This window comes from Pinus tabuliformis, chromosome Q (genome assembly GCF_031772625.1).
Source record: "Pinus tabuliformis cultivar Carrire ecotype Pingquan chromosome Q, CPIR1, whole genome shotgun sequence".
Classification (NCBI taxonomy): Eukaryota; Viridiplantae; Streptophyta; class Pinopsida; order Pinales; family Pinaceae; genus Pinus; species Pinus tabuliformis.
In genome coordinates this window covers 310,016,022-310,088,110 of record NC_142296.1, presented here as the reverse complement: position 1 = coordinate 310,088,110, position 72,089 = coordinate 310,016,022, and the positions used below count along the sequence as shown (strand labels likewise).

Sequence of the window (72,089 nt, the reverse complement as noted above, 5' to 3'; positions counted from 1 at the left end):
TACACGCGGGTGAGAAGAACAAAAGGCGTGTATACATACACATGCAGGTTCACAGAATGAAAGGTGCATACATGTCAGAAAACTAAGTTTTGGTCCGTGGTATTTGGTCCATGGTATTTTGGTATTGGTCCATGGTATTTGGTCCGAAGTGTTGACCCCAGGTATTGGGTCCAAGGTATTGGTTCAACATGGTTTTGGACCATGGTATTGAGGGAAGCCTAAACCTATATAAAGAGAAGATCATTAGGCCAAGGGTAGGTGTGCAAGTGATGAATATCTAATGAAGTGTGAGAACTAGGATGCTGGTTATGGGTTTGTGATGTTGTGCTTGATCTGAATCAAGGATGCACCTATGCTGTTGATGATGGATGATGGATCGGGATCATAAGGCTTGGAATGTATTATCATTATGTGGTTTGATCATGGATAGAATAGATCTAAATTATTGACGCATGTTTTATGGTATGAATGTTATGATCTGGGTATGACTGATGTCTGGAATAGCTGCAAAGTTATGAGTAAGTATTTGCAGATCTGTACGTAGGTTGGCTTTGGTAAAAGTGCGTATGTACACTGGTTTGATTCTTCATAGGAGCATATACATTATGAGATATGATAATTGAAGTTACAGTTGGATCTGGTTATTGTCGCAGAGTTCTGTTGTCTGTTTTGTGTTCTGGTTTCAGTGGTTTAGTATTGGGTGATTCAGAGATTGATGATGCAGGTATAAGTTGATGATCGTATTGCAGTGGTGATTGTTTTGTATTTATGGATCCAGTCTGAAAATTTATGAAACGTGGTCCCTGGAAGATCGTAGAGTTTAGTAGTCGGCGCCTACGTACTAGTAAACATATCGGCCAGTACAAGAGCCACGGGGTTGTAGCTCCCTTCAAGGAGCAGCTGGAAAACGAGTGAAGGTTGGAGCCTTCAGTAGACCGACACCTACATACTAGTAAATGGATCGGCTAGTACAAGGGCTAAGAAGGTTGTAGGCTTCTGCAGGTAGAAGCCTGTGTACTGGTATAAGACTGCACCAGTACTATTGTAAAAAGAAGTTTCTTATTAAAATAAGATAGAGATGAATTGCAGCAGGTGGTTTTCACCCACATTGGGTTTCCACCTTATATCATGGTGTTCATGTGTGTTTCTTATGTGTGATGATCTGTTCTGTTTTACTACTCTTGTTTACAGTTCATATGGTTAATAATGTTTTGATGCCCTCATTAAGGATCAACTAACTGAATCATAAGTTTACTTAATATACGCTTGTTGCATTACACACAGTTGCATATACACGCGGTTTGTCTTAACTGAAGTAGCGTATATGAATCTGAGTATGAAAATGAAAAAGTTATATTGATTTGGTAATACTGATTCACCCCCCCCCCCCCCCTCAGTATTATTTCCAACAATTGGAATCAGAGCAGATCCTTTGGTAGAAGCTTGATCGCTTGAAGGAGATCTGTAGAACAATGGGAAAGAAAGTGCGTCAAAAGAAGAAGATATCTCAAAGGAACAATGACAGCCTACCATTGAGTGGAAGCAAGTGTTCAGATCCTGAATCACCTCAGATTGAAGATGAACAAGCAAATGAAGCATCAGATAAAATCACAGGTCAACAAGAGCTACTTAGCAAAAGGGAGAGTGCACTCAAAGAAGAAATTATCAGTTTAAAAGCTCAGCTGGAATGTGCCTTCAGAGTTCGTCAAATGCTGCAGGAGCTGAATGAAGAACAAGAAAAAGAGATTTTCATACTAAGGCAACAAGTGGAAGAAGGAAGAAAGTCTGAAGAAATTTTGAAGAAGCAATGTCTGGAAAAGGAAGAACAACATCAGGTTGAGGTAAATGTCTTGAAAGGTAAATTAGAAGAAAAGGATAAAATATTATGATTTCAAGACAGTACTAATATTTTGGATGATATCCTTGGTAGTCAAAGGTCCCCTGCTATCAAAACTGGTCTTGGTTTTTATGAATCTGTTGAAGGTGAATCTAGCTCACAAGGTGAGGCAAGGAACTCTAATGAGAATTCTGAAATGCTCAACAAGGAGAAGAGAGGACAACCTCATCAACAACAAAGGAAAGAAATTTCTCAAAGAAAATATTTTGCTCCTAATTGTGGAAGTGATAGACGATTATTTCCTCCGATGAATAATGTTGAATGTTATGTATGTCATAATCTTGGACATGTTGCAGCCAGATGCAGAAGTAGAATGGTTCAAGACCGTCACACAGAAAGATCATCACGTTCGAGGTACTTTAAGGGATATTGTTTTTCTTGCAATATGTTTGGTCACAAAGCCATTGATTGCTACAAAAGGAATATGAAACATGTAAGATATTATGCATGTAACAAGCTTGGACATATAGAAAAGGAATGCAGGAGAAGATTTTGGGCACCATACCAAAAGGAGAAAACATCATCACAGTTGAAGATATGGAAGAAAAATGAGTACAGCCAGAAAGACGTGGCATAGCAGAGTACACAGACATGACAGACTCAGAGGAAGCTGGAAGAGTGGAACATCAGTGTTCTAAATCTCATACACAGGTTTCATGAAGACAAGTCACGTATATACGTGAGTTAGACACTGCACAGTCACGTATATGATGTTCTGAAGAAAAGCAGTAGTACAGAAGTCTGATATGGTTCAGTCACTGGTATATGATGGTTGGCACAGGCTCAGGGGGAGCATATGCTTCGAATAATGCATTGTTGGCATTATGGTTAGAAGTCCTTGGTGATGATGCTTATTGACATATCTTGCTACTGATTGTTGATTGACCAAAAGAATGGATTGCAGGTTAAGATGCTTATAGTGCAGATCATATAGTGCATGATAGCTGCGGATAACTGTCATGGTCTTGTTTAGGTCCTTGGTCTTTGTGAGTCATATGATGTATCTTGTTACCCCACTATGCATGGGATGGATGATGTAATGGTTCATGTGTTTGAGTCAAAAATGGTGTATCCCCACTTGGTTGGGAGATTGATATATGAGTCTTTAGGAAGGGCATTGGAAATGTATGTATAGAGTCATATTATGCTTTTGCAAACCCTGCATGTGCTCAGGGGGAGCATGGATGAATTGATACATCTTGACATGTACAAAGGGGGAGCTCAATCAGAAACTTCAGCATGTACTCAGGGGGAGCATGGACAGTAGAATGTATATCAAAGAAGAGAATATCTTGGTCCACCCTTTGCCCTTGATGTCAAAGGGGGAGAGTGACTTGGTGTGGTGGTTGCCATCAAGTCCAAAGGGGGAGATTGTTGGCATTATGATACAGGTGTTGTCCTTGATGGCAACTCACTCAGAGGTATGATACAGGTGGCAACTCAATCAGATGACAGATCATAGTACAGCAGGTCAAGAGAGAGATATACGCAGGTTAACCTTGATGAAAGTGCGTATACACGCAGGTGAGAAGAACAAAAGGCGCGTATATGTACACACGCAGGTTCACAGAATGAAATGCGCGTACATGTCGGAAAACTAAGTTTTGGTCCGTGGTATTTGGTCCATGGTATTTGGTCCGAAGTGTTGACCCCAGGTATTGGGTCCAAGGTATTGGTTCAACATGGTTTTGGACCATGGTATTGAGGGAAGCCTAAACCTATATAAAGAGAAGATCATTAGGCCAAGGGTAGGTGTGCAAGTGATGAATATCTGATGAAGTGTGAGAACTAGGATGTTGGTTATGGGTTTGTGATGTTGTGCTTGATCTGAATCAAGGATGCACCTATGCTGTTGATGATGGATGATGGATCGGGATCATAAGGCTTGGAATGTATTATCATTATGTGGTTTGATCATGGATAGACTAGATCTAAATTATTGACGCATGTTTTATGGTATGAATGTTATGATCTGGGTATGACTGATGTCTGGAACAGCTGCAAAGTTATGAGTAAGTATTTGCAGATCTGTATGCGGGTTGGCTTTGGTAAAAGCGCGTATGTACACTGGTTTGATTCTTCATAGTAGCATATACATTATGAGATATGATATTTGAAGTTGCAGTTGGATTCGGTTATTGTTGTAGAGTTTTGTTGTCTGTTTTGTGTTCTCGTTTCAGTGGTTCAGTATTGGGTGATTCAGAGATTGATGATGCAGGTACAAGTTGATGATTGTATTGCAGTGGTGATTGTTTTGTATTTATGGATCCAGTCTGAAAATTTATGAAACATGGTCCCTGGAAGATCGTAGAGTTCAGTAGGCTAGCACCTACGTACTGGTAAACATATCGGCCAGTACAAGAGCCAGGGGGTTGTAGCTCCCTTCCAGGAGTAGCTGGAAAACGAGTGAAGGTTGGAGCCTTCAGTAGGCTGATGCCTACGTACTAGTAAATGGATCGGCTAGTACAAGAGCTAAGAAGGTTGTAGCCTTCTGCAAGTAGAAGCCTGTGTACTGGTATAAGACTGCACTAGTACTATTGTAAAAAGAAGTTTCTTATTAAAAGAAGATAGAGACGAATTGTAGCAGGTGGTTTTCACCCACATTGGGTTTCCACCTTATATCATGGTGTTCATGTGTGTTGCTTATGTGTGATGATCTATTCTATTATATTGCTCCTGTTTACAGTTCATATGGTTAATAATGTTCTGATGCACTCATTAAGGATCAACTAACTAAATCATAAGTTCACTTAATATACGCTTGTTGCATTACACACAGTTGCGTATACACGTGGTTTGTCTTAACTGAAGTAGCGTATATGAGTCTGAGTATGAAAATGAAAAATTTATATTGATTTGATAATATTGATTCACCCCCCCCCCCCCCCCCCCCCCCCCTCTCAGTATTATTTCCAACATCTAGAAGCAGAAGATCAAGGCAAGTTAGAAATAATGGAAAATGCAGATGTGCATATGCTAAGAAAAGATAATTATCAACAATGGAAGTAAAATATGAAGTTTAATCTAATGAACCTTGATTCTTGGTATATAGTATGTAATGGCTACACCAAGATTCCTCCATCAGACAAGGAAGTGGAAAAGACCAGTAAGGCTTTGAGTGACATATTTTGTAGCATACATGATTCAACATTAAATAAGGTTATGCATTGTACAAATGCAAGGCAAGTGTGGGATAAGCTACAAGCAATCCATGAAGAATATTCCTCATCAAGGAAACTACCAAGTAATCCCTTCCCTAACAATGTGTCCAAAATGTCAGATGGAGTTGTTGATTCAAAAGAAGACAGGTTAGAAGAAATTTTCGATCTTAGAACAAAACTTGATCTTGCTTTGAAAAATATTGTTAATCTTCAAGATAACATGCAGACATATGATAACAAAGATCATGCTGATATGGTATCTAAACAATATTGTGAAGGTCTTGAAGCTAAGATTGTCTATCTAAAAGAAAATCTTCAAAAATCAGACAAGTAGAATGAATAACTACTTCAAGCATTTGAAGAACAATAAAATGGGCTGAAATAAGGGATTCTCAAATTAAAGCAACAAGTTGAGGAAGGAAGAAGGGTTGAAGAAGTTATGAAGAAGCAATATCTAGAAAAGGAAAAGAAAATATAAGGTTCAGGTAAGCATCCTAAAAGGTAAATTAGAAGAAAAGGATAAACATTTGTGATTTCAAGATGGTACTAAGATTTTGGATAATATTCTTATTAGTCAAAGGTCTCCCACCATCAAATCTGGTCTTAGTTTTCATGAAACTGTTAAAGGAGAATCTAGTTCACAAGTTGAGGCAAGGAATTTAAAGAATAACAATGCAAAATATAAAATTCTCAACAAAGAGATAAAAAGTCAACCAGATCAACAAACAAGGAAAGTGAATCTTCAAAGGAAATCATTTACTCCTAACTATAGAAATCTTAATCGATTCTCTCCTATGACCAACAATGTTTAATGTTTGATATGACATAATTATGGACACGTTGCAACTAATTAAAAAATTAGACTATTTCAATCACAAGCAAATAATTGCTTCACAGAAAGATCTTCAGCTCCTAGGTACTCAAGTCTCTTTAAGGGATATTGTTTTTCTTGCAATGAATATGGTCACAAAGATATTGATTGCTTTAGAAGGAATATGAAATAGAAGTATTATGCTTTCTCTTCTCATATAAGATGTTATTCTTGTAACAAGTTTGGGCATGTAGCAAAAGAATGCAGAACACGTCTATGGATCGCCACATACAACATGGCAATCAACCAGATAAGAATATTGATGTTAGAAGACCTGAAAAAGATGGATCCACAAACATTTATCATAACAACCAGAAAGAAGAAGAACAGATAAGGTGTGGTCTTTCACTTTTCTCATTTGAATAAGATGATGAATGGTACATAGATAGCAGATGCTCACATCACATGACTGGAGATAAGAGTAAGATTGAGTCTCTCACGAAAAACCAATATGGTAATGTTATTCTTGGAACTAATGTTTTAGAAAAAGTTCTTGGAAAAGGTAAAGCTAGAATTAATAAATATAGAGGAGCATCTGATGCTTTATTAGTTCAAGGTCTAAAGCATAATATTCTAAGTTTAGTTCAAATAGTAAAAAAAAGGAAATATAATTGTGTTTACATCAACCAAGTGCAAGGTTATGGATGAAGAAACTAGAAGAGTCATAGAAACATGATATAGAAACCCAGAAAAATTATATGTGCTTGAAGAACGAAATTCTCGCAGATATGAGGATTCAGACTCAGAGTAAAATAATATGTTTCCCGTTGCAGTCCATTATTCTTAAGTGAGTACTTGTAACAGTGACTTTAGAAGTGATTTGAGGTAATTGACCTCATAAGAATAGAATTTTATTATTAGGTCCACATGATTAGTAATCTCAAGAGGATCAATACATGTTTTGTCTTGATGATGATTCCTATGATTATTTTGATATTCATGTTGCTTATAATACTAACAGTGCATCTGGTGTAGTAATAGTGAACATATACATACAGTACAGGCTCAGGGGGAGCTGAAGTTGTGAAGTTTTAGTATTTCACTTTCTGTACATGGATCCTATGAATACAAGTCACATATATATGTGAGTTCTAATCTGAACAATCATGTATATTTTGTTGTGATGAAGAAACAATGAGACAGACTCAAGAAACGGCTCGAATATACTTCAGTCAATTATTATTTCGCTTTTGTGTTTTGATGGTTGATGGTTATAATTTGTTGATGCTATTTAGAAGTGGTTTTTTTTTTTATAGGTTGTTTATTCCTTGATGGATAATTGATCGATGAAGATACTTTGATGTTCTTACTGATATATGAATTGATATGATTAGATCTGACAATGAACAGCTGGCACAGGTTTAGCGGGAGAGTTTGCTATGCTTCTAATGCATTTTTGGAATTATAATTCCTTGATGCCTATCAATGGTGATGTTGCTTATGTTGTTGAAGTTCTTGATTAATGATGAAGAAGTACATGGTGTTGTTCATGGTGTTGCTAACACATGCTTATAGTGTATATCCTACATAATACATGATGGTTGTTGAAGACTATCTTGGTCTTGTTACCTCACTATATAGGTCCTTGGTCTTTGTTATAAATGTAATATATATCATTTGATATAAAGGCCATGTAAAGACCTATGCTATAATCATTGTCAAATTCAGTCATATATGGAATATTGTGGTCAAGTCCTTATGGCCATGTGATGTAATTTGTAACCCCACTGTGATTGGGTGGTTGATGTAATAATGAAGTCAAATATGTAAACCCATTGTGATTGGGTGATTGGTGTAAGTTTGAGTCCTTGGTGATAGGAAAATTCATATCCAATTGAGTCATGTACTTTAATGTACATCCTTAAGAAATTTCAGCATGTGCTCAGGGGGAGCATCATCAGTATTCAGTGTTCATACTCAGTTGTTCATATCTAAAGCGCTCAAGAGAGAAGACTTCATTCAACATTGGTCATCCCTTTGCACTTGATGTCAAAGGGGGAGAGTAAGTTGGTGTTTGAAAAGCTTAGTGCTTAGCTTGATGTGTCTTACAGGTTGTGGTGATCAAACACAAAAGTTGTTGCCATCAAGTCCAACAGGGGAGATTGTTGGCATTATGACTAATATGTTGTCCTTGATGGCAACCTACTTGATGAGTTGTCATTTGATGGAAACCTACTTGATGCAAATGTCAATGGGATATGTTTACATGTGATAAAAAAGGATTATTAGTTCAAAGACAAGAGAATGATAAATATGAAGTTTGAAGAAGTATACACAGGTTTGGTGAAGTAAAGTCGAGTATACGCAAGTTCTATGAAGAAAAGTCATGTACACACTCAGGTTTGGTGAAGCAAAGTAGAGTATACATGGGTTTTGTAAAGAAAGTCACGTACACACGCGGGTATGAAGAAGGAAAGGCACATACAATTTCCACACCATGGTATTCTAAATACCAAGAGTCTTTACCATGGTATTGAGCCCAACAAATGGATATTTGATCTTGTCTAAGAATACCATCGGCATTATTTTGGTTTTGACCTGTGGTATTGGATAAGAGCTAAGCTATATAAGGAGATGAAGATAAAAGTGTTTGATGTGTGCAAGTGATGAATATTTCATGAATAGTTAGATCTAAAGCAAGTGTGCATGTAATGGGCTATTATTGATTTGTTTGATCTAAAATTAAGTATGCACCTGGGAATTTGATGATGGATCAGATCCAATAGATCTGAAATGACAATGTTGATTATGGGTTGATTTGATTAGTGATGATAGTGTCTTGATGTGTGATTTTTCTATGTATGCTGAGATCTGGGTATGTCTGAAGTTTTGTGATGCAGCGAAGGCTTGTGCCAATAATTACAGATCTGTATGCGGTTTTGATAACCTAAAAGGTGTGTACACACACAGATTTAATACTAGTAAGTCATGTATATATTCAAATCTATACGTGGGTTTGATTCTGGAGAAGTGCATATACACAAGAAATTGTTTTGAGGAAATAACGTACATAAACTACAGTTTTGCTCAAAACAATGTTTGATAAGTTTTATTAGTTTAGCTTTGTTTCTAGTGTCTATCAATGAAGTCTTACTTGATGATCTGGGCTTAATAGTGATGTTTTTCATGAGGATTGATTGAATTAAGAATGATGAAGCTACTAGTTGTTTTTTATTGAAGATCAATCATGGTATGTGATTATTTCAGAATGATGCAGTGGATCTATGTATGATTAAGTTTTTATTTCACAGTGACAATGGTTCAATTTCAGGGTTCTATGTTTTTATATCTATATGTAGGTAATGTCCAATGAAGTCGCGTACACATGCGGGTTTGGTATAAAAAAGTAGCATATATATTCTGATAGTTTATTGATCAGGGTTTTCAGTTGATTCAGTGAGATGATGCAGTGTTTGGGTTCAATATTAGTACTCTAGTTACAATGATCTAATTGTTTTGGTTGTTTGAGAATAAGTTGATTGAGTTGGGTTTCATTTGATTCAATGATTGGTTGATTTAGTTGATTCATAGATTATTTGTTTTAGATGGTGATTGAGTGATTTGTTGTAGTGATCAGTTTTAGATTTGATGTTTGATTTTGGGCTTAAATGATGGTAGTGGGTCTAGTCTAAAAATTTGATCAAATGTGGCCTACAAGTTGTGATGTTTTGTATCAGGTGGATCCAGTATGAAAAGTTATGAATGGTGGTCCACAAAGGTGTTGAGGGTTGGAGCCTTCAATGAGGAAGTCAAACCTTCCTTCCAGTGGTAGATGGAAAATCAGATGAGGGGGTTGGAGCTCCCTTCTAGTGGGTGCTCGTAAAAAGGATCAAGGGGTTATAGCTCCCTTCTAGTGGGTGTTGGAGAATGAGAGAAGGTTGTAGCCTTCTACAGGTGGGTGCCTGCATGATGGTATGAGTCTGCACCAGTACAAGATTGTAAGAAGTTTTCTTTATAATAAAAGGAAGACAGAGATGACAACAGCGGTGGTTTCTTCCCACATTGGGTTTGTACCTAAAAGTCTTGGTGTTCGTGTGTGTTGATGTGTTTCTTATGTCTGATGGTTTATTTAGTTCTTATTGCACATGGTTACTATTTATTTAATGTTTAATGAAGTACTAATGCACTCAGTCAAGATAAACAAATGACGAATCAACTAAAAAGTAAGTTTAAAGGATATACACTAGTTGTCTAAATAATAGTCACGTACATACGTGGGTTCCCTTCAGTAAAGTCACGTAAAGAAATCTGGACATGAAAGTGAAAAGTTTAATGATTTGAAAATATTGATTGACCCACCTCTTAGTAATTTTCCTAATAAAGGGAAGTTGTTACTCCGCCACTTATCTCGTTTTCTTCCATAATCATCCCTGTGTCAGTCCATCAGTCACTCTACTATGGTACCTCATGTCTTTGCTAAGGATTCCTTATTGCCTTAACTTTGGTGGGCCCTACTTTATCGACCTCAACACATTTATTCCAAAAGAGTGGTCTAGATGGTGGTGTACATTGGTTCCATCTTTCATCTTTGTTCAGTGTCTCGGATCAAGCAAAGAGAATCATCATTACCCTTTGACTTGATTGTTTCTCGTGTGCTCGATTCCAGCTCCTTATCGCATGATCGATACTTGTACACTTGGTGGTTCAATGATCCAGACGATTGTCCTAGTGATTCCCAGGTGTATGTGAGATGTTCGAGACCTCATGAGGGGGTGGCCCTTCAAGTAGCTCCCTACATGCTTAGATGTCCTTCGATGTTGATCCAGCCTCAGAGGCAGTTCTATAGATGTGATGGGTTCAATTTCCACCACTTGCAGCACCCACAGCATGTATGTCTCATTCAGATGATCCATTCATATCTCCAGATCCCTTTCATGTTCAACAAGGCTTCTTTGGTTATGATCCCCCCTCACCATTTCATCTTGAGGGGCATTATGTCTCATGTACTCAGATGTTATTGTATTCAGTCTTGGCCTATGTCTTTCCAGACGCATTATGTATGTGGGGTCCATTGCATTATTTTCTGGCCCATTGTTGCCAGCATATCATGTATCATGTACTTTGTAGCTCAGTCCAACATTGTTGGGCTCACCATTATTCTTTGTACGTAGTTATCACAACAGGTATGGGTATGCCTCCCCTGCCTCATTTGAAATCATGTACTCCAACATAAAAGAAGACTTATATCAGTTTAGTAGGTCTCACCCCCTCTATTTTTGTTCGTCCTTGCATTGCTTCAACTCTCTCTCTCTCTCTCTCTCTCTCTCTCTCTCTCTCTCTCTCTTTTACTCCTCTTTCGTGTCTCGTGGAAGTGTAACCTACAAGCTATTTCAGTCATACGATTTTTTCCTAACACTCATATGTTGGGGGAAATCTGTTATCACCAAAAAATAATCACCTAGCCATTTCTAACTAGGTGGATTGAAATACCATGTAGGATTAATTTTACCATAGTAAAATCGCTTTCACCATGGGAAATAATTTAGTAGATTATTTTTTTTAATTATTTTCTGATTAAAATCAAAAAACCCCACGAGAATAATTGAATAAATCATTATTTATTTAATTTTCTCCAGGAATAATTATTGAATCATTGTTTAAATAATTATTCCCTGTCACAGTTGACTAAATCCCCTAGGAATAATTAAATAAATCACTATTTATTTATTATTCCTTATTTCTATTATTGGAATAATTGTTAAACCAGTATTTAATAATTATTTCATTTTCACGTCATTCTTAATCCTCATGAAATAATTAATAAATCATTTTATTTGTTACATAAAGATATTTGACCATTTTGAATATCTTTTCCCTCTCCTAAAAATATAATAAAGTATTCCTAACAGTTAGATCTTGATTTGGTCAATATTATTTTATTATTCCCCATTTTCGAGATTAACTCAATACTTTGTTATAAATAGGAGGGTTTTCCATTCATTCTTCACCATGATCATTATCATCATCGCCATTATCATCTCTTTTTTCTTTATCTCCCATTTGAATTCTCCACATTAGTTTGGGTTTTTCACACATTGAGAGAGAGAATCGATTACTAAAGCATCAAATACATCAAAGGACCCATCCCACAGAGGGGGATTTGCAGACCTTGTTTTGTAGATCTCCTTCACCAGGTGTTATCAGTAAAATATTTATTAATTTTAAAGTATTTCCATTTTGGTTATTGCATTGGATATATATATATATATATATATATATATATATATATATATATATATATATATATATATATATATATATATATATATATATATATATATATATATATATATATATATATATATATATATATATATCTTGTTGTTTTTTTTGTTTTAGATCATATATGTTATTTTTTTTGCAACTTTTCCAAGTTTTATTACAGATCTAAAGTGTAAGTGGCCACAAATTGTTGTTATGGTCACATGTCACCTAGTGACTTAAGTGAAGTGTTTTTGGTACACCTTCTAAGAAATTCCACAGTAACATTATTCAGGAAAGCAATCTAAAACATTAGATAAAAATAAAGAGGACATTTCCAAAAGCTAAACATGTGTAAATAAACACAACAATCAAAAGTTCATGGACTCAACAATCAGAAAACTTCAATTTTCAAAAATTTCAGGTATGTGTGCAGGCAACAATTTGATCCAGAGTGCATACGCATTGTTGCTAAAGGTTCTGTGCATACATATGCACTCTATGGATAAATATAAAGTGCGCACTTTGGGAAAATTTTAGAAAAAATAAAAATAAAACCAACAAATCAAAAAATCCAAACTTTTGATATATTTTAGATACTCAGACAAGGCTATGAGAAAAGATTCAAAATTCAAAACAAGGAGATGATGAAGAACGAGACGTTCCTCAGTGAAGATTTTTGTACCTTCATATATAATTCTAGGTTAGGAATTATTCTAGAGCATCTAAAATGTTTTGTTGGTTTTTAAAGTTTTCTTGGTGACCAAAGCTCTAAACTGCTTGAATAGGTGCAATTCTTAATTACTTATGATTAAATAGAAGGATTGATTCTTCACCTCTAAACAATAATTTAACTTTGATTTAGATGTGCAAGGTTGAAACTTTAAAAACTATATGATTTGTTAAATATCAAATAGATCATATAACCATCATATACAGTGGATACGTGTAAAACACTTTTACAGCCAAACAATATATGTTTAAGAAACTTAAGGGAAGATGAAAATTTATTGATGTAGAGGAGCTAAATCAAACAAATAGTTTAATCAACTAATATTTGTAATATATTATAACTTCATGGGGGATTACAGACATATTGAAACTCAATATTATATTACCCAGAACTCTCATAAACTTCAAAACATATGTAGAAAACAGGCTGGAAATAATAACAAATAAAGACTTACAAGAAAAGAATTGTCTTGAAATGAATCCAAAATCCTTTTATTACTTCAGAAATAATCTTGAAGGATACAATTCTTCTCAAAAGTCTATCACAATGGTTCAACCATTTCTAAGTACTTATAGAAAAATATTACATCTAACATCGGATTCCAAACTAGATATAATTACAAAAATAATATATGTTTTGAAAACACAGATATTTCTAAATATAGAGGAAAAATAGGAAAATATGTTGGAAAATGTTGCTTTGTTGAGGCTATGTAGGAATCAGGTAATGACTATTACTGCTTTGTTGGAATGTTGTTCCTTTTATGCTAAAAATCTTGAACTGTAGTTACACTTCATTTGAATAATTCTAACAATTGGTCCCACCTCTCTTCACTTGGGATAGAAAATCCAATCATATTCCTGAATCTTTCATCCACCTCAGTGTAAGTGTCAAAAGTAGGTTTATTCACAAAATGGTGGTGGACTTCATGCTGGATATTCAAATCAAATTGTATTCCCTGTATGAAAGCTTCACCACTGATAACACATTTGGCTTTTGCAAATTTGGAGGCATCAACACCTATGTTACACAGATTTCTTGATAGTTTTCTAATGGGATCAATTTTCCATTAGAATTTCTAAGTGTAGGCAAGTGTTTTTTCTGCAACAAAGTGAATTTCTTGTTGAATCTCTTGAATTGCAACTCAAGATCCTTGCATTTTTTTCCAATCGTATTAATAATTTTTTCTTTGTGAAGACCCTCTTGACCTCCATGACTATTGATGTTCTGTCTGGAATATTTAGGTCTTAAAGTTCCTCCTTGGTTTTGGAATTTAGTAGCTTGATGATCTTTTGTGCTTCCTCCAGTCTGTGTTCCAAATCCACCTTTGTGTTTTCTATGGCTGCCTTGACTCTATGTACAAGTTCCTTGTTATAGACATTTTTGTGCCTTACATCTCTAAGCATGAAATGTCCATAAACCAAGGGATCCTAAGTCCCTAAAAGTGTTGTTCCAACCCCTAAAGGAACAAGGTCAACAAATTACAGCTTCTCCCAAAAGTTCTCCACCAGAAACTGCTCGGAATCAGTCAAATCAGAATCATTTCAGCTGCTCCACTGGCTAGTTGCGTTGCATAGCACCCAAATACACTAGCTAGGTGCGTTGCAACGCACCTAAATGCACTACCAAGATGCGTTGAGCGGGAAATGACAAATGGCAGTGTCATTCCGCGAGGTGGAGAGACAATGGAAGCTTCCAGAATCTTCCCCAATGACACTTGCCTCACTGAATTCGACCAAGGATGAGTAAGAGGCTCTCAGTCTCCAAGTGGAAGCAAGAACTGACAGAGAGAAGACACTAGTCAAATCATAAGCTGACTCATCCTCTTTGCATACATCTATATATGGATCCCTCATCCCAGAGATCCGGAGGCTGGAATTTTGTACATTGCAGAGAATTGTTGTTGGTTTTGAGATAGATATCAGAGTATTGGGTGATTTATGCTTTGTTGGAGGTGAAGAGGGGGTTTCTTTGCTGGGAGGTTGATGCTAGATCAGGAATCATTGGTTGTAACTCCTCCTGGATCTTCTTGTTATATCAATAAAACTATTTGAGTTTCTCCTACATGCTTGTGTATCATTGATGTTTGTTACATTTGTATGTTTATCTTAAATCTGATCCTAAGCTTTCTATGAATATAAACCCATGTCTTTGTATAGTTTCCTTCTTCTGTGATCTTGCGGGTACTTGGTGAAGCTGGGAAAGTAAGGGAGCAGGTAGCTAGAAGCTGTCAAAGAGGAGAGAGATTGGATCAAAGGACTAGCGCAAGACACAGGTTGGTTCATCCTATTTCTCTTTGTTTATAGTTCATAAAGAAGAATACAAAAGTAGTTTTCTCTGTTTGTTTCTAAGGTCATTGTCACACCTTAGTGGGATAGGGTCGTTCTGAATAGACACTTTTCCCGTTAACAAAATGGCGACTCTGCTGGGGACAATTGTCTAGTTAGTTAGTTTGTCTTTCTCTTGTTGTTTGTTTCATAAACTTAGAAGTAGCGAATCGAACTGCATTTGCCATTAACAAATGCAAAGTAGGCATCTGCTGCTTCAATCCATTCACTGGATCTTTTTATGATTTGAACAGCTGATTCACAAATGATCTGATTGCCCTTTGTGATAGCTCTTAGACCTTCTTTAAATCTACCCTCTGATTGTGCATTACTGATTGCTTTTACTCGGCCAAAAACCATAGATTAAACTGCAAACCGTGACCCAAAACCTGGATAGAATTCTCGTTTCTACCCCAGCGCAGGTACTGTGAAGAGTTCCTGCATTTCAGCGCAGTTCCCGAGAGGACAACCTACGTTGCAATCCAGTTTCTCTGTGTAACAGGTGCGCTGATCAGCCTAGCCTTGTGCAGCTGAGGTTCTTTGCTCAATTTTTTCAGTTTTGTCTCTGATTTTTGCAGCCTGTGATCAGTGTATGTGTTTATTTAAAAAACCCTTTTCCTTGCTGCAATTCCGCCTCAGTTGTATAAAAGAAACTGTATATGTTTTTGTGTGTTTGTTACGTCATTTACAGTTTCCCATTGCAAAAGTAGAATAGTCATACTGTCGTCCTTTGATTCAGATCTGTCGCAAGTGTCGATTTTGATCATAGGAGAAAGTTTATTTGCTGTTGACAGTCGATTATGCTTTTACTTTTACCTTTGGTCTGAATTTGTGACTTTCTAGTGTCGAAACGAGTATTTATTTCAAAATCATAAAGTGTCGTAATCGTCTCTACCTTTGGATTTCGAAAAGAAGCTTGTTTGTGTTTTTCACTTGAAAGCGAATTCAGATTTGTACAACAACTTTCTTTTTAGGCATCAATATTAAGAAAGTGAAAAACAAAACACATGCATGTGCATTTGCATATTGGCAGTCTGTTTGGCTTGATTTAGGAAAGTGCATTTACAGTGTGCTCTTTGCTCTTTGCGAAAAGATTGTGTCTTTCTTTTCCCTTAGTAGCTAGGATTTTCATTGCTGAAAAGAGATAAAAGTTTGTTTATCATATTTAGATTGCATTTTAGGAATTACATCTACATCTCGTGGTGATCCCAAAAGTCAAACTTCATAAGAAAGATCAACTTAAAATAAACTCAATGAACTTAAAAACGCTTTGTAACTTAACGCACAACATTTAGAGGTCTAGGCTAGAGATGTATTCCGGCGTCGTAAAGCATGGTAACTGTTGTCCTCATTGATGGTTGGGTGATTCCTCCACTTTGAGACGATAAGTGCCAGTACGGACTTGTGCTCCCACGTACCGTCGAGTATATATTGGGAGACCCCTATAGGCTTAAAACCTTTTATCCATAGGAAGCCATGTCAGTCGCCCTACTGATCGCAATGCACCAAACACAGCATTCGGGAAGATTGACTGCCGTACCGTAAAAAGTATTCTGCAGTTTTGCGATTGGTTTGGTACTCCCTCTACCTAGATCTCCAGAGCAGTCCCTTTCGTTCCTTTTCAGACTCCTTAACGGAAAAGGTCCATCTGAGCACTTGTCACTTCAGGCTCATTAAAAATCGAAGGAGACTAGAGTCATCTTTTGTTTTTTCTCGAATCTTAAAAACTGAAAAAACAAGTTGTGTCAAAGCGTGTTAAAATTTATTTTAAACGGAATATTCATACCCTTTTCCTACATTGATCTTTGGGTTGAGAAAATGGAGCCTACCAACCAAGGAATTCCCCTTGGTGGAAATCCTAGTCCCTTCTCCTCTTGGGGAGATGTTGGTGCACCCCATATGGCCACATTGTCGCTTCCAGGACTGACAATTGGCTTGCCAGTATGGCTCTTCTCAACCAATGTCATTCAGAACACCACTATTCCTGAACAATCAAATCAGCAATTAGACAAGTCCAGAGTTGCCCACCAGCCTTCTACTTCCTCTAATTCTTCCTCTCCTCCTTCCTCTTCGCTTGATGGAACTAGTAAAGCTAAAAGCCAAGTTCCTAAGGAGAAGAAGGAAAAGAAGAAGAAAGAGAAAAAGAAGAAGGAGCCAAAGGCGAATGGGGGAAAACGAGTGTCGTCTAGCGAAAATCCACACACTGCACCGACCAGGCCTAAATCGCCATGTGTCATTTGCAAAGGAGACCACTTTCACAGTGATTGTCCTTGCATCCCCCGGATACTAAGGGACTGGTCTCCTCATTTGCACAATCCAGTGTCATCAACCTCTGGTGAACATGTTGAAAGCACACCGTCAACTAGTGAAAGTGAAGCCCCAGGACAAAAAGGGAAAGCTAGATTTCCTTGTAAACTGTGCGAAGGTGACCATGCCCTCCACCGTTGTCCCTTCTTAGACGAAGCTAAAAGAGTTTTGGATGATTGTCCGGTTTCACCGTTACGACTTCCTCCTGGATATAAAAAACTCTTGCCGAGTCCGTCACTAACTGAGAATCCAGCTGGCCCTCTCAGGTGGTCGGCTGAAGCGCCTATCATTGAAGATAAACCAACTGAATCCATACCAGACGAAAGTCAAAAGGTTGAGGCAGCAGTTGACCCGGTCTTGCCTTCAGAGGTTTTGTCTTCGGATGATACAGTCACTGAAGAGAACAAAGATGACACCGTCCAAATTCTCTTCATCAACACAGACTCCGACGAACATGGGGGCAATCTACCCATTCCTTTACCGCAGCAAGGAAGTTCGTCAGAGCCATACCCGACCGTCTACTTTGTCCCACCTCCAAGCATCCTAGTTGTCTCCTTCGACTGGAATCAACTAGGCAGGCCCCGCCTACCAGCAAGCGTACCATTCCGAATTATCGTTCAAATATATAGAATGGTCATGGCTGGTACCATCATAGATGAGGGGGCTTCTGTGAGTATACTTTCCTCTATTGCTTGAAAAGCGCTTGGTTCGCCATCGCTGTCGCCTGAGATGAGAAATCTGACAGGCTTTGATAAAGGAACCAGTTGACCTTTAGGGATCCTTCCCGATGTGCCCATAACATTGAGAAGGAAGACGGTTCGCATGAACGTCATGGTAGTTCAAGGACCCTTGGATTATAACCTACTCCTTGGACGAGACTATATTTATTGCATGGGAGCCATCGTCTCCTCACTCTTTAGAGTAATGTGTTTTCCGCACGAAGGAAGAGTGGTCAAGCTCGTGGACCAGCTTTCATTTCCCAGATCACGCATAGCAAATAGTCATATACCATCCCTAAATGGTCTTTTCACGCAAGAAATGTCTCAACCCCCAGTCCGTCCTTCCGATGAGCGCAAGTAATTCGGAGGGATACGACTGAAACCCAGGGGGCATGCGTCCTGGTTTGCTTCGGCAGGAAAACTTCGGGTATAGGGTAGGTTTCTGTGGGAGAATATGACTAGTTTTTACCCCGTCCGTCGGTGGAAGAGGGGTTATTCTAGAATAAGATTCTCTTGTCAAAGTTATGTGAGTTGGCAGACGTCTTCGCTCACCTTTGTTTATCACGGTAGACATCGCCGAAGAAGTGTTTTGTTTGCGCCGCGAATAGAACAATCTTTGGGTGACCTGTAAGAGGTAGGCCTTTCCTGATAGAACAAATGTTTTGTCTGCAAATTGAGGGGTAACCTTGAAACCATATTTTATACCTGGGGGCATGCAAACCTTTTGGAGTGCAAGCAAAGAGCGATTATTTATCTGTTTTTTGGATTAGTCGTTTCCTAACTTGCATAAAGAAAGGATGTGGGGCAAAAATCTAAAAGTTTCTGTTTCTATATGAGACATTCTTATCATATGACTGGATTAATCAAGCAGTTTTAGCACATAGTTCAAGCTCGTTAAAAAATAAACATAAGACATGAGCAAATGTTTCCACCCGCGTTTAAGCTCGTTAAAAATGAACCATTCCCCGGTAAATAACCACCGTGAATGGAGCATTTCATCCATTAAATCCTTGGTCGTGTTTGCACTGTCACCTCCACTTTTCCATTGGCCGATCATTCACCTCCATTTGATTGTTTACCCATTTTGAGGAACAGCTGCGAAGAGTGATTTCACTAGCCATCCTTGTGACACTGCCGTGATTGGAAAATTCCAAACCTTACCTGGAATCAGCTGCTACCCATTTTATCATTCGTTCCTCAAAAGACGAGTCTTCTTTAAGCTCTTTTCAACTGACTCGTAAAATATGAAAAGATTGCTGAGCCATTGGCCTTCCAGCTCGTTAAAGCGACAAGAAGTGCTATCCCTCCTCTAGATTTTAATCTTTTTGGACCTGAGGGATTATTGAACAAAAAGATCGAGCGCTTGTTTTGTTCGGCTCGTTAAAACTATCGAAAATTCATCCCTTCTGTATTGTTTTATACTTTTTCGGACTTAAGGGATTAGATGACGAAAAAGGAATTTCGGAGTTACCTTTACGTACCAGTTTAGACTCTCTAAAAATGAAAAGGACCGAGTTATCTTTGTCGTTAAACTCGTTAAAAAGATTAATAGCGACAAACTTGTCTTTAGACGAGAACGAGTTTCACTATCGCTAGGCTCGTTAAAACATAGCGATGGGTTTGCCCGAAGGGAAAATTATAGAACAAGCATATGTTATCCTCCTCAATCTTGACAAAAATAAAGAGGTACTGGTCAGCAATGTGTTATAGCTCCAAATCTCACTCTTATGGTTTGTGATGCTGCACTCATGGCCTAGGGCAACCCCTCCTTCCAGACCTGGTCCAAAAATTTAAAAAACAATGTTTTATTCCCTATACGCGACATTGCCCTGAGTTAAACGCGTGTACATGCGGGTCTGTGTATACCCAACCCGCATGTATGTATTAAAACACTTTAAAAAATATATAATTCCTTATTTTCGAGCGGAGATCGCGGGTTTTACCTGCTGATCACCTGTTAGTGCCCGTGGCCCAACTGTTCCCAACCAACTCCTAACTAAAAAACTACTTTGGAGATGGTATAAAAAGACATCAAAGGGAAGGCCTAAGGGAGAGAGAAAAGAAGGGCAAGATTATTATGCTGAGATTTTCCCCATAGACCAGGTCTGAAGTCCTTGGTGCTTTCTGCACTTCCCCCATTTTGCATAGGAAACCCTTGTTTCCATGTGTATTGGTGATCATTCATCCTTGATATCATCATTGAGTAAGACTTGGAAGGAGCTCTTGTTGGAGGCTTAAGGCTGGAACGAATCCGGGAGGAAGCTTTGCTTCGAGCCTGCTGAAGGTGTTCAGGTGATATCTTTCCGTTATATGTACTTTATTTGCCTTTATATATAAAAGAAACACGTCTTGGTTCCCGAAACAATCTTTCTTTATGCTTATGAGATTCTTGTCTTGAATTCTTATGCAAGTGGTTACTTAAAGATTTTTATAACTAACTTTATAGCATGAAGATGGTTTATATATAAGTATTTGTACATGTACTGTTGTGTTCTTTGATTTGTTTGTCTTACAGGTCAAAGGAAGAAGAAGGGAACTCCAAGAAGGGTTTGGACCCTAAAGGCCTTCTCGAACGTAGGACCTTAGGTACGTACCCTTAACACTAGAATTTGCTTAAAAGTAAAGATGATGGCTGTGTGTGTGTTTCTTTGAATAAGCAATTTTCAGTCTGGTAAAGTCTTAGCCCAAAGGACCCTAGGGGTACTTTCCCTTCAACCAGAATTGGCGACTCCACTGGGGACAACACTCTTGTTGTTCATAGTTTGGGTAGTCTTCAAGCCAATCAAGGCTCATTCCCTCTGTTTGTTGGCTCTGACTGTCTGATCTGTTCTTGAACTCTAAGCTTTTCCAGTTTTTTCAGTCTGTATTTTTTATTTTTCTTGAAAATCTTCAGACACGCTGTTTTTCTGGATTACAGAGGCGTATATACGCAAGTTGTACTAAGTGAACCCGCGTATACGCGAGTTTCCTCAGTTACAGTCGCGTGTACACGCATTCTGCACATCACTGCAGGCGCGTATACTATATAATTTTCAAGATTTATAAATTTTCTTGTTGCTGAATGTTTGTCTGGTGGTTTGGGTCAGTTTCAAGCAGTCATTTTCCAGTAACAGTCCTCTGTTTAACAGGGGGCATCTTGTTCTGAACTCTCTCTAGTTATAAGGAGTACTAGTCTTGTTTTCGTTGATTGCAAGCGTCATTGATTTTTGACACACAAGATTTCTGGTTAAGAATCTTGACTGCTCTGTTTTGGCAGAGTAGGAAGATTGGATTTCAAGCTTTGTGTCCATTTTGCTTTCATGACACTTTTGTTTGCTTAACGAAATCATTTTTGTGACCATTTGCTCCTTCGTTTTGGGAAAGTTGTTTGTTACCATTTTCTTGAAACTTGTCTTTTGATCTTTTGGACTTTCATTGCTACTTTTGATTGTCAAAAGCGATTTCAAACACATTTTATTTTTGTTGAGTTTTCATCATTTGAAAGGTGTCAATTCACAAAAGTGTTTGGTTGCCTATTTATCAATCATTGGTGTCAGTATTTTTGAGAGCTTTCCTTTGAAAAAGACTTTTTGGTTTGATTGAAAGAAAATCTTTTGAAAGTTTTGAGTTTCGCTTTCTTAAACTTGCTTTTCATTTGATTTCCTTTTTTGCGAAGTGAAAGTGCTTTGTTTTTATCTTAAAACTTGTTTTTATTGTTTGGACGAAATGATTGGTAACACATCATCTTCTATCTAAGCATTTTAGTGGCAAGACAAAATTTGGTAAAGCAGCAACTTTCCTTCTTTGTTTTTAGAAGTAGTCTTTAAATCTTGCATCCACATATAGTTCTTGCATTAGGATAGATTTGCATCTCTTTTTAGGCATATTTATTTTTGTTAGTTTTTGTGAGTGTGGAGTCTAAAAAGAAAAAGAAAATTTGTTTATATTAGAAGTACCTCTGAACCTCATAGAAATTGCTCTTCATCGAAAACAAAAAGTGCATGTGCATGTAGCTAAGTTTTATTAATTTCTTTTGCGTCCATAAAAACACCACAAGTTTCATCTCCATTACCTTGTGACTTAAAGAACAGCCTAATAAAATCAAGCGCTAAATTAAAATCCACTAGAACTTTTTTGTTTTAGTCAGTTACACCAACAAGTTTAGGATTTTAGGGCCTTGGATTAGGCGAGTGGAGAGTTAACTCTCCAAGGCCACATAAAACGTCAAACATAAGAGTCTGATTAATGAGAGTAAATCCAATAGCGTTAGGAAGACCAGGAAAGCTCCGGATCTGGGAGTTAAGCACGAGGGTCTGTGAAGACAGGGAAGAGAGATACCCCCTCTCCTACTTGTCCGAACTTACCTCACGACTGTTCCGCCTGGCTTCTGCGACGAGTTGGTACCCATAGTTGCCTCTCCTAGGGATCTGCATAGGTGGCTGCGGAGGGGAATCCCGTGGCACCTGAGGTTGACGTTGTATCACTCTCGACAGTACTACTGGAGGGCACCCTTGGGAAGCTTGGGGGCTTGCACCGGCGCAGGCTATTGTTAGGAGGTCAGCGTAACTTCCTCTGATACCTTCGCTGATAGGACTGGGCCCTCATCATCCCAGACTATCTTCGGAAGGTCCCTTGATTCGCTTTCTCGTATTTTGGTGTCCGGTCCTAATCACCCAGAGCGGAAATACTTGGAAGTTGTTTGACTGGTTGTATCTTTAGGGACTTTATAGTGTGTGCTCTGTGCTCCTAGTCGGCTTAGCTTTTAATTTTTTGAGTCTTTAGTTAGATCATAACAAAAAATTCAAAGTGGCTGACCGATCTCCAAGACGGTCTTGAAGACTTCGTGGTCTCTCGCCACCAAGTTTAGAGCCTTCTCCTAGAAGGCGCAGAGGCAGTACTACCGGTGGGGTCCATCCCACGCCGGTTGATGCATCGGGGATTGATCCTCCTCTCGGGGACATTAGCGGCCAAGCAAGGCCTGGTACTTTTGAGCAAGAGAGGGACACTCCAGTCCTTTCTCGAGTTCGCTTTCAAGCGGAGAATAACGTAGAGGTAGAAGAACTTTCAGAATCATTAGTGGTTCCAAATTCTCCTCTACCATTTAGTCATCCAGACGTATTGCAATACGTTACGACTCCGTCACATAGACCAGCAAGTCCAGGTTACGCTACGTGCTTACCATTCATGACCACTACTGGAAGCATGGTTTCTATGAGTGCTGTGACTATTCAAACCCCTACATCGGTGCAAGGGGGAGGAACCATTTCCATCCCCTCCACTTCCTTGTTTGGATCTTTTGCGAGCACATCTCTACTTGGGTCTACCTCCATTCCATCCACGAGTGGAAATGCCCAAACCAATGCTTTTAGTACTGGACTCTTCTCTTTTGGCACCCAATCACAGGGTATTCCATCGGTTCCGTTTAGTGCGGCTACGTCCATGATGGGCGGATCGGCCTCATTCCAGGGTTTTCCTTTCGGAAGTGGTCATATACCACATTCCAACCCGACGGTAGGATCCATGCCTTTTTCTTCTATAGGACAAAGCAGCAATCCTTTCCAAGGTTGGAATAACCCTGGGGTTAGTAGTGCAGGAACTGGGAATCCATTTATCGGCCAACAAGGGAATAGGCCGTACACCACGGTTAGTTCGTTTCAAAGTATTCCTCCCCTTGCTTCGGCTTGGAACCCATATCAGGGGTTATCAACTCCTTACCATTCTTTAGGAGGAAACTTTGCAGGCTATGGAGGTTATACGGCAGGAGTTGGTCAAACTCCGAATTTTGCTGGACCACAAGGCTTGCCTTTTGGTTCAGCCGGTTCTACTGGTCACTTCGGGCAGCCTGGTGCCTCCCAAATCCCAGGACAATCTTTTCAGAACTTAGGGAGTTCCGCCCAGTCTGGGTGGAATCCCCTAGGTCCTCCTAGGCTTCCGTTTCTAGCAACGTTAAACCTGCCAGATCTCACAAAGTTAACAAACGACCCAATCAAGTATAATCCGGCCTGGCCTCCGGTCCCAACCAAACTCCCTTCGGACATTCCAAAATTCGAAGGGAAGAGTGGTGAAGATCCGGGTGATCATGTAACCACATTCCATTTGTGGTGCTCATCCAACTCCCTCATCGAGGATTCGATTAGGTTGAGACTCTTTCAGCGCACCTTGACTAGTAATGCGGCTAAATGGTACATAGAGTTGCTAGGGGGCAGCTTTACATCGTTCGCTGACTTAGCCAATATCTTCTTAAATCACTTCCAGTTGCCTGTCTTCTATGATGCCGAAACTGAACTTCTGGCCACCTTTCGTCAGGATAAGGCAACCCACCTTTCTGATCACATTCAGGAATGGAGACGGAGAAAGAGGCTCATCAAAGCCGAAATCCCTCCGAAGTACCGTCTAGAGTGGTTTTTGAAGTCTTTGCAACCTGAGATCTCCAAGGATGTCTCCACGTCTCGGGTCTATTCTAAGGAGCAAGCCATTTTCAGGGCCCAGCAGTTAGAACTGATTTACTCTCAGTATGGGATCCTCCAAAAGTACTTGCCAGATGCTCCTGGATCTAAGGTTGATTTAGCTAAGCCAAAGCCAGGTCCGCACGCGGATGGTATCGTTGGGTCAGTAGACTCGACTACAGTGAACTTGTTGAATCAATTGCAGTAGTTGTCATTACAAACTGCTTCTAACAACCAAGTCACATTGTCTAATCCTCCCGCTTCCCAAAATTCTTCCATTAACGCTGTCCAATCCGATAACCCCAAAGGAAATCAAAATTCCAATGGGAAAAAGAAAGGACGTGGTAAGAAGAAGAACTCGGATGGGAAGCCCGATGCAAATAAATCCGGCAACAACGCTGGTGGTCGTAAAGGTGAGTCGAGAAAGAAAGTTAAGTTCCCTTGCAAGTTATGCAGCGGGGACCATCTAACTCATCTCTGCCCTAGAATTGAAGATGCTCAGCGCTTGTTAGGACAGCAAGGGACTTCTAGTTCGCAAGCTGTGTTAACTAACCCGTTTCCCCAAGGGCAGCAACTTCTTGCTGGCGCGAATTCGAATCCTGGGACCTCCTCAGGGGGCAACCAGGAAGGGGAAAAAGCATCAAATGTTTTTATGATGGGTTCAAATGTCCATGTGACTACTCGGTCACGTGATTATGGTGAAGCTGAAACATCTAAGGATAAAACTATTCCCGGAGGTAGTGACCTTCATATTGAGCGACCTCCTGTTGAGACTATACCTAGGATACCGAAAGGTTCCGCCAAACGCGCGACGATTAACCCTAATGCTAGGGCCACCCAAAATTACTCCATTGTGTAGGATTTGGCTCAAAGCCCGTGTGCTATGTCCGCTTTGGAGGTTCTCCAGTCGTGTCCGTCTCAGAGAAGTGCTTTACTCTCCGCAATTGGAGTAGTCGATCCAGCTAATTCTTTAATGCTCTCTTTTGACATGTCAAATGTCAAAAAGAGACTCCCTCATCATATGGCTTTTCAGATAAAGTCTACATACCAGAAAATCAATATTTTTCGCACCGTTATAGATGAAGGAGCTTCCACATGTGTCATGTCCATGTCATGTTGGAAGGCTATTGGTTCACCTTCGGCTGTTCCTTCACCAACCGTCTTAACTGCATTTGATGGTCATTCTCACAAGCCGCATGGGATTATCCCGGCCTTTCCTATATGTGTTGGAGGGAAGGTCGTTAATATCAAAGTTGAAGTCGTAGATGCTAACCTAGACTATAATCTCCTATTAGGAAGGAACTGGGTGTACGAGATGGAAGCCGTCGTGTCGACTCTGTTTCGTGTCATTTGCTTTCCTCATGAGGGGAAAATCGTTAAGGTTGATCAATTGGACTATTCCCCAATCGATCCTCAAGCAAGCTCCGACTCTACTGTTCCTTTGGTGGATAACCCTCGCGCGCCGACTGAGAATTTAGGAGTAGGGATGTATTCCTCATTGATGGGTACGTTTGATCTTCCCTCTCCTTTTGCAAGAATCAATGCTATTTCATCATCCAAGGTGTCTCCTCGAGAAGAGTTCTTCCGAACTCATTATTTTTCTGACCCTTGGACCTTGCCTTCACCTATGACCACATTAGTTGAAGGACAAGTTAATGGAATGGCATTTCCTATATCTGCAGCTGAGCTTAGATATCAGTCCATCGTAGACTCTGCAGATAACCATTCTACTCCTTTTTCCGAAGAAGAGTTAGATGGTCATGTGGCCCCGGCTTGGAGCTTTGATTCTACCTCTGCCTTGGACTGCTTAGATTCGGTTCTACCTTCTGAAGAGGCAATCCTCGAAGTAATGATGGGTATAGATCGACCTTGGGAAGACTTACACCATCGTTCATATTTTCTTCCTCCATTGCAGGAAGTAGAATCTAGATTCTCCGAGCTCATTGGTAGTGATGTTTGTACGGTGTCGAACCCTTTGGCTCCAACACACGTACGTGCCGAAGGTAATATGTCGGTAATTTCAAAAACAATACCTATAAACATCTCTAAGGATCCTAACATCATTAAGAATATCTTCATCGGAATTGAGTGTTCCCCTGAAGAAATTCAAATTTACACCGACCTATTCAAGGAATATCGCGATGTGTTTGCTTGGTCTTATGAGGAAATGCCCGCCATTGATCCTTCTATAGTCCAACATGAGATCAAGACGTACGAAAACGCAAAACCGATTCGTCAAAGGCTTCGGCCGGTTAACCCTAGGAAAGCAGCGGCTATCAAAGCTGAGGTTGAGAAGCTACTAAGGGCGGGTTTTATATACCCTGTTCCTCTTACGGATTGGGTTTCTAATCTAGTCCCTGTGGACAAAAAGCAAGGAACAATCCGAGTATGCATTGATTTTAGAGACTTAAACAAGGCTTGTCCGAAAGACAATTACCCCATGCCATTCATTGATCAGATTATCGACGAGTGTGCGGGTAATGAAATTTTTTCCTTCATGGATGGTTTTTCGGGTTATAATCAGATCTCTATCCATCCTGAAGACCAACATAAGACAGCCTTCATATGTCCCTGGGGTACCTTTGCATATCGAAATATGCCTTTTGGTCTTAAAAATGCTGGAGCCACTTTTCAGCGGGCCATGTCATACGCTTTCCACGACATCAAACATGTCATCGAGGCATACTTAGATGATCTCGCTGCTCGCTCTCGAAAGAGAACTGATCATCCGAGTCACCTTCGATTAGTCTTTGAGTGATGTCGTTTCTATAAAATCCGGTTGAATCCCAATAAATGCGTTTTCGCGGTTACATCCGGTCGGCTGTTAGGGTTTATTGTGTCCAATGAAGGGATTCGGGTTGATCCCTTCAAGGTTGAGGCAATAGTTCAGTTGCCTCCCCCGTCCTCAATTCGTCAACTTCAAAGTCTCCAAGGGAAGGCTAATTTCTTAAGACGATTTATAGCAAACTATGCCGAGATCACTAAAGGGTTCATGCGTTTGCTACGAAAAGGAGTCCCATTTTTGTGGGACGACTTTGCGCAGCGGTCGTTTGATGCTTTGAAAAAGGCATTAGTCTCTGCCCCGCTTTTGAGTCCACCGGATTATGGTAGAGACTTCCTTTTATATCTCGCTGCAGCAGAATCTACCATTGGTATGGTTCTAGTTCAGGAGGACGATGCTCTTGTCGAGCACGTGATTTATTATTTGAGCCGAGGCTTAATAGGTCCTGAACTCCGCTATTCTCCGGTTGAGAAATTGGCCTTGGCAGCTGTCCATGCTGTCCAGAGGCTCCGTCATTATATTTTGCTATGCAAAACTTTTGTCTTAGCAGCGGTCAATCCATTTCAATTTGTCCTCAGTACGCGAGTGATTGGGGGCAAATATAATAGATGGATAGTCATTTTACAAGAATTCGATCTCGAATTCTTGTCCGCCAAGTCTAAGAAATCTATGGTCTTCGCGGAGCTAATTTCTGAGCTTCCTTGTGGAGAGGATATTGTTTATGAGGAAATTTAACCCGACGAACATATATTCCTCATCTCTTCACAAGACCCTTGGTATGGAGATATCATTGTTTATCTCCAGACTTCGAAGTTTCCCTCTACTTTCTCCAAGGATGAACGACGCAAGTTACGTCACCTGGCTAAAAACTATGTTATCATTGGTGACACATTATACCGTTGAGGGGTTGATTCAATTCTTCGACGTTGTTTAACCTTAGAGGAAGCAGAGTCTATTCTTAATGATTTCCACAGTGGAGCTTGTATTGGTCATCTATCAGGGCTTGCTACAGCCCAGCACATCTTACGTGACGGCTACTTTTGGCCTTCACTCTTTAAGGACTGTATGGAAGCAGTCAAACGCTGCCACCCGTGTCAAATATTTACTCGCAAGATGCGCGCGCATCCAGCTCCCCTTTTTCCCGTTGTCACCGTCGGTCCCTTCACTAAGTGGGGTATTGATTTTACGACTTGTAATCCACCTTCAGCGGCGAATCACAAGTATATTATAGTGGCTGTAGACTACTTCACGAAGTGGGCTGAGGCCATGCCTACTTATAAGAACGACAGTGACACGGCAGCTTTGTTTCTTTTTAATCAGGTTATCTCAAGATTCGGTATCCCAAGGGAGATTGTCACTGACCATGGCAGTCATTTCCAAAACCAGCTAATGTCTGAATTGGCTCTTAAATTAGGTTTCCGTCAGGAGCATTCGTCCCCTTATTATCCTCAGGCCAATGGACAGGTCGAGGCGGTCAATAAAACTCTTAAGATGATACTCCAACGGACAATCGATAAAAATCGGTCCAATTGGCACATTATGTTGTATTCGGCACTTTGGGCATACCGAACCTCCGTCAAAACGGCTACTGGTTTTACTCCTTTTCAGTTGGTTTACGGGATGGAATCTATCTTTCCGGTTGAATGTGAAATCCCATCTCTAAAGTTGGTTGTTGAGCTTCTTCCTGAGACGTCAAGTCTCGAGGAGCGCCTTGTTCACTTGGAACATCTCGATGAGCAGCGTCGAGATGCCGCCACGATGAATGAGGCCCATAAGAAAAGGGTCAAAACACAGTATGATAAGTCTGTCCGTCCTCGTGTCTTTTCTGAAGGTGACCTTGTCTTGGTCTACGACCAAGATAAGGACGCCTTGGGGGCAGGAAAATTTAAGCCTATGTGGTACGGTCCTTTCATTATCAAACGAGTTTTAGAAAAAGGATCGTATGAGTTAATTGATTTCGAAGGAAACAAGCTGGCGGAGCCCCGAAATGGGCTCTACCTAAAGAAGTACTTTGCTTAGTTCAGGCTGGGCGATGACTTCTTTGTATTTTATGTATATATTTATGCATATATTGTCGAGCGTTTTCTGATATCAGTACTTTTTGGTCTGCTGTGGCAGGTGCTGATGGATGATTTGGTCTATTTTGGGTTCGCCGATGGTGCTAGTCGGCACACTCGGAATCTTGCTTCCGCAGCTTGGGTACTTTATTACCCAACTGGTCAGTTGATGATATCGAGAGGCGTGTGTATCGGTCCTGCTTCAAACAATATGGCCGAGTATACAGCTGTTATCAATTTATTATCCGAGGCAATCTCTTATGGGATCGACTCGTTGGTAGTATATCTTGATTCTCAATTGATAGTGTCTCAGTTAAATAACATTTATCAGGTTAGAGATCCATTATTATATCGCCAATATTTAAGGGTGAGGTTGTTGCAAATATCATTTATTTACATTAATTGTTTGCACATTCCAAGATCTCAAAATTGGTTAGCTGATTCTATCGCTAATCAAGCATTAGACTGGCATATCAATCATTCATCATCATAAAATCATGCATCAAAAAGTCAAACTGTATATATATATATATATATCGCAAAGCGTCTCGAGTGTACATATGTGTGTTCAAAAATATACAAAATTGGGACTCAAATGCCCATAATCATGTCAGGCATATCTAATGCCTCGGCTCTGGTTGAGCAGCTAAATAAGTAACTATAGCATTGGCCACGCGCCGAAAGATGCGAACCCAGTCACATGGCATCCCAACCACATGACGCTGCATATCTGGAGGAAGGTCCTCTATCTCGGCCATCGGTACTTGGCAGCTCAGTCTCACCAAGTGTCGCTGGACGTTGTTTAAGGTCCGTTCCGCATCCGCAACCGCCTCTTTGGCTCCTCGGCCACGCCGTCCATGCCGCGGGAATCCATCTGGTCGTATGGGCCCAATGTCTGGAACATGATCATCATATTAGTCATTTGAATCTCATCAAAAAATATTTTTCAAAGTTCATCATTATATTTGAAAAATCCAAAAAAATCACAAAATCATAAAAAATCAAAAAATCTTACCAATCTCGCCCCATGCTGCATCCGGTGGTAACACTAGATCAGGATCTCCTCGGAAATCCAGTCCGGCATAGGGGTAATCATCCACGGCGATGATTTGCTGCTCCCACCAGGTAAAGAAATCATCGTCGAATGCATTCCTAGGGACTTCCCCACCCCCCAGACGTTTCATCAAGTCAGCCCACCGGCCCATGCGTGGATCACGTGGACTACTGATGGAAACTGCTACCCTGGGGCGGAGTGCGGGAACCTTCTCGAAGAAGAAAGTGCACAAGATGGTTCCAAACCCAAAGTTCTTGGTCTGTCCCCTCCTGATAGAAGTGAGTTGTTCCTTCATGTTGGCAAGGAGAGGAGTACACCAGTCAAACACTGTAGTGAGACAGTCCACTACCACGCTCATGTTTACCCGTGATGCCTAATGTAGTGAGGATGATCCGTTCACTCGACCTATGGTGAACAAGATTATCCTGAGTGACAAACTCGCCACATGTGGGATAGAGATCTGACTCCCGACCTTCCGATGACCCGGGCAATAAATCTGTACATAGTCATCTACACTGAGGCTATTCCGTGTCCTGCCCCGGGAATGCACTACCTCTCCCCTTCGGGAAAGGCCCGTGATAAAATATATATCTTCCACTTCTACCCTGAGTGGCATCTGATCAATGATGAATGCTTCCTCATCGACATCCCAATAATCAATGAGTCTCTCGAGCAAACGCGTGTTGGCTTTCATATTTGGCAATTTGAAGAACTTTAGCAACCCGCATCCCCGTAGGGCATCTAATGCCTCATCATTGTTCATAACTTCATTATCCACAGCTGAGTGCTCTCTTTCACGCCATGTGAGAGTCATCCTGGAAGAAAAAATCATTTTCATCCGTTAGTTTTGTGTATAAAATTAGTTTTCTTCGCACACGCGGGTTACTTTGTATACAGTCGTGTGTAGGGCTGTCGTATACGCGAGTTCTATATAGCCAACCCGCGTGTACGCCGCAAAGGAATTTTTTGCAAAAATCCAACGGTAAAACATCAATTAAACTTCCTAAAAACTATCACAATTAATTGCAAGACAAGTTTAGTGCTTACCTGGAAGTTTTCGGCAAGTTTGAACGGTTGAATAAGTCACAGGGAAGTTTGCTCCTTTTGCTCCACAATTTTTGCTCTCCAAGTCAAACGGTGAAAATGGTAAGTCCAAAATTTCTTTTTATAAGTTTTGAAAATGCAAAATTTTTTCAAAATTTTATTTTGTTTGGTTTCATGTCACTTTTAACTTGGGAGCTTGGAATGTCGAGATTGGGTTGTTTTTCAGGACATTTTGGACATTTTTCGACGGTTCGAGACGGTTCCATGACTGCTGACCCGTCATGGCAGGTATCGTGTTCTCACTAGCATATAGGTTAGGGACACCATTTTTCCGTTGCATTATGCATACTAGCCTCCATTTGACCGATACATCTACCATAGGGTCGACCCCATCGTGTTATGGTTCATTAGCCATTTTCACTCGCCGATTCTTTAAATCATGACACGATGGTAGAGCCATCCTTTACATGGGCATCCTAGTTAGCACCTCACTGACATTTGTTGCCCATGCTGCTTCGTTTTGAGTAGGCTCGGGAGTCCTCTATAGTCCCGCCATGACTTATGCGTTGAAGACTCATTCCTCTTTGCTTCTTCGCTTTGTTCTGGCCTTATACCCTAGAGGCTCCTATGAGTGTCGATTTGTACTTTTGCATTGCATGTTGACCATTTGCACCTTTTGGCCTAGAGCCGGCTTCACTTGGACTCGTGTTTAAGCCAACTTTTGACCATGACGTCTGCAAAATCAACCTTGCATACCTTTGACTTCTGCAGCTTGACATACCCAGATCCGTGGAAGGAACATACCTCTGAGTGTCACTGACCAGTTTTCACCTCCCTGCATTGAGCATAGGAACGTTCCTTTCCCAGGAACTAGATCATCTGTTTCACCGACACTCGTTCTTTCCACTGTACCATAGCATTCTTTTATTCTTTTTCCGGCTTATCAGAAAAAGACAAAAAAATTAAATATTCCAAAAAGAGCGGGAACAGGGACGTTATTTCCATTTATTGTTGGCAGCTAGAGTCAGTCGTGTTGCCCTTGAACAAAGCACTCAAAACAAAGTCTCCTCCGCATGGGTGGGATTTAGTTTGACTTAGGTATGCCATAACCTTGTTATCGAGTCAGTTCTCCCCCGATTGGTTATCTCTTCCAATCATATGGAGGGTTCGTTCGTGCCTCCTGCATGACGAACTTATACAGATTCATCATATGCTGCCACATAGTCACATTGAGTCGTGCTTTTGTTCAAGGGAAGTTAGCCTGAGTCGGCCTTTTTGCGGTGTCTCTTGACTCATTTTTCAGTCGGCCATCCCTGGTTGTCAGTGTCATGTCTATCATCACATCAGTTATATTGGTCCTTTACTCGTGCCGGTTTGAGAAGGTCCCCATTGACTTCTTGCTGGCGGGTCTTGTCCTTATCGACAACGACACCTTGCTCTGAGGACAGGCCTAGAGCCGCACCCTGGCCCTATTTTCATTATTGATAGGTCACCTTGTGCTCAGCATCGATCAGTATCATGGGTCTTTGACTGAGTGGTTTCCCTTGTGTTCGACGTCAGCATACATTATCACACATTGGGATTCGTGTAGTACCTTGGTTTCCATTTGACCCTATTGGTGGATACCTCACCTCTGTGTCAGCTTTCATTATTGGCTGGTTCAGAGGGTTTCTGTCGTGCGCTAGCCACATCTTGTGTACGCCGGAAACATACTTCGGTTGGGTTACTACATCTTTTTCGTCCGATTCCTTCCACATTATTGGCCTACGGGTTACACTCGCGCTAGATTGATGGAGGATGCCTTAATGCCTTCCTTCTAGCAGATCTTTCCCTATCGACTCCGACTCATTGCTCTGGGGCAAAGATCTAGAGTCCATTTGGCAGTACCTTGGGGTTTGCAGTCATTAGTGGCAGATCCTTCGCTATCGACAGTGGGAAACCATCATTGTCTCCTGATCGATAGATTCTTACAGGTGTTCGACTTCAGCTCATCTATTCACACTTGTTAGATTGTACTGGATACCTTGACGCTCATTATCATTATTGGTGAGTAGTCTCGCGTTTGTTAACGGTATACATCAATGACCGGTAATCAAACGATTTCTCACATGGTCGACTTCAGATCATTTATTCCCATGGTGTAGAAATGTACCACGGCGGTCGGTGAAGACCTCAGGTTGTATCAGCATTCATTGGTTCACTTGACAGTTTCTCTTGTTGCTGCTAGTTGATACCACTCCACCTTTTATGTTGCAGTTAGTCATGGTGACATTCTATATGCTGGCACCTGAGTTTGCAGTGTAGTACCATCCTATTCCATCATGTTCAGTTGGTACCTTTTGGGATCAGTCTTTGATATCAGTGATCCGTTGCATCTTTCAGCATCATTGACAGTTTTATATGTGATATTCAAACATGTACTTACTCATTATGATCAGATGATCCATTATGTATCTTCCAGTCATTTATACTTGTATACTTAGTGGATCCGCTTGTACTTGATATGCGGACATGCTTTACTTTTTCTGAGCATGGGTATGCCCGCCTCAGACAGTGTTTCTTTCTGATCTCCTTTCGGTGGCTTGGCAGGCTGAATTCTGGTGCAGTCCTCCTCGGTTTTTCGACAGAGTTCCTTTCCATGTACTTACATAATATATTTCGGCCATCATGTTCCCCTTCTGACCTCATACATTAGGGGGCATCTGTTATAGCTCCAAATCTCACTCTTATGGTTTGTGATGCTGCACTCATGGCCTAGGGCAACCCCTCCTTCTAGACCTGGTCCAAAAATTTTAAAAATAGTGTTTTATTCCCTATACGCGACATTGCCCTGAGTTAAACACGTGTACACGCGGGTCTGTGTATACCCAACCCGCGTGTATGTATTAAAACACTTAAAAAAATATATAATTCCTTATTTTCGGGTGGAGATCGCGGGTTTTACCTGCTGATCACCTGTTAGTGCCCGTGGCCCAACTGTTCCCAACCAACTCCTAACTAAAAAACTACTTTGGAGATGGTATAAAAAGACATCAAAGGGAAGGCCTAAGGGAGAGAGAAAAGAAGAGCAAGATTATTATGCTGAGATTTTCCCCATAGACCAGGTCTGAAGTCCTTGGTGCTTTCTGCACTTCCCCCATTTTGCATAGGAAACCCTTGTTTCCATGTGTATTGGTGATCATTCATCCTTGATATCATCATTGAGTAAGACTTGGAAGGAGCTCTTGTTGGAGGCTTGAGGCTGGAACGAATCCGGGAGGAAGCTTTGCTTGGAGCCTGCTGAAGGTGTTCAGGTGATATCTTTCCATTATGTGTACTTTATTTTCCTTTATATATAAAAGAAACACGTCTTGGTTCCCGAAACAATCTTTCTTTATGCTTATGAGATGCTTATGCTTATGACTGGGGAAAAATTGGGAAGAAAACTCAAAGAATCTTTATTGGTAGCAAGTCGCTCTTGAACATGACACTTCCACTCCGTGCAGGAGTCGGGTTGGGTTGTTTCATTCACCGGTCACATCACCATGGTCATGCCATACCATCCACATTTGGGGTAAATGCTACCAATCCATCACCTAAGTGTCACCGACATGTTCAAGAGAAGTCATCCAAAGAAGTCACCTGTGTCCCATCCACTACCATACATTATACTTCATTCTTTCATGACCGCCATCCTGAACCATATATCATCAGATCGTTTTCACCTCCATCAAAATCATTTGCTCCGTTCCGTGTCATTGATGTGGGATTCATTAAAGCCCTCCTTTGACGGATCGCTTCTTGTCGACATCAGCTCATTATCCAAGAAGTTGATCTAGGAACACCCCATTCAGTACTTTGAAGCTTGCATGCCTCAATGGCAAGTTTCTCACTTCCGGCGACAGGTATACATCAATGACCTTCGACCGAAAGATTTTTCGTGGTGTTCGACGCCAAGTCCTTTATTCACACCATGTGAATTGTACTGCAGTACCTTGAGGGTCATTATCATTATCGGTGATTCCTCTCACGCTTGTTAACAGTTTACATCATTGACTGGTAATCAAGCGAAGTCTTTCCATGTTCGACTTCAAGACATTTCTCGCATGGATCGACTTGTACTTCGAGTGAAGATTAGACGAGATTGAAGACCCCGGATCTAGTTTCATCCATCCAGGCTGCGATATATATTCAGGAAAATAAAGACATTGAAATGTACAGCACTGCAGCACAGATAATCATCCTACCAAAAGGATGATGGCTCTATCAAAATCATCAGTCTACCATCAGACGATTGTCTGTCCTATGTACATGAAAATGAATTTATAAAGATGAGCATGGGAATGCTCGCCTCAGCTAGATCATGAAAGCAGTATGAAGATAATGTATTGTATTGTATCTTATTACAGGTCTCCTCCCAGCATTGAAAGAACTTCGGATCCTCCTAATAAAGCATTTCACCCGATAAACGGCCTCATACTTTAGGGGGCAACTGTTATAGACATTTTTGTGCCTTACAGCTCTAAGCATGAAATGTCCATAAACCAAGGGATCCTAAGTCCCTAAAAGTGTTGTTCCGACCCCTAAAGGAACAAAGTCAACAAATTACAGCTTCTCCCAGAAGTTCTCCACCAGAAACTACTCGGAATCAGTCAAATCAGGATCATTTCAGCTACTCCACTGGCTAGTTGCGTTGCATAGCACCGAAATACACTAGCTAGGTGCGTTGCAACGCACCTAAATGCACTACCAGGGTGCGTTGAGCGGGAAATGACAAATGGCAGTGTCATTCCGCGAGGTGGAGAGACAATGGAAGCTTCCAGAATCTTCCCCAATGGCACTTGCCTCACTGAATTCGACCAAGGATGAGTAAGAGGCTCTCAGTCTCCAAGTGGAAGCAAGAACTGACAGAGTGAAGACACTAGTCAAATCATAAGCTGACTCATCCTCTTTGCATACATCTATATATGGATCCCTCATCCCAGAGATCCACAGGCTGGAATTTTGTACATTGCAGAGAATTGTTGTTGGTTTTGAGATAGATATCAGAGTATTGGGTGATTTATGCTTTGTTGGAGGTGAAGAGGGGGTTTCTTTGCTGGGAGGTTGATGCTAGATCAGGAATCATTGGTTGTAACTCCTCCTGGATCTTCTTGTTATATCAATAAAACTATTTGAGTTTCTCCTACATGCTTGTGTATCATTGATGTTTGTTACATTTGTATGTTTAGCTTAAATCTGATCCTAAGCTTTTTATGAATATAAACCCATGTCTTTGTATAGTTTCCTTCTTTTGTGATCTTGCAGGTACTTGGTGAAGCTGGGCAAGTAAGGGAGCAGGTAGCTGGAAGCTGTCAAAGAGGAGAGAGATTGGATCAAAGGACTAGCGCAAGACACAGGTTGGTTCATCCTATTTCTCTTTGTTTATAGTTCATAAAGAAGAATACAAAAGTAGTTTTCTCTGTTTGTTTCTAAGGTCAATGTCACACCTTAGTGGGATAGGGTCGTTCTTAATAGACACTTTTCCCGTTAACATTCCTCCTATTCAAAAATAATTTGTATGGAAGGCCACATATGTTATATTGGCATTTATATTCTGCCAAATATTGTTTTTAGCCTCATCTAACATTTGGATTACAAAGGATCGATCTTCATATTTTTTCACTTGCTGCATGAGTTTATAATTTTTCTACAACTCTGACAAATATGCATTGTCATTTTTGAGTTTACTCTCCTCCATTTTAGCCAATTTTTTTGACATTTTATCTTTGTCCGACTGAACAATTGATAATTCATCTAGAGCTCTAGTAAGCTCTTTTGTGGGCTCTAAAACTATAGTCCTTGCTGAAATTTTTTCCTTTGTACCTGTGCCAGATGTAGATAATCCTGCACTGTTGTATTTCTTTCAGCAATGCTTCCATAGCCTGCTCCAAATTTTGTATCTGTGCATTCTACTCCAATTTTATAGTAAAAAGTTTCTCGTTTTCTAGCTCTATATTTGCAACCTCTTTAGCTTGAGGATGCTCTGTGGAGGCATCTTCAATTGCTTCCTCAATGCTTCCTTATTTTTTATTAGCTCTTTTGCTACTTTAACATTTTTATGATCATGTCCTAGCTTTATGACCAAATCCTCCAGAGATTTGATTCTATTATCCTTTGCAAATGAGGACATTTTTTCAATCTTTAATTGAGAGTTCATATTATTTAAAGATGATTGTAACTTAGAAACAATCATGGCTAAGCTGGTGAGTGATGAAAAGATGAGCTCCCATGTCTGCTTATGTAGATCAATCTGATCTATTTCATGTATTTTCTTAGTGTCAATGGAAAATATGGAGGCTTTATAGTCTTCAGCACTCCTAGAGCTGGCACTAGTGGTTCCATGAAGGCCATTTGGAACTATCCCTTCTCTGCATCAAATGCAGAAAGTAGTCTATGATAAGTCTTGGTTGTTTGTTTCCAAAACTCAGAGTAAGTAGAATCCTTCAGAGCTTCATTCTTCAACTTTATTTTTTTGTATTTGGAAAATATACTCTGTTGAGTATAAACCTGTGAACTGGTGGATACTGGACATTGGACATTTTCTTCAATAGTAGTTGATTGTACTATTGCTTCTACTTAAGTAGAAGTAGAAATAGGTGTCCCTAATAAGATCACTATTGTTGGTTGCTCTATGTTTCATTCATCTGTAGTTTCATCCTGAATAGTTAATATTTTAGATCTAAATCAAGGATTAATTGGGGAATCTGATTTTTCAGTAACATTAGGGTCTTTCTTCTTCCTTTTAAAAACAATAAACTTTGCATCTGGATTGTCAGAGTTTGTAGGAGACAATGGTTCTCTTTCTCTTTTCTGCTCCTCTTTCGAAATAGGTGTCTGCGTGGATGACTAAGTAACCCATCGTTCTTCAGCTTCCTGTAAAGTACCTTCTATCCATTCTTCCTGATTTTCATATTTCTCAATCTCATGCCTCAGTGTGTGTGCATAAGAGGTTCTTTTCCACTCCAGCCTGAGCTTAGAAATAATACCCTGAGGATCATATAACTAGGAAAAGTTGAGCTCAAACTTCATTTGGCTCAAGATTGTATCTATTTCTTTTGTAGTAGCTCTGGTATTGATAATGTATGGTCATATGTGTGCTTTGAGCTTAAACTGTGCCTTCTTCTTGTCGGAAACAAAGTGCACTTCATCCATGTTTAACATTTGCCTTCTATACTCCAATGCAAAAATCCTGATAGGTACAAAAATTGGAAACCTATATGGAGGCAATTCTTATCCATAAGCTTTGATTTCAGTGTATTTCTCGTATAAATACTAGACTCCTACTTTGGCCTTCTCTGATAGGTGCAAAAAATTCCTAATCTCTAGAGAGACCCTTGGGATTACATCGTTGCTTAACAAACATAGTGAGGTATAAAAGAATTTGTCAATAAAATCGGTATAGCAATATTGATCCGGATATTGGGGAGGGCCCCAATATCTATGTAATTGTCACACCAAGGAAAGATAAAAATTGAACCAAACCATAAAATAAATCATGAACTAACTCTTATTAGAACAGAAAATGATAGTTGCAACTACATTGTACTGGACCCTCTGTCCTCATACAAAAAGAGGCTCATTATTTATAACATTTTTTAGGTACATTACCATGGGTAAATACCATGGGCGGATTTCCATTTGGATCATTACCATGGGTAAATACAATGGGTGGGAAAATACCATGGGTGGATTTCCATTCGGATCATTCCTCCCTCCTTAGGAAGCAATGGTCCCCATTGTGTGAAGTTCCCTCCAGAGAAGCTTTTGTCGAAGATGAGTTGTGGATGACCAAGTGTTGTCGAAGACAAGGGTTTTGTGTGGTTGACCCATAACTGAGGGTTTTTGGATGACCCGTAACCATGATGCACAAAGATCCAAGGATAGAGATACCCTGTAATTCTTGTGAGCCAACTGTGATATTGACAGTGTGTGGCCAAGCAAATGGATTTCACTGGAAAGGGTTTTTCATGGTTGACCCATAACCATGATGAATGAAGAGATGAGGATAGAGATGCCCTGTAATGCTGGTGGGCCAACTGTGAGGTGGAAAATGTGTGGCCAAGCAAATGGACTTCATTAGCAAAGGGTTTTGTGTGGTTGACCCATAACCATGATGAATGAAGAGTTGAAGATAGAGATACCCTGTAATGTTGGTGTGACAACTGTGAGGTGGAGAGTGTGTGGTCGAGAAAATGGACTTTGTTGGCAAAAGTGTTTGTGTGGTTGACCCGTAACCATAATGAATGAGGGTTCAAGGATAGAGATACCCTGTAATGAACCTCAAGATTACTTGTCGGTCTATCGGTAGAGATCTGGTGGCTTATATTTGTAAATTTTTAAAGGACCCTTTGCAATAAATGTATCAATAAATCCAAGTGCCTCTTTTATGCTTAATTGGAACACCCTTTCTAGGTAAGCCATATAAGCTAAAGTTGGGTCCCCTAAATTTTCAGATACTCTTGATGCTAACATGAGCTCACCACATGACTGCTTTGTTTGTGAAACATTCAAGGGCATTGACATAGCATACCTGGCTTGCTTTTTCAAGATCAATTGAAATTTCCATCTTCTCTCTAAATGGAAATAAAGATATTTTCCCCACAAATCATCAAAGTGTTCATGAGGATACCAAATGGTAATAGACTGAACTAGAAAACCAAGGATAAAAGCATCATGTTGAAAAAATATATGTTCCTTTCCATTAATTGTGGTAGCTTCTAGAAACAATAATACTTGTGAGAAATCATTATATGGAGCCTTGTTATTTATAGCATGCTCCTATGACATTGGTGGAGCAATGCGGATCTCAAAGCCATGTTTTTTTTATAGTCAACCATTAATGTTTAAGCCCCATGCTTTCCTTCTTTATAGCGACTTATCCTACCAATATGATTAATACTACCCCAATATTCATTTTGTGGATGCTCAATCCATTTCTTGAGGTTATCTTTTAATTCGGTGAAGAATTTGTTAGCAACTTCATTATTGCCACATTCCATCAATTGATCAACCAAATGAGATCCAATGAAACCAACTCCCCCCGTCACCAAAATTTACAGTCTTTCCTTTGGAAAATAAGCATTCACCGATGTGGTTTTATTATAGAGCATGGGAGAAATTAGAACCATTGGTCAGAGAAGAAACTATTTGCTCACAGCGTAGGTTTCTGGGTCCTGTCGGAACGAGAAAAACATATGATGGGAAATGGGAGCTCCAATAGCATGGGCATCGTAGTTCAGAGTATAAATATAAAGGAGAAGTTGGTAATGCAACCCTAAATAATTTCTTATTGATTTGGCAACGGTATCCCAGAGATAAAGCTCCTCTCATTTGCTGGCAAGATTGGAATGGTCTTTTTTGAAAGGGTAAAAGGCCCCCAGCTGAATCCACCACCCACAGAGCTCCTTCGTGGTGTCGGGATAGAAGCCACAGATGTCAGCGCCCACCATGGGCATCTCGAACATGCCGAAGTTGAGTATGGTTGAGATTGAGTGGTGAATATCCTCCTAAGTCGATTTGTTATCTCCTATCCAGTCTGCGGCATATGACCTTAACCCCATAAAGGTGGAGCACATTATCATGAAGGGGCACTTGTTCATTAGATTTTGGAGCACTTCGTGCGTGGCGATGGCCTACGATAAGCCATAAATGTTGTGGGCATCGTACTTGAGGACGTCGTTGTAGTGGACGGAGCTAGTGGCGATGGTCTTGAACCCCAGAGGTACTTGGGAAGTGGTGGCATTGATCTTGTAGGGTGGCATGTCCCATCAGATGGCGGTGATGTTTGTGCAGTTGAGGAAGCACTTCCATGGAAAACCCGTGCCCGGGCAGCTCCGGTTTGTGGGGATGGAGCACTTTCCACTGCAAAATTGGATACCTCGTTCATATCGATCCAGAGACCGTCATGGGGACCATTTGGTGGAAGCGAGAGATCTCGTCCGCTTAGAAATTCACCATCTTTGGATTCAGGAAGTCCAAAAAGTACATGGCGTCGGGCCACACTTTCCCCAAGGATGGACTCCCATCGCTCTTTATGAAAACAGCATTTTCCATTCCCCACTGGAACGTGTCATATCTCGTGTTAACGGTAATCCCTGGGTCGATAACGATGACATATTTCATTCCAATGGCATGAATTCAGTCAAGGAAGGGACACATCTTATATTCAGGATAGTTGATAGGGTCAAGGGTAAAGTCCTTGGCTCCATCCATGTGGTCATCATCGTTCCATATAACATCCAGAGGTATCTGAGATTTGTTATAGTTTTCCACCACATGGGTTATGTCTTATATGTTCTTGTATCCCCACCTGCATTGATGAAACGCAAAGGCCCAATAGGGATGGGCAACTAGGAGGCCAATGAGGGAAGCATATTATTGAACAACATCCAATGGAGAATTCCTTACAAAGAAGTAGAATTCATGCACACCCCCAGTGACCTTGTAGGTCAATGCATTACCAGTGTAGAAAATGTATATCCCATTGTTGTTCAAGAACAGAACTCCATGAGAGATTCCTCCATTCCTTACATTCATGTAAAAAGGATGGGAGCCATACAAATATGTATTCAGATTTATTGCAGAAATGTCAGTTGTGTACAAAGTATAAGGTTCTTTGGGAGCAATTTTGATCATGTTGGGATACTTGTTCTCACCCAATCCATATAGGGAAGCTATTGCAGGAAGGTCGGCGGTGAGCTTCAGATACTGATATTTAAAGACCAAGTTACCATAGGAAGAATTGAAGAGCACTTCCCCATTGGATTTGTGCTTTATTGCAAACCCAAATGACATGGATTGGTAACCCCCTCTTATACCATTGGTCTGGATCTTGGGGAGGGCCCCAAGATCCGAGTAATGATCATACAAGAAAAGAACAAAAGTGAACTAGACCAGAAAATAAATCATGAACTAACTCTCATTAGAACAGAAAATGATAGTTGCAACTAAATTTTACTGAACCCTCTGTCCTCTTACAAAAAGAGGCTCATTATTTATATCATTTTTTAGTTACATTACCATGGGTAAATACCATGGGTGAATTTCCATTCAGCTCATTACCATGGGTAAATACCATGGCTAAATTTCCATTCGGATCATTACCGTGGGTAAATACCATGTGTGGGAAAATAACATGGGTGGATTTCCATTCGGATCAAATACTCCTCTGCGTTATTTATAACCAGAGAAGTCCAATGAATGATTGACCAAGGGTTACCTTCACTATCAGTGTTTTATAAAGGAATTTGAAATTATCTTCTTAATGATGAAAAGGAATCTTGTGGGTTAGGAAAAATCCCCTTTCATATCAATATTCAATCCTGAGGCCTATGGGTTATGGCCCACAAACCTTATCGGAAGCGTTTATTCATTCGCTTAGGCCATAAGCCTTTAAACTTGACCATATAACATGTCGGAACCTTTTATACTATCGGGAGCATTACATTGCTCCTTTACATTAAAAACCCCAGGACAATACATATATCGAAATACACGGGAATAAAGGAAATACAAAGGAAAAGCTTCGCCGGAACACAAAGTCGGATCTCAAATATTATCCATCCGCTTCTATAAATATCGGCGGTTCCGTTCATTGCTAGACTTTCCGCTGCGCCACTCCTCCGACCTCCGATAAGCAATCGCTCTGATCTCCGATCGCCGATCAGTGCTTTATCACTATCAGAGTATCGCTATTTCGGCCATCGCACTATCGGCATTCCATAGTCTACCATCGCACTGTCCCTTGACTACTCCGATATGTGATTAGCGATTAGATCTGGTCCGTTGATCTGAATCTCAATCTAACGATTCACAATCTATTGCATCATCGCAATTGCAATTGCCCTACGGCCGGTTCTGTTAATAACTAGGGCCTTTCACCAATGCGATAAAGCCTTACAGACCCGATAAGGCTCTAGGTTCCTGTCTATAAAATTTCAAGTCCGGATTTCCAAATCTGGACTGTGTTTTGCACTAAATCTTAGTGTAAGTTGGATTTACGTTCGCGGAACCAAAACTATGTCAAATGACTTCACTGATGCGATATGACTCCTGTGCATTCATTCTTCAACCCTTCACACTTCTTTTGATGGATTTCTGTGTTAAACATAGTTCTCTTCCATGCTCTGCTATGACACACACAACATTCATTAATATATATCTTTGGATCGCCATCGATCCTTCAGTGATCGATGGTCGATCAACACACTCACAACTGGGATTCAAGCTCTCAACGCACATATACATAACAGAATTGAAAAAGGCATAATTACATAACACACAGGTGCACACTTAAACACACACTTTCTATTATACATAGCATAGTTACATGCTAAGGCATTTCAGCCTTAGTAACAATTCTCCTCTCGACTACATTGGGAATACTCTGTTTTCACAGGTTTCTGTCTATTACTATCTATATCTATCACACACACAAGCTTCTATTTTTATAAGAGATTACAACAGTCATGGATCATTTAAGATGCACGATTTCTCCCCACAATTACTCAACTACCCTTAATTCTCCCTATATGCATACATGCATATGTGGCAAATTACATTGAATTAAGTCTTCGAGAGACTTTATCCGCTCCATCATTTTCTCTGTTTTAAACAGAATTGTCCCCTGTTTTGCTTGATGGTCCACGTCCTCCTTGCTTCCTCCGCTTTGGATTCCTCTTTAATGAGGAGTGATGGATGCTCCTGCATCACTTAATAATATAGCATAAGGTAAATTAGGACTGACTGGTATTTGAAAACACCTTCTTCTTTGTAATTAACCAACTATTCATGGATTTCATTGGCTAAAAATTGACTGTAGTTGAAAAGTAGAGAGGGTTGTTTACCAACTGCAAATGTGGACAAAAATCCTAATACTATCTCATCTACCCACTAATTAGTATAGTATCCAAGAAATCAAGTTACCATGGAAATGACCTACTTGGACATTTTAGGAAAGATAGAAGCTGGATATGGGGGACTAGTCCTAGGCAGCTCAACATTCTCAGGAAGGAAATATTCAAATATCTGGGCTCTCTGAGGGAAAGTGAGTTTGTTATACAATTCCATTAAGATTTCAGCAAAAAAGGGTGATGGGAAGGCTCATATTTAATTTGTAGGGCCTGGCAAATGCTTTCAGGAGAAACAAAGAAGATAACTTCATTACTTTGGGAAATGACAACCCTTTGACTAGGTAAATACCTAAAGTGACACCAAACAGAAAATTTGGGGAAGAAGTGAGTCTGGGGGAAAATGAATTGTGGGAGAAAGGATTCCCAGATGCTTAATTCATCACTCTTGTCCAGATATTTCTGCTTGGCCCAATTATGTAGCTCATAGAGGTCGAATTCTGAAATGGTTTATGCAATTTTATGTTGGGTGTCTACTAAAGGTGCTTTTTCAAAGTCCGGGACTGGAGGAATAAGGAGATGAGAACCAGGTACAAAGTAAAAATGCCTAAAATATTTTGACAGGAAAATTTTGATAGAAAAAAGGTACAATAACAAGGTTACCTGCGAAATTTGTTGACTGTACTCAAGGAGAATCACTGTTGAAAGCTAACAATTGGTTGCAAAGAATTCTTCGTTCTGCAGGGTCAATGGCAAGCAAAGGAAATGAATAATTGGCATTATAGGTTTTTATATAACAGGTAAATCAGGTGCATAATGGCCAATTAAACATGTGTAGAGCAAGGGCATTAATTTATAAAACAGATCAATGGCAAGAATAAATGCTTCAATGTTTATAAAATTTCACGGGATATTTTGAATCGTTAACGGATAGGTGACGTGGAGGAATGGTGATGTGACAGGAAAGGTGGCAAGAATCGAGTGGCAGGAGGTAACGGCTATGTGGTGGAAGATAAGTGGCGAAGGAGGAGACACTTGGCGGGAGATGGTTGGCGAAGGATATAGTCATTAGCAGGAGCAAAGGTGGTATTTTCGGGGGGGTGTCGGTGGTTTGTGGTATTGGGAGGTAACCCCCCCCACCTCCCCCCCCCCCCCGAAGTATTTTAGTGCTCGCCACGTATGCTCAAGCCTTGAGCAAAAACCGCTTCCTACCCCCCCCCCCCCCCCCCGCACCATGTTAACTGTCGAGGGCACGGGGGGGATTCGAAAAGGCTCATCCATCATAGATATCGATGGAGCAAATCTGAGTCGTTGCTTCTAGTGCATATTTTATTTGCATGTGACAACATTTTTTTGTCGTATTCTACCTTTATAAAATGCGATAAAGACATCAAATAAATCAAATATCCAAAGTTTTAACTTAACAAAAATCTAATATTTTTGAATCTGATAGCGGCATTTAAATGTGCACTGCTAATTTTATTCTTTTCTAAGGATTTCATTTCCTTCTTTTCTAAATATTTTCATTTTTTTATTTCTTTTCTTTTTTGTTATTTTTTTGAGATATAAATGTAAAATTGAGAATAATGTTACGACAGAGACGTCAAATTGTTAGGTGAACAAATTGCTTATGTGGACAAAAGCAATCTCCCTAGATTTCCAACAAAACCTAGTAACAAACACAAAAATAATTACTACCTTTCCTTAGCTTATTACTGATTGAAACAAGTAGTATGCGAAGAATCACTTACCTATTTAACGAAGTTCCCGTTGAATTTCTTTTAGTGGTTTCCACGACCATCTTCTCTTCAATGCCTTAGATCCTTTCCCAATGCTTTCCACAGCTTCTCGATGATGCTCCAAAAAAGATCTACATAGACCAAAGCACTCAAAGGGATCAAAGCATCTTTCATATAAAATCAAAGGTAAATGAATAAAAAATCAGTTATTAACCATATTAGCGATCAAGGAATCTCACAAATAATATCAAAATGGACATAATTAGGAAAGAACAATTGCTTTGTATTGAATTCAAAGGAGACCAATCTTACAACCTAGGTGCCTTGATGTCACAAGCATATTCCCATGATCTCCAACCTTCTCCTTGGATGAAAATCCTTCTAACCCTATTTTTGTAGCATAATCCTACCTTCAGTGGTCCTCTTTAACCCTCTAACCTGTTTTTGATTTATAGGCCAAGAGCAGGAGGTTTTAGATCCTCTTCCTATGGGATGGGATCCTCAAATGGTGGGATAGGGGATCCACAAAGAGAGGGAATTAGCTCCATAATGAGAGGGATCGGGCTTTAGTATGCATCAACTTGAAGCTTTTAGCTTGGAAATATTCACCCAACAAAGCTTCTAGAATTTACTTATTTTATTTTTACTTGCGTTGAGTCATGTGTGCAGTCTATAGTGTAAGCCATGCGAACTTTTGCGCTGACTTTAATGGTCAAGTCTGCGTATGCACAAAAACTAGATAGGGAACCACACATGTAATCAAAAATAGCTTTTAGGCCTTGTAATCGAGAAATTTAATTCTATTTGGGATTGTTTACCTTCTAGCCTTGCAAGGGAATCACTTGAGACACTCATCAGATGGGGACAGATCTAAATCGACAGTCATGGTGAAAAAATTTTAGTGTAACATTGTGGTTCCCGAGGCAAGAAATTTCTTCATCTTTTAAAAAAAAAAATCTTATAATGCATATCCTCAATATCTTTATATTTATATTGTGATTCCTTCTTGTTTTTCTGAAATTTTGCTATTTTGTCTTCTAAATTTTTGTCACCCAAGTATCACTATTAATTGTTTTATCCCTTCTTCAAATGTAACATCTCTTACCCACAATTGTTTTTGTGAGTCACTTTTATATTCAACTAAAGTGAAAGTTTTGTAACATTTTGTACCGATGAAATTTTGATTTCTAAATGACTCTCGATAATTATAATATCCTTCTAAACAAAAAGGAAATTTTGAAAAGAAACCGAGGTTCCTTATAGAATGAATATTTTTGCTTTTCTTGACTTTTTTAATTCCTTAATTGTTTACTTTAAACCTTTTATATCAAGTTGAAACCTTAAAATATTTTTTTTTTTTATTTTTCTCTTTATAGTGTAAAATTAGGATGACTTGAAGAAACTTTACCTTTTTATGTTTTTATTTTTCTTATATATATATTTAATATAATTTTTATGCCCTATTAATCCTCTTTTAATTCTAATATCTGGTTATATATCTTTAAGATAAATTTTTGATAAGCCACCTTGGTAGGTATGGCCCATTACAAAATTTACCTTTTGTATCCCTTTTTCACATTTAATGGAGCCTTTCAATATATGTGATGACAAAGGTAAAATATCGCTAATGCCAACAATAGCAAGTGAGTAAACATGGATTCAATAGAAAATTGAAATTTGGCAGTTGTGGTAGGATATAGTGGATGGATGCAATGGATTGTATAGTTAGTACAATGATTTTAACTAGCAATATGGATGTTCTTGTTTTGTATAGGAGGGAGACGAAAAGTTGGTCAAAGGATTTGGTCGATGATGGTGGCGTGGGAAAGAGACACAGGTGTTTCATGAGGTGTGCGACAAGAGTGTTGGGTGTAGGCAACTGTGGATGCGATGATGTAGGGTAAAGGTGTACCACTACAACAACGTATGTTAGCGGCAACGACAACAACGATGGGTGCAACTACTTTATTTTTCAACCCTTTTTTTAGTTTTTGAGTATAAGTGTGTGTGTGTGTGTGTGTGTGTAATTTTATATTTTTTTCTTTTAATGGCCAAGGGCTTGAGAAAAAAATGGAGAACCTCCAAAAACCTTGTCTGGATAAAAGCCTCAATCGAATGGAAATGAACTTGATGTGGGGTTGATGACCAAAGGCCAAATTAGAGTAGCTCTGTTACCATTGTAACAAACGTAGTTTGTAAACATAGAAAAATATCTAGAATATATGGAACATGTAAATATACATCATAGGATAGTAATAGTTATATATAATATAATAATATTGAATGTACAAGAGATATTGATATGATATGGTTACAATGAGGGCTCACTTATATACCTAGGCAGGTTCCCCTTCATGAACAATCATGTCCTTAGAGACATGCCTCTTGAGTATACAAATTATTGTTAACTATTATTATTAATTATTTATATTCATAACACAATGCCATTTTTCCAAGTGACTATGTAGGCCCACAAGGCCTAGATAAATTTGTCAACCCAATCATTATGATGTTGTTGCACTGTCTTAGTCAAGATAATATCCAAAACCTTGTTAGTAACTTCTACTTGTCCATTTTCTTGAGGGTGATACGGAGTGAACAACTAGTGCTTAATTTTGAACTTATTAGTAACAAATTGGATGAGCTTGGAAGTAAACTAATTCCCTTGGTCTGTTACAATTTCCTATGGGGCACCAAAACGAATGAAGATTTATTCATCCAGGAAATCAACCACTGTTTGTTCTATTTCCTTAGCCTCAACCCACTTAGTTACATAGTCGTTACATATCAAGATGTATTCCTTCTATTTTGATGGAGGGTTAATCGACCCTACAAAGTCAAGATCCCACTTTTCAAAAGGCTCTAGCATAATCTATGATTGCAATGGAATTTCATTGGATTGTGTTGCTTTCCCCATTATTTGACATTTGCCACAACTTCTAACATATTTCTTAGCATCCCTAAAGATAGTTTTCTAGTAATATTCTTGTCGCAAGACTTTGCTTGTATTTCCTTTATTGGAAAAGTGCCCCCCAAAAGGCTCATCTTTGCATGCCTTCAAAATATCGTAAATTTCATCTTTTGAACACATCGCTTGATCATATGATCAACCCTAGTTTGAAATAAGTACCCTTGAATCAAAGAGTACATAACACTATATCTAACGACCTTTTGTAGTTATTTAAGTGATAAATGTTATTAGATTTTCCTTGCAACCAAAGAATCAGTAATATTTGCAAAATAGGGTGTGTTAGTAGACATGGAAAACAAATGTTCATTTATAAAGACATATTTTGTGTAATTAGATTCATCCTTGTCATGGAGTCATGATAAGAAATCAACGACAACATTTTATTTTCCTAGCTTATCAAGGGTAGTAATGTCAAATTATTGTAGAATAAGAAGCCACCTGGTCACTCTACCATGAGTAATGGGTTTATTCATAAGATATCGAATGATGGAGTGATCAGTGTGTACAAACACATGATATCCAACAATATAATGACAAAATTTATTTATGGTGTGAACCATGATAAGGAATTCTTTTTCTATTACAATGTAATTTAATTCAGTTAAGCTTAGGTTCTTACTGGCATACTAAATGGCATAGGGTTTTCGTTCTTCCTTTTTTCCTAATACACCCCCGATAGTGGTATATGGAGCATCAATATGAATGTGAAAAGGCAGGGACCAATTAGGACCTTGCAAGATAGGAGTAGTGGATAATTATTTTTTAACAATGTCAAATTCTAGTTGGAATTTATCAGTCCAACAGAAGTCTACAAGTTTCGTTAAGATATGGAATAGCAGGGAGGCTATCTTGGTAAACTTTTCTATGAATATTTGATAGTAACTCACATATCATAGAAAGTTGTGGTCATATTTTTGTATAGTTGGGGTTGATAGCTTAAGAATTACTTCTATTTTAGTGGGATCCACCCTACTCACTTTATGAGAAATACAATGTCCTAACACATTTCCCTTAGTGAGAAGCATTTTCCATTTTAAATCAATAAGGGAAAGGTTGTCTCTTGACATTGAATCAATATCTTTTGAATATTATTCAAGGCATTTTCAAATTTTCTTTGTATACCGTAAAATGATCCATATATATTTAAACACAATCATTGGTCAAGTCAGAAAATATCCTGAGAATGGCTCATTGGAAAGTTACCAAAGCATTACATAACCCAAATGGAAGTACTTGATATGCATAATTTCCCCATGGATAGGTAAAAGTTGTCTTTTCTTGATTTTTAGGGGCTACTTGGATTTTGTTATAGTTGTTGAACCCATCAAGAAAATAAAAGAATTTATTTCCTACTAGGGTATCTAGGACTTGATCAATGAAAGGAAAAGGAAAATAACCTTTCAAAGTATCCTTATTTAGTTCTCAATAATCAACACTTTTCCCTTATTTTTAGGGACAATAACCAGGGAGAGACCCACTTTCTATAATAGATGTTTATTTTTGAGTAGCTTGGGAGGTACTCCAAGCACTAAGGTTCAGGGTTTGGCGGGTGGAGAACCACAAGGGTCACTTGTGGGCTTGGAACCCAAGCTTGGCGATTTGCACCCATCGTGATTTGGGCCAAAACCATGCGCACATTTTGACATGTGATGGATGAGGATGATAGCTCTTGTCGAGATGAATCCGAAGCAACAAAGATCGCCCAAATCCAAGATGTAGAAATGGACATATGAATTTTTTAAGTTATGGAGTGGGTTTGCACGATATGTGATAAGGTCGACTTGAGTTAAGTAAGCCTCTTAACAGCTATACAAGCCCATGGAGGACATTGGAAGGAGACCTTCTTATGTGTATAAAAATAAGGTGATGGAGAGTCGTTTCTATCATCCAAAGTGCAACATGCACTATGAAAAATACATCTGTGGAAGTCACATCTCAAGAAGAGGAGGCTGAGGAGTGTAAGGGACAGTTTGGAGACATTTTGTGTGGGTTGAGGAGTATAAAAGGAGTCTGAGATATTATGGGCAGCTTTGGTGTTGGTTTGAGGGTGGTATATCCATGTTTGGGTGAGCCGCAGGCCCTGTGGTCACATTAGAGCCACTGCAGGCCTATTCTAGGCAAGTTAGGAGGGTCGTAAGGCCTATTCCAGGGTGTTGGAGCAGAGGAGTAGGCAGCATAGGCCTAGGGCTCAAAGAGAATGGGAAAACATAGTAAATAAGGGAATGTTGTATGTTTTGTAAGGGTTGTTGGGGTCTACTATGATTCCCTAACGAGAAAGCTATACAAAAACAATTGCACCAGCCCACAGGTACAAGTAGTTTGACATTTTCTATGCTGAATTGTTGGAAGGTTGTCCTAGTGCTTGGAAAATGTAGCATTTGGAATTCAAGGAGGAGGGGCAGTCTTGATGGTTAGATGCTCTAACTAGGTGAAAGATTCTACAGTGAGGATCAGTTTGGATCAGTTTGATAAGTAACCTGTGGGAGATATTTGTTGGGGTTGTCTTTGGTGTGAAGAAACCTCAACTAGTAGAAGATTTAACAGTGAAGAGTTGGGAGTCATTGGACTAATGGAGGGCAGTGTGTTGGCTGCCCAAAGTATCCCTAGAGCAACATACAAGAAGGATGTTGATTGGTGGTGATTGAGTGAAGTTTACGCCTAATGTGCAGCACTTTGATGGAAAAAACTAACTGCTAGATTTGCAGATTGGAGCTCAGGGATTGGCCAACCTAGAAGAGAAGATTGGATCAGCTCGTGCACACACCACAGAAGTGACTTACAGCAGTGTTAGGTGGCATCCCTCCTAGAGTCCCTATGTGTTGTCCTTTAAATGGCTAAGGGGTAGCTAGAGAGCAGTACGGAAGTGAAGGATGGACATGACAATATATGATATAGAAGCTGTAGTGAAGATTGTCATTGTATCTTGTATACCATAGACTGTTGTATTATTCAGATTGGTTTAATATAACGAAGATTGGGTTGCACATTATTGTACAATATTTTGTTAAAAAATGTGTATACTTGTGCATATGTGATTTACTACTTTATATTTTCCATTGTGCAAAGTAGTTATTATTGAGATTCTTGGTTTGGTAGCGTCCTAGATTTTAAGATTATAACCTAGACCCAAGATCATAAAAATTCAACATGGTATCAGAGCGTGTTTGTGCTACTTTGGAAGTCAGTGAATCATATTTGTGCACAACGAAGTACAACTTAAGAGTGAGTTGGTCACATTGTAGGTGACAATGTCAAAGTTGAATGTTGGTATCTGGTATAAGGATAGGTTGGAGGGGTTGTCCAATTATAGACCATGGAAGGAAAGGATCAAGTTTGTCTTGTAGGTAAACAAGATCTGGAAGTTCACCGAGAAATCCATCAAAAAGCCAAGTGACCCAAAGGAGCTAGAAGTGTGCGAGGATTTGGATACGAGGGCGAGATTCATCATGCTTGATGGTGTGAAGGATTCCCTAATACCTCATTTGTCCGGGAAGAACACTACACATGAGATGTGGATGGCTTGTTGGCTTGTTGGGGTCTCACCCAAGTTCAGAAGTGATTTAGCCAAACAAATCCCGAAACTATCGACCCTTTTGCAACAGTCCGTGGTGCGCGGACTAAGGTCTCACCCGAGGTAGTATGGGATGGTGCTGGAACCAGGTTTCCACACCCTAGGGATGTCTTGATGAATTCTGGGAAGTTCGCGAACCAATGCTGTGTGCTTACGCTGCTTTGCGCAGCCGTCTGTCATTCGCAACTTATGCAACTGCTTCCACGTAGCTTTGTAACTAGCGTGAAGAGGGGTTGTCTGGATTCTTATTCCTTACTAAGCTTTGATTATAGATCTTAGCTTAATTATGTGGGCCCAATATTCTCATTAATCATTCAATATTCATAACAAGTGCGCGTAATCATAAACAGTAAAGAGATGCATAACAATATCATAAGCATATACACAGAATATTCCACAAGTAACTTATCTTTTATTAATCCTTTGTTCATATACAATTCCAACTCCGCCCTGCGCACTCAGCTACAAGGGTCCGTGAACATAGTTGGGGACTCTACCAGGCCTCTGTGCACACAGCTGCAAAGCCTCTTCCTACAGCTACAACCCACGACAAGGACTTACAGACTCAGAGCGAATTCCTCATCCAAAAGAATATATCACTCAAGACCCCAAAACTGCCTTTTACACTTAGAGCCTTGCTCTATTTATACAATCCCATGGTTCGCAGACCATGGGTAGGCTGACACATTCTATATTAAATTACATTCTTTTAGGGCAGACAACCCTAGACTCTCACGCTCCATGCCCGCATTTCGTGGGGTCTTACAATACATTTGACCAAAATTCGGGCTACAAGCCCAAAAACCAGCTATGGGGGGATCCACTGCCCAACATGTCTCTTCAGATCTTGCTCCAAAATAAGAACGAGAACAGGGTATCGGTATTGGAGGACAAGTTGAATTCTACCAAGATGATAGAGGGTGAAGGAGTGACTTTGTAACTAATGATATTGTCTCAGGTAAAACATGAGCTTACTTTCTTCGATATGCCTATTTTAGATTCTGATATGGTGAGGATTGCTTTGAAAGAGTTCACTAAGGAATGGAAGCCCTTCATCAAAGGGATTGTTCCCAGAGAGAAGTTTCCAGACTCAAATAGGTTGTGGGACTATTTCATTCAGGAAGATTTGTGATATGAGGATCTTCATCTGAAGAAGAGGGATTCAGAGGATGACATGGCACTTGCAGCACGAATGAAGGTTAAGCAGGACGACTTGAGTAAACTCAAGTGTTTCAACTGTGGTGAGATGAGTCATTTTTTTTCGAGATGTCCGATGAAGAAGATGGGAGATGACGAGAAGAAGAAAGGGAAGCAGGTCGTCGGTGTTTCCAATTCTACTGAGATAGATGCTCTCACTAGGAGATTGGAGGAGGATGGCTTTGCTATGATCTCTCATTTCTCACAGGATACTATCGATGACAATGGATGGTACGTGGATAGTGGTGCGATGAAACATATGACAATGTCACAGGAGTTTTTGAGACTTTAGATAAATGGGACTCGAAGTTTCACATGGTGTTGGGCGAAAAGAGTCAAAAGGAGATCTGAGGATCAGGTGTTGTGTCATTCAAGATGGAGACATGACGTGTGATGTGGGTCGAGGATGTAATGTTTGTACCAGGACTCAGATATAGCATGATGTTTTTCTCAATGAGCAAGAAGAAGGGGTTTGAGGTCTTGTTCCAGGATGGGAAGGAAAGACTCGGGCCTAGAGGCTCTAGCTTCGATGGGATTGTGCTTGGAGTTAGAGAGCATGGTCTATATAGGCTGATGGGCAAGCCTATGGATCATGGGAAGAAGCAAGAATAGGTGTAGGTTCTAGAGAAGCAGTGATCCAGGTGGATATTGGTGGCCACATGCCTATTCCACTTGGAACCCCAACACTGTCTCTTTGAGTTTTTCGGTTTCCTTAATTGTAGCACAGTTTACTATTTTTGGCAGTTTTCCGGGTCCTGAACTTCCAAAGCCATTTTGAGGCCCTAAACGTCATTTCTAGGGAAAACGAAGAGATCGAAAATTTCCTAAATTTTCCTTCAACCTTGCTTATTTTTCTTGGCCTACTCTTTGAGATCTTCGAAATGAGATATTATGATAGCCAAATGGAGATCGTATGCCAAAGTTACGACCCTGGGAAGTTGATGTACCAATTTACCCAAACGGGTCCCACAGGTTTGGTGCTTCATCTCCTAGGGTTAGGTTTTTGGATGTTTAGGGTTTTCCATTGTTTCTCAATAATAAATAGGCCTTTGAGCTTCATGTAACATAGATCAGAGGCATGTAACCACCACATCTCTCCTCAAAGATAAGCTACCATCACCCGAGCTATCTTATTTCCATTATGTTTATAAGCATAGTTCAATATTTTTCCATTAATGAAATGAAGTGTTTTTCTGCCGCATCTCTGTGTTTATGATTATACCTGTAAGTTGTTGCATTCTTGTTTAAGTTCAGATCAGTGGTATCAAAGTAGTCTTCTCTTTCTCTGTTTTTATTTGCATGTCCCCAACGAGGTCAGGGTATAAGGAATTAGGGCTCGATTTGGTTGAACCATTGTAGGATCAGCCTTGCAAAACCCGACAACATCCCATGGCGGAAGAAAAGAAAGACAAGGGGGTAGGAGATCCTTTCAAAATGTTGCTCGAAGAAGCTCTCGAGTGACAAAGGGCTACGATGATGGATAACTTTGCCAAGATCCTTTGACGACTGCCCACAGGTGATGCATCGTCATCCAGCAACCACTCTGGAGGCGCCACTCCTTTTAAGGTACAAGTTAACTTTGATATTCTCATATTCGAAGGCTTGATAGATGCAGACGTCGTAGATAAATGGTTAAATCTATTGGAGGGATATTTTTCAGTTCATGACTTTTCCAATCGGGAAAATATTACATTTGCACTTCTCAAAGCCACCCCACACGTTAAGGACTAGTGGGAAACCTACTATGAAAAAAAGGATGAGAGTGAACCCTCGTTGTTTTTAGCTGCACCCACTTGGAATTCTTTCTGAGACACCATCAAGGAATAGTATTACCCTGTCGGGAGAAATGAAGATAAATACATAAGGTGTACCACGCTACGACAGGGACGGGACCAAGATGTGTCGGAGTTCACAAATATTTTCCATACCCTTTGCACAAAGCTGGCTATCAAGGACACTGAGTGGCATTTGGTGCTCAAGTACCACGGTTGTCTACATAAGTACATCCAGGATGAGATGGAGTTCCTGAACATTTCCTCGCTCAGAACGGTGTATCGGTACGCTGTAAATATTGAGTAGAAGTTTAAACAGAAGAAGCGGAACTTTGGAGCTGCGAATCGAAATCAAGGAAAAGGTGCTCCCAAACCATAGAACAAGGGACCAAGGCAAGGCGGGGCTACCCAGGACAACCTGTTAAATCCACAAGCAAAGAAAAACTCCACAAAGACAAAGAAGGACACGGGAAAATGGTGTGAGTTCCATAAGATCTCCACTCACAATACAAGTGAGTGTCGGGCCAAGCAGTCACTGGTGGCTGAGTTAAAGGCTTCCGAATCAAATGCAGGTTCTAACTCTAAATTAGAACTCAATAAGGGGACTGACAAAGGGAATCAGATCATTGACGCAGAGCCCAGTGCCAGTGTGGCCATCACAAAGATCCAGAAAATTGAGCTTGAAGATCCAGAGGAGGGGGAATGCCTCTTCCACTCACAAATATGGGTGAAGGGTTCTCCACTGTAGTTCATTGTCGATAGCAGGAGCCGAAAGAACCTCATTTTAGCAAAAGTCGTGAAGCGGCTAGGCCTAAATATTATAGCACATCCAAAATTGTACACCATTGGGTAGCTTCACCAAGGACGAGATCTTAACGTCATCTAGCAGTGTCACCTTCCTTATAGCATCAAGCCCTTCACGGATGAGGTATTGTCTGACGTTGCTGCTCTTGAAGTTTCTGATGTATTTTTAGGAAAACCATACTTGTGGAAGCGACATTCTGTATATGAGTCTAGACCTAGCTCTGTGATTATTACTTTGGCTAATAAGTTGTACAAGATACCAAAGGTAGCCTCGCCTACCGCCATCTCTTTGATCACTGCAAAGCAATGCAGTAAGATCATTTCCCAGAATAGGAAATTCGTTTTCCTTATGATTCGACCCCAAGGAAAGAAGAAGGTTGTGGCCATGGCTTCTAGGAAGGGATCCTCTGCACAGCAGCAATAGATGGACAAGGTCATGGAGGAGTACAGAGACATTTTCACCTCACCCACAGGGGTACATCTGCACTGTCAGGTAAAGCACACCATCGATCTGACCCCGGCCATGCTGTTGCCCAATGGACTGGCCTATCGATGCTCTGTTCTAGACAATGATGATATCAAGAGGCAGATTCAAGAACTACTACATAAAGGGCACATCAAGCTAAGCTCATCACCCTGTGGGAGCCCGATTGTATTGGTACAAAAGAAGGATGGGACCTGGAGACTTTGTATTGACTATCGAGCATTGAACAAGATCACTGTCCGGAATAGGTACCCAATCCCGTGGATTGATGACATTCTGGACTAGCTCAAGGGGGCCAAATATTTCTGCAAGATTCACTTGAAGTCAGGTTATCACGAGGTGCCTTTTTGAATGGTTGGTCATGCCATTCGGATTGACGAATGCCCCTGCAACCTTCATGAGACTAATGGACGACATCTTGCGGGCCTTCACCAATGCATTCGTGGTGGTGCATCTAGATTACATCTTGATCTTTAGCTAGAGTTGGGAATAGCAACTCCACCATATTCGACAAGTCCTTCAAACCCTTCAACAACACAAGTTGTGTGCTAACTTGGAGAAATGCACCTTTTGCATGACCCAGGTTCAATATCTTGGTTACATCATTGATGAGGAGGGTGTACATGTGGACCCACCCAAGATAAAAGTCATTCAAGATTGGCCAGCCCCAACCACTCTAACAGAGCTCCGTAGCTTTTTGGGTCTTGCCAATTTCTACTGCAGGTTCGTGTTGGGGTTCTCTCATATCACTTGGCCTTTAAGTCAAGTCACCAAGGGCAGAGTGAAAGAAAAGTTATTTTGGTCAGAAACCCAGCAGCGAGCATTCTCTGAGTTGAAGAATCGCCTCTATTCTGCACCAGTGCTCACATTACCAGACCTGCAAAACCCATTTGAGATTGATACAGATGCCTCCAACTATGCTATTAGGGTAGTTCTTACTCAACATGGTCATCCAGTGGCTTACCACAGTGAGACACTTTCATACACATTTTGAAAGTACCCCACTTACGACAAAGAAATATATTCCATTGTGCAGGCCTATTGTCAATGGAAGCATTACATTCTGGGGAAGGAAACGGTCATCCACATAGACCACTGGCCTCTACAGTTCATACAGACACAAGGGAAGTTTCATAATGATTTCCATCAGAAATGGTCCACCTATCTGTAATAGTTTGTTAACTTTAGTTATGTTCTATGCTAGAGCAATTTATTTCAATTTTCACAGTTAGCTCAATATATTTTCCAAATTAGCAATCACATCTGCATTAAAGTAAACTATAGATAGAACATAAAAATAAATAGCATAAGACAAGCCAAGACAAGAGGACAGAAGATGTGGCGCTATCCAAGGACAAACCCCAATGTGGGGAAACCCTTGGTCAATTCTTCTTATATGTTCTTCAATAGTTCAGTAGAGAGAGAGAAAGAGATAGTAGATTTACAACAGAAGTCAACACTTTGACTTATCTAGATAAGAGCATAGATCATCTCTAAGAAGATGATACATGAGATCAGTTGAAGGCATGCTACTTCAACTAATTCTACAAGGTGACTCCTTCACCTATCATCGTGCTACATCTCGTCATCATGTTGTACCTCACCATGCTGCACCATGTTGCACCCATCATCACAATGCTAGACCTCATGACCATGTTGTACACATCATACCTATGCTGCATCTCATCATGCTTCACTAACCATGACTGTACCCATCACTGTACTGCTGAGCTCTTCATTGCACTATGTTGCATTGTACTTGCAACTCCCATTGTTGTACCAATGTTGCACCATGTACCATTGACCACCATGCTGCTCCATAACTTCTGTCATGCTGCCATACTGCCTTAGTCATGCTGCCACACAGCCTTAGTAGCTAGATAGACTATGATCCCATGGTCCTAGGAAACACACAATGTTGATCTGTGTGTTATAGGATCAAGGTATGGGTAGCAGTTCCTTTATCCAGACTGCTGATAAGAACCTTTTGTGACAACACATAGGATCTCCTCATCTGAAGAGACCTCTCTCTTTAATTTCACTGGTCTTTAGGACAATGGATAAGATGTGCACCTAAAACACAACAATGTCTCTTTATTACAACAGATAGGAGGTATAGATGACTGTGTTTGTTTTTGTTCCTTACTGTGACTGGTTAGGGCACCCATGTGCTACAACAACCCTCATACAATCACCTAAAACATCCCTCAAAAACTGCGGCCTTGTCAAGGGAGGGTCTCCTCCATTTGTGCCACTTTTTTGGGTACTTTTCAGCCCAAGAAGCCTCCACGCTATCCCTATTTTAGTTAGGCAAGGCCTGTGGCCTACCACAGGGATTGTTGTCACCTATTAGCCAACCAAATAGTGTCACCCTTACCTTAAAGCTGCCCACAAACAGTCTGCAATTCTCCTTACCTAACTCGGCCTCTTTGTAGCATGGAACAACCCTCCACGTAGTCACCAAGAGGTTCTAACAGTCCTAAAACAACCACGTTGTCCCTACCTTCTTTGCTGGTTAGGGCAGGGAGTTAGAGAGTCTCTTTACTACCTCTTTTCTAGCATCTAAGGGTTGTCTCAAATTAGCGTATATATTAGGGCATCTAGGGTATGATAAGACTACATTTAGGGTCAGCTGTTAGGCCTCCTTCACCGTGCTAGATCTCCCTTTGAATTGCAGCCAAACCTTCACAGGACATGCGGCTAGGGCATCCTTATTTTACAGCGAATAGGGTCTCCTTCTAGACCTGCATTTAGGGCTTCCTCCTCTTAAACTTCTCTTCCACTAAAACGAAAAACAAGTGGAGAGAAATCAAGATTGAAGTGTGTGTACAAATGATAATCAAGTCACCTCTTTTTATACTAAAACTTTTAGCACATGTGGGGTTTATTTGGTTGCTCGCCGACCTTGACGAATTGTCTTATAAGACAAATAAATTCATAACTCCATGAATACTTATCAGAATCGGATGATCTTTAGATCAATCCTACACCTCTCGATGAGAGGGATCCAAGAAAAATATCAGTTTCCATAAATAAGATGACTCACATGGATTTTGGCCCGAGTTTCCATTTTAACACTCCCTCTCAACTAGGGAGAACCCCATCCGTTGATCCATCTGTTTGATAGTACTATCTCTTCCATCAATGCCCTGCACTGCTCTGGTCTACTCTGCTCTACTGAGCTCTGCTCTTCTCTGCTGAGCTCTGTTCTACTGAACCATGATGAAGAAGAATTGATCGAGAATGTCTCATACCATTCTCTACTGACCCAAGGTTAGTTTCATATGAGGAGAGTGTGTCATACCACTCTTACTGACCCGAAGTCAGTTCCATTGATCCTAGATCAATATAACAAGAGAGTGTCTCAAACCACTCATATTGATCCCAGATCAGTTTCATTGATCCCAGATCAATGGAGGTCATCCTAGCATAGGAAGTACAGTAGATACAATGATGCGTCCATCGCTAGTACTACTATGATCCCTAACCCCATTTCCCTGCTCATTAATCAGATGAGAGGTACTTCCCATGAGTCCCAGACTACATGGGTAGGATGCCTCGACAGGAGAACTAATCATCGTGTCCATAGGAGAACGAATCATCATGTCCATTGGTTGCCACAGGAGAACTAATCATCCTAGCTCACAGTCGCCACGGGAGAAATAATCATCCCAGCCCACAGGAGAACTAATCATCCTATTCCATAGTTTCTACGAGAGAACTAATCATCCCAGCCCACAGGAGAGCTAATCATCGTGTTCCATAGTCACCACGAGGTATCACATGGAGAGGTTGAACTTGTCACCCTATACATAGCGCACCACCAGGGGAGGGTGAGTCGCCCTGTGCTCGTATGTCGCTCTAGTAAGTACCCCAAGCCCCCAGAGCTCCCAAAGCTCAGTGCATGCAACATGTAGGACCCTTATACGAAGGTATCTCAACGACTCCAAGTCATTCGGGGAAATCACAGATTTGACGTTTCCCCGGGGCTTTGACAAAGTGTCTGCAACCTGTACATCAGTCTTAATGCGATGGAGCCTCCTCGCTCATCGACTTACCATATCCCATATAAGGTAGTATATGATGTCTATCTGCTAGAGAAATCATTGAATATGGGATTCCTCAATAATCAAATCCCCCCTGGTTGTCACAGAGAATTGCAGTGGTAACAACTCACTGAAGAGCTTCCACAACCAGGCAGCTTCACACGAGATCATACTCATAGCTATGTATTCAATATCAGCAGTGATTATAGAAACCGACTTCTTCTTCCTGCTCATCCATGATATCGAAGCAGAATCCAAAGAGAAACAACACCGAGAAGTGCTCTAGTGATCCTCCACACTCCCTGCCCAATCAATATTCAAATAATCATGCAGCTTCATATTTCCGGTAGTGTATCTGAATTCATGATAGATTGTGCCCCGAAGATATCTCAGAAGATTATTGGCACCAATCCAGTGAGGCTCAACCAAATATGAGTTCACCATGCTAACTGCAAAACATATATTCGGATGGAAGTTCACCAAGAACATCAATGCAAATGAGTTTATGAAACTCAGAGGCATTTCCCAAATCTGGTCTGGAATCATCACCATATAACTTCTGAAAGTTAAGATCCTAGAGGTAGTCACGGGGTTGCAATTTACCATTCCACATCCGGAATCCAACTCCCTCTTACTTCTGCAAATGAGAGGGTCTGCACCTGTCAGAAATAGGTCATCCTCAGAAGGTGCTGGTATGAGAGGTCTATCATCCACAACCTTCGAGCAATGGTTTGGATCAGTTTCACTCCTAGTGAATCTCAACTTCATCAGATAGCTATCAATCCTCTCATACTATGCCTGGGGTGTTTTGTTTCAAGCCATAGAGGGTTTTCTTCCACCTGTATACTTGAGATTCCTGATCATGAATCTCAAACTCCTCGGGTTGTTCCAAACCTGTGGACCTGCTACATGAGGGGAATGGCCCCCTTGTAAGATTTTCCCTCGGTACATCTCAGACATGTACCTTCATGCTCTTCTTGAATTCAGGCATCTGAGTCACCATATGACTCACATCAGGTAGGGCCCCATAAGTAGACATATGGTGTTATAGATGAGATGTGTCAATGGATATGGTCCCCAATGGACCATCCTGCAACTTGATACAAATTGCCAACCTTGAACTCAAAAGCATATTAGAAAAATTTATTTTTAAACACGTACCTTTCCATCGATGAATGCCATCCCGTTACCTTTGACTTCCATTGCTGAAATGGACACCAGGTTCTTCTTATGATCAGGTACATAAAAGAGATTTTGTAAGTGAATTGAGTTACCCTCATGCAATTGAGGGGTAACATTCCCTACACCCCTTCTGGGATAGGTGGTATCTACTCCAAGTATAATCCCATGATTGTTTCCATCTCTACCAAATTAGGGAGAGCACCCTTCTATCCGATGGAGTGCCTTGAAGCACTACAATCAGTAATCCAGATTCCCAAAGAATTTGAAGGAGAGGGCCAATACAAGATAATGCTTCTTTATCTTATTAGAAACAACATTTGATTCTTCATACCTGGAGTTCCTTGCTTTCTCTGAAGAGTCGGTTGTTTCCTTAATGACCTTCATTACCTGTCATTCCTCTGATCATTGAAGATGTCCCTGGAATGATTGTTATCATCATCAAGTGATGTGTCCCTACCTCGAACATTCCTTCACATAATGGCCAAACTTATTACAACCAAGGCATCTACCTTTTCTTCCTCCCTTAGATCCGGACTTCCCATAGAAGTGATCTTTAGGTAGGCCATTAGAAACTTCTGCTACGCCATTCTGATAATATTCTCTGCTTCAACTTCACCCTTGGTGAATTAGAAGAGGGATGAGGAATCCACTGATCCTTTTGTCCTTTCCCAACTACCTTTGGTGATTTCTCTTTCACTCTTGCTTGGGCTTTGTCTTCACCTCAGCTCCGTTTCCATGTTAGCTTTAGGTATGTTCTATGATAGAGCAATTTATTTCAATTTTCACAGTTAGCTCAATATCTTTTCTAGATTAGAAATCACATCAGCATTAAAGTAAATTGCAGATAGAACATAAACATAAATCGTAGAAGACAAGCCAAGACAAGAGGACACAAGATGTGGTGCTAGCCAGGGACAAACCCCAATGTGGGGAACCCTTGATCAATTCTTCTTATATGTTCTTCAATAGTTCAACAAAGAGAGAGAAAGAGATAGTACATTTACAACAGAAGTCAACACTTTGACTTATCTAGATAAGAGCATATATCATTTCTAAGAAGATGATACATGAGATTAGTTGAAGACATGCTGCTTCAACTGATTCTCCAAGGTGACTCCTTCACCTATCATCGTGTTGCATCTCATCATCATGTTGTACCTCACCATGCTACACCATGCTCCACCCATAATCACAATGTTGGACCTCATGACCATGTTGTAGACATCATACCTATGCTACATCTCATCATGATTCACTAACCATGACTGTACCCATCACTGTGTTAGAGCCTAGATTTGTCTGAGGCTAAAAAGACAAGGTTCTAGGTCCACATCAAACCACGCTCAGCCTCGTAGCTAGCCCTACGAGGAGAGGAGAGGGCTCTCTCTAGGTCAACCTCAGCGAAAGATACTCAATGGGGCTGGAGATGACTGATTTAGAAACTGATTTTAGGCTAGGTATTAAGTGCAAAGGATTTGATTTGAGTTTTTTAGGGTTTTGTTGAAAAGATGGGAAAGGAAAATTTGGGCTCGGGGATGAGGCACAGTTTCTGCAGAGGTCTGATTGGGGCAAGGAAGGTGATCATTTTGATGCTTTAAAGTGAGTGAGATGGATAGATCAAGCTAGTGAAGAGCTAAGGAGAGCAAGAGAGTCTCAAGAATTCCCCTTAAATAGATGAAAACATGAAAATTTAAACAAATTCAAAGGCAGAGCATAACAATTATGGATTCTACCTTAATTACTCATTTGTTCAAATTCAGAAGAAGAAACATGAAAATGATACAAATAACACTATATAAACTTACAATCACTCAAAGAAACACACCATCAAAACATAAAGCCACATGGATCCCAAAAAGTGATGCAAAACCCTAGTCTTTCCTTAGCCAAAAATGCAGAAGTGAATGTACAATACAGTGCCAAACTTTTCCCAAGAGTCCAACCATGAAAATGACCTAGAAATTACATAATATAGACAAGCCAAACCTATTCCCTTGCCTCTAGGAGTCGAGCTCATCCTTGTAGGAGTTGTTTCAACCAATTCTAAACAAAGCACTAAAATCTAGGCAGTCAAAACAACTTGCCCCTATATGCTAGGAAACTAATTCATTCACTCACATTTCACCTTTTGGTGAATGAATCTTCTAGAACAAATAAAAATGTGCCAATATTGTTACACAACAATTTGTCACCATTTGTCACCGTCCCTTTTACCCCTCACCCGCACACTGGACGACTCATTCCGGGACATGTGAGAAGTGACATGACCTGAAACCACTTGCATCATATTCCCCTAAGTATGAGCTTCATTTGCCCTGAAGACATCTCCTGCAAAATCTCCATGAAAACAACTCTTTTTGCATTATCGCGGGTCCGCAGTTCACTGCCCGTGCCAATGAGGGAAATCCTCTAAAAAGGGCGCGCTATTGGCGCTCTGTCTCAGAGTCGCACTCGCGCCAACTGAATTGAGTAAAGTTTTTAACCAACAAGCTCCCGAAGGTTCTCTTCAACCCATTCACCAACTGAATCTATGTTGAGCTAGGATGGTTTGGCTTCGAATCTCCATAGAAGGGAAAGTGGTTTGCCACCTTTCATGGAAGTTTCCAAGTGATAAAGCCAATCCCATGAATAATGTGGTTGATCCTATCTCTTTCTTCTCTATCTATAAAAGCTTGCCTCTATGCCTTGAGCAAGCTAGTCATAGTTACAATAGCTCCAGTACTAGCATAGTGATAGAGAGTTTGAAGCTACAAGAGCCTTCTTTGTACCCATAAGGCAAAATTTAAGTAAGGAGATTCTTGTCACCCAAAGAGAGAGAGGCTTGTTCCTCATCCCAACAAGCTTTGCAAGACTTGTGTAGCTGACTACCCAGCCAAAAGAGGATTTGACGTCAGAACAATGGTTGTATTCTTCTTTGTTACTTATTAATAATAGATGACTATCATTATGGTTCCACTCTCATTGTCCTATGTTTGATGTTGAGTTATATCTTTTCTGACTGATATATAATTGCATCTACTAGATTTTATGCTTGTTTTCGTGTTGTTCTTTGCATGCGCAGGTGTCCAATCACGGAGATCGTGGGGATCGTGACCGGCCAAAGCAAAGGAATGAGGGCGACATCTCTTCTACGAACACTAGCGTTGGAATCCAAGTAGGTTCTCACCATCTACTTTGTATTTGCAATTAGGGACTTGCGTGATAGCATTGTGTGATTGTTGCTAGACCCGGTGTGGGCTAGTAGGGATCGTCTCTGTCCGCAGAGAGGATTTACCACCACAACAATTTGGCGAATCCGTTGGGGAGATCTTGTTGTTTGATTTGTAAACTTTAAACGGAGCCTAAAGTACGGCCAGGTAGCCTTCGAAACGCTATTGCTTTGCATTAGCGAAGTAGATCAATGCCACTTCAGTCAATCTCCGATTTGGTTTACGGACTAAACAACTTGGAGTATGTCTTGTCTCTTTGGTTTTTCTTGCTTTGATTGCTTAGATAGCTTTTTGGGTTGGATTTCTTGCTGTTTCTTTCTTCCTAGTTTGCCTAGATATTGTCTTCAAGCCCTGAGTTGCTTGCTTTTGTTTTTGACTTAGCAAACTTGATTAGCGCGCTTTTTAGCCTTACAGTCACGCCAATTGGCGCAAGTTGCTCAAAAACAACCCGCGCCAATCCCATAAAAGCGCGAGTTGCAGCCTGACAGTCACGCCAGGCCTGTCAACTTTTCCAGTTCGCTTGTCTTCAAGCCCTCTGAGCTTGGATTTGTATTTTGCCACGTCTTTTTCAATTACTAGAGTGTGTTTGATCCTTGTTTGACTGGTTTTAGACCTTCATCCTTTGGGTGTTTGCCTCTTTCTATCGATTACACTTTTTAGCCCTAGGGCATCTAGTGGCTTTGTGCATCGAGCCTTCCGTAGGAGTCTTGGGTTCTTTGATCGTCCAGTCGACTTTGTGATTACTTTTTGCATTTGCTCGGTAGTTGTCAAAGCTTTTTTTCAAGTGATTTGTTTCTTTTTCGCTTGGGTTTCACTTGGCTTCGTTTGGGCTTAGATCACATAGCTCATAGAGGTCTTTGTGCTTTCTTCTTGGTTTGAAGGACTGTTTTGGTGTTTTGGGGATTCGATTGTGTTCTCATTGAGTGAAATTGATCTTTTGCTCGGTGTTACTATCTCTCAAAATTTGTTTAGTGCACTTTGCCATTGAAAAGAAAAACGAATAATCTCTTTTGCGTTACATTAGTTAATTGAAATTAGAAGATTTTCATTGATTAAGTGATTTAAAACAAAGAAAAGTTTCGTTTCATCGTCATTAGCTGCATTAGGGTGCTTCTTGATTGTGGTCATTTTGTTTGAAAAATTCTCAACTCTCTCGTAGTTAGTATTCATCGAACGAAATGATATTCTTTGGCATATAGCTTGCATTTAGGGAATTGCGAGAGATTACATACGGTAGGACCTGGAAATTGAAACTTAACTAAAGATCAACCATAAAATGAACTGAATGAACTTAAAAACGCATTGGAACATAACACTCACTAGTTAGAGGTCTAGGCTAGAGATGTGCTCCGGCGTCGTTAAACCTAGTCACTGTTGTTTCACACTACGGTTGGGTGATTCCTCCTTTTGTGACTCGATAGTGGTCTAGCACGGACTTGAGCTCCCACGTACTGTCGCGTATATAGGAGAGACCCCACTAGGTTATCATCCTTTATCCATAGGAAGCCGTGTCTGCCGCCTTACAAGCCGTAACGCACTGAACACAGCATTCGGGAAGATTGACTGCCGTACGGGAAGTCCTTGGTTTTCATATGACTGCCAAGGTGTATATGCAGTTTTACGGATTTGTTTGGTAAACCCTTTGCCTAGTCTCTCCAGAGTAGTCACTTTTGATCCTTTTCAGACTCCTTAAAAGAAAAGGCTCACTTGAGCAGTTTGTCACTTCGGGCTCACAAAACATTCGAAGGCGACTAGAGTCACCTTTTTGTCCTTTTCTCGACTCTTAAAACATGAAAAGGTCAAGTTGTGTCCTTGCGTCTTAAAATTCATTTGGCCGCGATAAACATTACTTGGTTAGATCTTGTGTGCATTAGTTTGAGTAGGGTCCTTTATCGTTAGACTCCCTTAGGTTTTGTTCGAAGTTTGTCATCCTGGCTGAACCGTCGACTCCCGTTCCAAGTGAGCAAGGGTCTCCGTCCTCCACTGCTCCTGAGGTACCGGTTGTAAGTGATACTCTTCCTGTTATCCCGAGTATCCAACCGATCAACTCTCGCGCTCCGGACGACGAAGGTTACGAAATTCATTGGAACCCCATCTGGGAGCCTGACGAGGACGATATTCCTTTTACCCCCCCTGGTGTTTCGTCTCCAATGTCTACCTCTCACATGGATGAGACATCTCCTAGAGTGAGTGAGACACCTGTGTTGTCGAATATCGACACTCCCATCCCAGCTACTTCTCCACTCCCCCCACGCTATCAGTCGTTGAGGGATAGGGTAAGTGCCAGGACCCCCGCTTCGACCATGTGGGATCCCCATATCACTCCCACCACGGGATCTTTTGTTTCACAAGTCCACACTACACCTGTCACTTCAGTTCCGACGAATCCAACTGTTTGTGTAGCGCATTCAACTCCGGTTGTTAGTGCCGTAACAGCGTCTTCAGCCTTGAACACTGGTGCTGGTCCCCCTCACAGTCAAGTGAGTAATGGCCAGCCGGCACTCTCGCCTAGAGTTGTCCACCCTGCACAAAGTGCACCACCCTCTTCTGGTCCCGTTCCAGGAGGAGGGCCATATGATGCTTCTGGACAAGATGTTCAGGATCCGAATGCGCAAGTTCTATTCTTTTATTACGATTCTACTGGTCAATACCTTCAACTTTATCAACCATTGCCTACTCAACCTTTTGTTGAGGTTTCGGTACCATTATCCATTGCTTGGAACCCTGGTACCACCTCTTTCCATGGAGGCCAAGAAATGCCTGCATAGCTTCAAGGACCGCCTAACCAAGGCCAGCCATCTTATGTGCAAACCCCCCAAGGGCAGCAATATTATGGCCAGTCTTACCCAGGACAATCTGGGGGCCCACAAGGACAACCCTATCAGGGACAACCTTCAGCCGCTGGTGGTCCATCTTTTACTTATCTGAATCAACCTTCTGGTTATCTGGGGCAACCTGGTACGCAGCAAGGTTACCCATCTGGACAACCAGGACAACCTTACATCCAACAAGGCCAACCTAGTATCCAGCAAGGTTATCCCTCTGGACAAGCTGGACAAACTTATATTCCACAAGGTCAACCGGCAGTCCAACAGGGGTATCCTTCTGGGTAAGGGGGGCAGCCTTACATACAACAGGGCCAACCCACTGCTCAGCCTAGTCATCCTTCTGGGCAAGCGGGTCAGCTTTTTGCACAACAAGGCCAACCCACTGCCCAACTTAGTCATCCTTCTGGACAGGATGGCCAACCTCAAGGTCAACCAGCCGTCCAACCTGCTCAACCATCTATTTTGCAAGGACAACCCTTGGTTGCTCAAGGACAACCTGGTACCCGGCAAGCACATCCTTCTGGGCAAATAGGTCCGTCCCAAACCCAACCAGGCCAACCTTCCGGCCAGATGGTCCAAGCTCAACCTGTTCAAGGACATCCTTCTGGGCCCCAGACTCAAATTAGTTATCAAATGCAAGGTTGGCCACGACCCCAACCTTCTTACCAAGCACAGCCTTCTTATCAGGCTCCGTATGGAGCTCAGCCAACGTATGGCTACCAGCAACCCCAGGGGCAAACTCAGTTTACCCCTTATCAAAATTATCAACAGATGCAGGTCACTCCTTACCAAAATTATCAGCAGCAGTACGTTGCACCTGCAGGTCAAGTTGCTAATCCATGGGGTGCTGGGGGGCAGACCCAGGGTCAACTGTCTGTATATGGACAGAATCCTTATGGATAGAATCCATATGGACAGAACCCCTATGGACAAAATCCCTATGGGCAGAACCCTTATGGGCCAGGCCCGTCTGGGCAAAGTCCATGGGGGCAACCACCACCTGGTTGGAACCTTGGTACTACCTCTCTTCCACAGCCACAAATGTCCTTTAATCCTCAGTTTCCTTTCTTAGCGACGTTGGAACTTCCAGATGTGTCCAAGTTGACGAATGACCCCATTCTTCATAATCCATATTGGCCACCAGTTCCAACTAAGATACCCGGTGATTGCCCAAAATTCGATAGCAAAGCTGGTGAGGACCCTCAAGCCCATGTCATGACCTATCACCTTTGGTGCTCATCCAACTCATGGCTTGATGACTCCATCTGGCTCCGCCTCTTCCAAAGGACTCTCACCGGCTCGGCCGCTAAGTGGTATATTGAGTTGAATCGCGGAACATTTCAAGATTTCAACTCGCTGGCTATGGCATTCCTAACTCATTTTTAGTTACCCATTCGGTATGAGACAGGGACACATCTCCTTACGTCTCTCAAACAGGACACGACCACGCATATATCCGATCATATACATGAATGGAGACAGCATCGTCGCTTGATCAAATTTTGGATTCCTGATCAGCTCCTGACCGATTGGTTCACAACTTCCTTTGTCCCTGCGATCGCGCGAGACATCGCCATGGGAGCTTGTGTAACTGAAGAGCAAGCTATCGCGCGTGCTCAGTACCTCGACTTAGTATACTCTCAGTTAGGTACTTTATATGATTATTTTCCAGATGCCCCGAGACCCGGAACATCCAAAGCTCCGCCAAAACCATCTGTTGACGGAGTTATTGGCTCTGTAAACACGTCATCAAAGAAATCATCTGCGAACCCTGGGAAGCAAAAACAGAATGCTTCTAATGGAAACACTTCTCAGGGTCAGTCTAATTCTGGAAGTACCTCCGAGGTAAACGCCGTTCAGTCCACCACGGCGGATAAATCCTCGAAAGGGAAAAAGAAAGGGAAAGCCAAGAATAAATCCGAACAGCCCAAACAGGACTCCCCTAAACCTCCACCCGAGGAAGGAGCCAAACGGAAACCTAAGTATCCTTGTCTTATCTGTGATGAGGATCACTACACTAAAGACTACCCCAGGTGGTCCGAAGTTAGTCGATTATTGAAGGGTGCTCCTGGGACTCCTGTTGTGCTTAAAGAACCTTTCCCTTCACAGCAAACTCAAATGGTGGCAGATCCATCGCAACCCTCTTCTTCATTCGGCTCTCAAGTCTTCATGGCTGGGACGATTCCCATCCATGTCACTACTCGAGCGAAAGAATATCCATCTCATGCCAGGAAAGAGTCGGAGGTCCCCTCCAGTGCTCCTCCGTCCAGTTCTGGTCCACTCCACATCGAACGACCTAGCATTGAGATGACGATCCGACCCCCTCCAAAAGGTGTACTCCGGAAGTCTTCTTACAACCCGAATGCCCGTGCTGCTCAGCACTACAGCATTGTTGAGGACTTAGCCCAGGCTCCATCTGCTATGTCCGCTCTAGAAGTCCTCCAGAGCTGCCCCTCCCAGAGGAAGTCCTTGCTATCGGCCATCGGTGGCATAGACCCGGCTGACTCGGATCTGATTTCTTTTGATCTCGAGGGCTATACATCGAGACTGCCTCACCAAATCTCTTTCCTTATACAGGTCATCATCAATGGTAAAACGATTCATTGTACAGTCATTGATGAAGGTGCCTCAACTTGCATCATGTCTGTTGCTTGCTGGAAAGCTATTGGTTCTCCAACATTGAACCAGTCTCCTACGAGGTTAGAACCCTTTGATGGAAGAGAGTCCCGTCCTTACGGTATCCTCCAACGCTTGCCCATCTCCTTGGAAGGGAAGATGGTAGAAGTGGAGGTCGAAGTTGTCGACGCTAATCTTACCTACAACCTCCTCCTCGGACGTAGCTGGACATACGCCATGCAAGCCGTGGCTTCCTCCCTTTTCCGTGTCATTCATTTCCCTCATCAAGGGAAGATTGTCACGGTGGACCAGCTCTCCTTCTTCGCCTCTTCTTCTGAAGGTAATGTGCCGTTCGTGGAGCATACCTCTAAATCATTCGAGAGTGTGGGAGCCGGACTCTTTAAGGATCCCGCCCTAATGGGTGTCTTTCCCCTTCCACCTCCGAATCTCGCCCCTATTAACATGATTTCCGTGCATTCTGATCCGTGGGTCCTCCCTCCCGCTAATCAGGTAGAATCCTGGGGTGATATGATGCCATTGAGTCCCACCGAGCTCAACTACGTCGAAATCGTTGCTGTATCGGCTCCCCCTCCCGAACCTGGTCTTCCGAGCAGTGTTCTCGATTCGTATGTTCATTTCCCTTGGCTTGGAGATGATGCTACTTCGGATCCATTAAAGGAAATATTTCCTTCTGATGAAGCCATCATAGAGACCATGTCTCTTGAGGAGCCCCCTTGGTCAGATCATCACCACCGTTCCTCGTTTCTCCCTGCCCATCAGGAAATGATCGCATGTCTCGAACGGTTTGCTTCATGTATCCCATCCTCGCCCCTTCAAACACCTATTCAAATCTACCAAGTATCTTCTGAGGGAAATATGGGAAACATTACGCAAACCCAACCCATCGACATCTCTGTGAAATCGGGGATTGTCGAGCACATTTACATTGGAGTCACTTGCACTCCAGAGGAAGTTCAACTCTACACTGACCTATTTCGCGAATTTCGTGATGTCTTTGCTTGGTCCTACGAAGAGATGCCCGGCATCGACCCTAGTATAGTGGTGCACGAGATACCTACGTATCCAGGTGCTAAGCCTGTTCGTTAGTGCCTACGCCCTGTGCACCCCCGAAAGGCCACAGCCATCAAAGCAGAAGTCGAAAAGCTTCTCAAGGCTAGTTTCATTTACCCCATTCCACTGATGGATTGGGTTTCTAATATAGT

General features: G+C 40.9%; 1 pseudogene; it reads right to left on the bottom strand.

Moving 5' to 3' along the window:
* Nucleotides 1-40,652: 40,652 nt before the first annotated feature.
* Nucleotides 40,653-42,718, bottom strand: LOC149219452 (alpha-xylosidase 1 pseudogene; annotated as a pseudogene).
* Nucleotides 42,719-72,089: the final 29,371 nt, after the last annotated feature.